Source organism: Lissotriton vulgaris, chromosome 2_1 (assembly GCF_964263255.1).
Source record: "Lissotriton vulgaris chromosome 2_1, aLisVul1.2, whole genome shotgun sequence".
Lineage (NCBI taxonomy): Eukaryota > Metazoa > Chordata > Amphibia > Caudata > Salamandridae > Lissotriton > Lissotriton vulgaris.
Genome location: NC_141687.1, coordinates 431362137 through 431434225, shown reverse-complemented (window position 1 = coordinate 431434225; position 72089 = coordinate 431362137).

Genomic DNA, 72089 nt, shown 5'->3' with positions numbered 1-72089 from the left:
ATGCCTAAGGCTCTAGAGGTTTGTGCCCCCGCCACTGAACTCCCTGCAGGTGAGCTCCGTGCACTTGAGCATGAATATTCATTGCACTGTGCTGGGGAAGACCAGCTCTCCACCCCATGGCACTTGGCTTCATCTGAGGGGGGCTCCAGAGGTTTTGTCATTTCCTCAGGGAGATGTGGTGAACCCGTCTGCTTTCGGTAGTGGGAATGGCCGAGGTGAGTGGCTCATGTCTGCCTCTTATTATGATACTGAACTCAGTGGCCAAATGCTGAATGCACTTTCTGTTGCACGGGAACCATGAGCTCCCTATTTTGAGATCCATTTAAGTCTCAGGACACAAATGCACACAAATGGTAAAAAAGGCAAGAGGTGAATGTGCTGTATGCCATATGAAAGCTGGGTTACTAATAGGGATGCAACATGTATTCCTCTAATTGAAACCATATATAATTCATGGCCATAGAGTAGCAGGCATGGTCATTTCCAGAGCACTTAAAATAGTAACTTTCTTAGTGGGTGTCTTCTTTCTGTTTTTTTAACCAATCATGATTTGTGGAGAATATAGCTACCGGATCTCTAGTTGTGCCAGTTCTAGCATGCCGGTAGTCATTAAATGAGCTTTCCTATTGGCTTCCCCTGCTTGTAGCTTTTATTATATGATATCTGCTTTCTGATGAAGACGTAACTGTTCACGTTGGCACTTTTTTGATAATGGCAGTGCGAGTCTGTAGCTCTATGAATACTGATTAATCTGCTAAGAGTTGAGATTGCAATGAAGACATATATCCATTTTGAAAGATTGGTTTTGTACATTGCATATTACTATGTATTTATTTGTTTTTTTATTGTGTATGTCTGTGCTATTATGGATACTTTGCAAACCCAAAGAAAGATTTTGAACCTGAACTAGTGTGAATTGCAGGACACATTGATGATCGCAACTTTGAATGCATCTTGCGGCACCGGGTTCCTCCAGGGGCTACGCCTGTCTGAGGGCCGCTCAAACATCAATCACCCTGGTGCTTTTCAAGGGCATGGCTGGGGCAGTCGCAGGATAGTTCCACTTACTTCATCCTCGCACAAGGTCAGACCCCAATTGCCTATCATAGGATCCCTCCCAGGAACATTGTTGCAGGGGTACGCTGTCTGTGCACCTAGTATTCCCTCCCACCTCAGCGGGGTGCAGGCTAGTGACCGTTCCGCCCTCGGTTGTAATGGAGCAGGGGAGGGACAAAACCTTTTGTGTACCCCTTGTAAAGTTAATCTCTCATAACCATAATAATACTAATAGAGTGAAGCATGAAAACTAATCAACAAAATGCATGTAAAGTCGACACCACACAGGGAAAAACTAATTGCTGTTTTGCAGAAATAATATACTAATAAAAACAAATGAGTCATACTAATATAGAGCTGTGGTATTGTAGATTTAAATGAATAAGTGTGTGTATGGTGCTTATATAGAAGTTCTTTTTGTGGCAATAAAGAATGCAGATGGTGAGTAAAATGACACTTATTTGTGTGCTTTTGTCAGGTAACATCTAACCGGGAAACTTAGAATAGTGGGAGGTAAACAGAAGTGTTAAAATTCTAAATCTAATTTCTGTTGTGTTTATTTTTCTCATTAGTTCCCATTGAGGCCTAGTCTGAAAATGGCTGTTTAAGTGAAACGAGAAAAAGAACTCCGAAAGATGGCCCCCACTCATGAGCAGTGTATATAAAAAGTGTGATTGAATGTCCTATGCTCGGAGCGAGAGATGTCAAGGCCATCTTGGCCTAGGAACAGGGATGTGCCAAAGGATGCTTGCATCCTAAAGCCTGGGAAAGGAAGTCAAAGAATCTTTATTATGAACAAATGATACAAGGACCTAACGACGAGTACAAGCTTTAAGTATGAAATCATGAGAACGCCTTGAGAGTGACAGGGCACATTTATGAACTGTTTGAACAAGGAGGACATGAGGTGATCATCACCACCGTTCTAGTGGATCAATCAGAAATGACTATGGACCCTAAAAGTTTCAAATTTAAGTTAGATAGTTAGGAAAAAGGATACAAAAGAGCTTGTGCAAAGGAGGGAAAAATAGTTGGTTCCATGAATTTTATTCAGCACCACAACATGCTGTCGGTTTGAGCGATTTTTATGGTGCAAAATACTTTGAAATATTTTTGGACTTTAACTTTGATGGAACAGAGAAGATGATCAATTGCAGAGATTTTATGTTGGAAGGGAGACATTGAGGAGAATAGAGAGACAGTCAGCTTGGGGACCTGTTCAATGCGGTTCTGTCATTCACCTATGACAGATTAGTAATATGCTTTTCTAAATTTTATTACTTAAAAATAATAAATACATGCTTAGAATTGTGCTTGTCTAAAAATATGCTAATGTCTTTCCAAATGAAAGTAGATAAACTATTCTGTAGTGTGGTTTATGGGCCTCTTTTTGCGTGCATGTTAAGTTAGCATGGCTTATTAGGAGTGTAAATGCCATTTGACCTTTTGCTGCTTTTTGCACATGACACTGCTTAGCTGTTTTTGCAGAGTTAGCTTTCACGAAGGTCTAAACATGGGAAAAGGTTTGTTTTTTGACACCTCTAGACATACATCGTGCCCCCAGTCTGTACAGTGAGTACTGAGCCACCAAGGTTATCATAATGTGCAAGCCTGTGTATCGGCGTGTCCGTGTAACACATTCTAGACACAGCATTTTTGAAGCTGCAAGCCGAGTAGGATTCTGGCGCCTTTATCATAGCACACTAGCCATAATTTCACACACTTGGAAGATTCCAGGCATGCAGAGAGACTACCCGGTCCTGATGTAATTTACACTTACTGAGCGTACAGGTAAATGGGTCCCCCTAACAAAGCTCAAGAGACCTTCTATAGTTTTATAATATATAGTTCCTAGATAGGAAGGGTGTTTAAACTAGGCGCTTTTATCACCTGTTTGCACTATCATTGTAATATGATTCCTCCTTTTGTATTTTATGGAATTGTAACCATGCTGACCATATTATTGTTAATCATATGTATGCTTATGTTAACTAAAATACTGCGCTTGAGATCATGTCGTTAAAATAAACATTTTAACCTTACTGTGTCTCTATTCTACTCATGTCGTGGACTGGTATGAGAGTATAACAAAAGAGTGTTCTCACTTCCCACCATTCCTGAGAGGGGCTTAGTCGCTTGTTCTAGGTTGTCTTATCATTGGTTTCTTTGCTATAGGACGAGGAGCTAATGTGACACTGATTGCTACACTGGTAGGGGATTTGGGTACTAAGGTGAGATTTTGGCACACCCTAATTCACTGAGGTCCTAAATCTCTGTGCACAGTTCTGTGTCTGAGCAGAATCCCTGCAATAAGATTAGTAATATGCTTTTCTAAATTTTATTTCTTAAAAATACTAAATAACTGCTTAGAATTATGCTTGTCTAAAAATATGCTAATGTCTTTCCAAATTGAAAGTAGATAAATAATTGAAAACATAAACTCGAGTCTGTTGTTATTATAATAAAAGCCATGACAAAATTGAATGCTAAAAGTTATAGGAATGCTGTGATTGAGCTGGTCCTAATCGCCATCAACTGACCTCTACCAGTTGGCCCATCGACCAAGTAGTGGAGTACCTTGATGTTTGTTTTCCTTATAACGAGTTTAAATGATTTCTGGAATGTATATAATGTATAGACTTTAAAATTTAGGCTAAGGAGGTACCCCGCTATCCGGCAGCTCGCCTTCCTTTTCACTGATTCAGGGGCAGTGTGGTGTGTGTATGTGTGACTCGCGGTGCTATGGGCCCCACTGATGAGCAAAAAAAAAATTGCTCCAGGGTTAAGTGGGATGAGTTTGAGGGTTGTTAGGATGCTTTGCTGGATCGGCTTTCTTTGTAGCAGAGGTCTGGTTACTATAGGCTAGTTTGGAGATTATTATTGTTTTATGTTCAACACTATATGTTGAGTTTGTATTATATGTAGTCGGAATTTAAAGACTTCCGGGAAGTAGGAAGTTGGTTGCCCTGTATGCAGGCATGGTGAAAAGTGTGGCAATTGAAGTCGCACAGTGCATTGTCCGATTTCAGACAACGGACATTTTCCGTGTGAGAGTGGTGAATGTATAGCAAAGGCCACCTGTAAAATCTTAGCCTTAAGAATCGGAGTCAATTATGAGCTCTGAATAACTCTTATCCCTGGGAGAGCAACAGGTTTTCCCCTAAGCTTGAAAGAAGGGTAAGATACTTTATCGGCAAAATGAAATTCTTTATCGGCAAAATGAAATTCTGTGGTAGGGAAGAGGTAAGCGCTGCCTACTGGAAATACAGAATTCTTGTAAGTTTGGACAAACTATCTCTTTGGTTTAAATGAAAAAGACAATGAAAATGTGTTGTATGTGGTAACTAACAGATTTAGGTAGTGTAAAATATATAAATATTGTGCCGATAAATTTTATAAAGGAGGGGTCAGCAGAAGCAGGAGTGAAGCTGACATCAGCAAGAGTCACTCTGGGATAGGTCCACGTGACTGTGACATATGCATTCCTGATTGGTGCATTAGTGTGAGACGCGCTGGGATAGGTCAGTAAGATTGTAATGTAGACTGCTCTGATTGGTGCATTAGTGTGAGACACACTGGGATAGGACAGAACATCGCTACGGATTGAAAAGAAGTATACCATCGTATTGCGGAAAACTTTGTGAAAAATTATTATTATTATGAGCAAGACTGGGAGAAACATTCATGGTTCAAGAAAATCAAGAATCTATTTAAAAAAAAAAGAAAAATAGTTACTAGGGAAGGAACATTACTTTCTCCACTGAAAGCCAGCATCATACATGATGAAGAAATATGGCTATCATACTTGCGTATGGTTGGAAAATTGGGCAAAATACACATAAGACGACAGAGTATTGGCATTTCCGAAAATAGGTTTGTTTAGCACGGCAGAGTTAAGAGAAAAGATGATGAAACTTGAGCTGAGACCTAGGCCAACACCATTTAAAGCTTTAATGGAATGGGAAGATGAGATGTACGAAAAAGAAAAAGAGAGATTCCAAGATGTAAGAGAAAATTGAGGTAGTTTGAGAGGAGTATGGGGAACTACTCATTAGAGTAGAATGAAAAGATGGAGGTGTGCTGCTATGTGGGATGGTATGTATCCAATTCAAACAGTAGATGAGACTGTAGGGAGAAAATATACAGAGAAAAGAAAACATCAGGTAACAGAAAAGAGTGGATGTGAAATGAGTGATACGGAGGAAAAGGTTTTGGAGAGCATTCTAAATAGAAGTCCCCCCTCCATACCAACCAACTTCTGCAGTGGTGATACCAAATGCACCACCAATGGAGATTGGAATAACAGAAGCCCCAAAATGACATTTAGAAGTAAACAGTGCTTTTGAAACACAGGAGTTAATACAGATTGAAAAATCAAGTACCTCTGAATTAGAGAGATCAACAAAAAAATTGGCAGAGAAAATTAAAGAATCAACTAAAAATGTAGAAGCTGTAACTGTACCAGTAACCATAGGTTCGGTAATACCGTTTTTTGAAAATCAGAAAATAGGGGAATTCTAGTATGCAAAAGGTAAGAGAAAAAATTTATCCAGATCTGAATGAAACAAAGAGTACAATTAGAACGACACCACCAGATTTAACTATGAATCAGTGTCCAATATATAATATTCCTATAGGAGCAGAATCAGCAACTGAAACTCCAGAGAAAAGTGTAGCTAGCATAGATTTGACTAAAACTCCAGTAGGACCAACAGCAGAACAATTAAATTATTGGGTTAAAACATTACAAAAGAAAGACTCAGAACCTAAACTTTTAGATGTGGTTAGACTAAAAATAGATATGGAAGAACTAATTATCGGAACCATTGGAAAAGAAAAGTTAAAAACATATCAGGATGATGAATTGATGTTCATGTGTAAGAACATACCATGGAGAGCTAGAAATCTATATGATATACATGATAAACCAGAAGAAACAGCAAACACATTTGGGATAGAATTTGCAAAGGTAAAATTATTACAGAAACCTTACCGAGTGGATTTCACTGAAAAATACATAGATAATTTGAACACAGCAGGGAGATTAACTTAGATAAAATAATTAATTGTGTTACTAAGAAAATGGAGAGATGTAGACCAATGGAGAAGCAGGTGGATAAAGAAAAAGGAAGAGGCCAATGATAAAATATCCTTAGCTTTTCCTGTTAAAGAAAAAGAACCAGTGGCAACAGAATATCCCATGAGAGAAATACCAGGAGGAGGTTATGTACATGTACCTTGGACTGGACAGGATATATTATCATTTACAAATATTTTCCAAGATTACGAGAAAAACCTGTAGAATGGTATAGACAAGTAGACAGGTTTGTAAAAGTTTCAAAGGAGTTGTGGGAAGATTTAGATGGATTGTTTGATATAGTGGTATGTGCAGATTTATGGACTGAATGTAAAATTACAATTGATTGGCCGAAAGAAGAATATCCAAGAGATGCCACAAACAGGTACTCTAGGTCCAGAGGTAATGAGGAAATATGACCAGTTCATAACATTCTTGAAAAATAAAATTCCACCAAAAGAGACGGATTTGCTAAAAATTGATAGGACTACGCAAGAACCTAAACAATCTGTACATGCTTATTATGAAATATTGCTTTTAGTTTTCAAACAATATAGTGGATATGAAAATCTGAGTGAGATATATATGAGTCATTTTGTATATAGGTTTGAGACCTGAAATAGGGGATATGATAAGACATCACATGATGTGTTGGCAATCCAGTTCCGTTGATGAGATTTTGAAGTATGCAAAATATTGTAGTGATGATATCCAAGCTAGGCAGCGTAAGTTTAAAGAAAAGGTGATGTGGGTACATATAAAAGTTGCAGAACAACAAGAAGCACAATTGGCTGATCAAACTAATAATGTGGGTCAGACAAAGATGAAAGGTAATATGAGTAAAGGAAAAGGACAAATGAATACAGATGAGGCTAAAAAGAAATGGCCATGTCATAATTGCGGATAGATCGGGCATTGGAAGAACGAGTGTAAGTTACCCTTAACAATTAATTCTGAAAATAAATCATTAAAAGCACAGGGGCAGAATGAGGTAAATCAACAATCACCACTACAGCAGCAGGTAGTCACACAGCAGAGTCAGGTGCCATTACCACTTCTCCCACAGAGTGTTAATTGCCAGAAATACAGTGCAGAGACAGGATTCTACGGAGGCAAGCAGGTAAAAAGATCGCGGCGTGTAGCCGCTGTTCCACAGTATTGTTATTGTTATTTTTGATTTATAGCGCGCTCAATCACCTACAGGCCTCTAAGCGCTCGGGAATCGATGGTAAAACAACAACTTTGACAATACAGAAAGGCATCCACTAGCCTAAGTGGCTCACAAGGACCTCCTAAACAGCGGCGTTTTCAACCCCCTTCTAAAGCGTAGGAGGTTCTCTTCCCTGCGCAGTGGCTCAGGTAGTGTGTTCCATAGCTGAGGAACCAGCACTGAAAAGGCTCTTCCGCCCTTGGTGGCAAGTTAGTACCGAGGGCAAACCAATAGTTGAGAGTCTGAAGATCTGAGAACTCTCTTTGGGCTATACACTGCCAGACGATCTTTAATGTATGTGGGTGCCATACCATAGATGGCTTTGTGGGCTATACACAAGCTTTTAAATTCCACTCGTTCCTTGATGGGGAGCCAATGGAGACTCTGTAACAGGGGGGATGCTTTAGTACGTCTTGGCAATCTGAAAATAAGTCAGGCAGCGTCATTCATCACCACCTGTAGCCTATTTGTCAGAGTTTTTGGTAGGCCAAGGTAGAGGGCGTTTCCGTAATCTATTCTTGAGATCACGGTGGCTGCAACAATGGAATGTAGCATAGATTGGGAAATGATAGGTACTAATTTCCGTAGCTGTCGGATGATATTAGTGCAACTGCCCACTACTGAGGAAATTTGGTTGACCATAGAGAGGTCACAGTCCAATTTGATCCCCAGGCTCTTCACGTTCAGGCTGGGTTTTGGGGCCGGGCCTAGCTCTGCGGGCCAGTAGAGATCACACCATGGTGAGGTGGCGGATGGAATCACCAGGACCTCAGTCTTATCTGGGTTGATTTTTAGGAGGTTTCCTGTCATCCACTGGACCGTGTATCTCAAGATATTCTGAGTATGGAGTTGAGCGGCACTTGTATTGTCGACACTCAGCAACAGCTGCGTGTCATCCGCATAATTGTATACTGTGCAGCCCATACTCGCCAGGGAGGCAATTAGAGGCTGCAGGTATAAATTAAACAGCAGTGGGGATAGGGCCGAGCCCTGAGGCACCCCACATTCTAACTTTCCCACTGCGGAGGCTTCTTCTCCAAGTTGTATTCTTTGTGTCCTTCCTGACAGGAATGACTGCAACCAACTAAAGGCCAGGCCTTTGATGCCAAAATCACTCAGTCTTTCCAGCAACAACGCATGGCTGATGGTATCGAACGCCGCTGAAAGGTCTAACAGAATCAGGGCGCTCGGTTTTTTACCGTCAGCCAGGCCTCTCAGGTCATCCAGCACCAAGAGCATCACCAACTCGGTGCTGTGATGTGCTCGAAACCCTGCTTGTCGTTCGTGAAGCAGGGAATGGGACTCCAAGTACACGGACAAGGATTTTAGTACATGTTGTTCCAGTACTTTAGAGAGGAATGGTAACTGAGAGATCGGCCTGTAATTTTTTAGTATTGCGGGGTCTGCACCTGGTTTTTTTAACAACGGTCTTACACGCGCTTCCTTGAGTTGTGCTGGTAGTTGTCCTGTTTTCAAAGACCTATTTAGGAGGGAGATGACATACTCCTCCAATAGGGGACGGGCTGCCTGAAAGACTTTAGGTGGACAAGGGTCCGCTGGGGATCCAGACTTGATTCTATCCATCAACTGCTGCAGACTCAGGGTGTCAATCTCTGGAAACAGTGTGATAGAACAGTCAGTTTGTTTACGAGGGCCTATAGGTATGGCCATCCCGTTAGGCATCCCACTTTTTATGTCCTGGATGATGGTTCTTACTTTCTCCAGGAAACATCCCTGAAAGGAATTGCAGTTTATGGGGGACTTAACACTGTCTGATTTTTTAGTCAACTCCGACAGGATCTTAAAGGTCTCTTTCTGCACGTTGGCTGCCTTACTTAAACGAGATTCGTAGTATTCGGCTTTGGCGAGAGTGATATGTTTTTTATATGCGTTCAAAGAGGTTCGGTAGAGGTTCCTGGCTGAGTCCTGTTTAGTTTTCCTCCAGCCTCTTTCTAGGGCTCTGAGTTTCTTTTTATGGTCCCTCAGTGCTGGCGTGAACCATGGGGCATCCTTACCCGGACCTTTTATCACCTTCATTTTCATTGGTGCTATCTGGTCAATAGCTAGTGTCAGGCATCGCGTTAGATCCGCGTATTGCTGATCCATACTATGATCTAAGCTCGGGGGGCAGTCTCTAGGCAGGAATACCTTGGTCAGGGTCCTCAAGTCGACCTCTGCCCATTTGCGAGTTTTTCTGACCTCCGATGTTGGCTTAATTATTTGGCCCTTGATACGTATCTCGCAGGATATTAAATAATGATCAGACCAGATACATGGGGCTACCTCTTTCAGTGTTAGGGACGGGTCTGTAGTCCACACCAAGTCAAGGGTGTGACCTTTGGTATGCGTGGGGACCTTCACGATTTGTGTAAAATTTAACGCTGACATCAGGGTGTCCAAGTGACGCATTGGTACGTCCCAGTGGGGTTTATCCCAGTGCAAGTTGAAGTCTCCTGTGACTACAATTTTCGAGTAGCGGGTGCAGAGGTCTGATATAATGGGGTCAAATAGGTCCTGGAATATTGGGGTTGCATTGGGAGGGCGGTAACAAGTCCGATGAAAGTTATTGACGGTGCCTAGGACAGGAAGTGGAGTGCGTGCTTGGCGCAACTTTGAAGGTAGATCAATCTGGTCCTTTTGTGAATGGAAAGGTGAATAGTGTAAATGTTACTTTCCTAGTAGACACAGGTGCTACCCATTCTACAGATCAGCAGAAATTCAAAACCTTCCGCTCTCTGGAGATGTCATCCAAGTTGTAGATGTAAAAAACAGACAGATTAAAACCCCACTCACACAGCCCATGGAAGTGGAAATTGGCTCTTTTAAAGAAATGCATCGCTTTGAAGTATATGATAGTAGTCCTGTTAATTTGCTTGGATATGACATACTCTGTAAAATGAACTGCGCCATTTACTGTTCACCAGAAGTCATTGCTTTCCAAACAGCAGATGATGATGTTCTATATAAAATGACAATGTCAATAATAGATTCAGAAAAGAGCAAAACATGCCCTGTGTTTGACAAAGAGAAAATCCCTATTGAATTAAAGGAAACAGTTAAAGAGGAGGAGAAGAGATAGGTCCAATGAAAGGAGTGAATCCAGTAACAATTACTGTAAAAGAAAATGCCATATACCCAAATATCCCACAGTATAAATTAACACTAGAAATAATTGAAGGAGTAACTCCAGTAATTAACAAAATGATTGAGCAAGGAATCCTGAAAGACATAATGAGCAGACCATGTAATTCACCAATCATGGGGCTGAAAAAGCCAAAAGGAAATTTTAGGATAGTGCATGATTTAAGAAAAGTTAATAAAATAGTCGTTCCATGTTGTCCAATTGTACCAAATCCAGCTGTGATACTATATCAAATTCCACATGACGCAGAATGGTATACAGTTATTGATCTGTGAAATGAGTTCTTTACAGTTCCATTGCACCATGACAGCCAGCCAATATTTGCATTTTAATTTGGCGAGTGTATTTTGGCATGGTGCCGAATTCCTCAAGGGTATACTGAAAGTCCCTCTATTTTCAATCAGATTCTGAAGAAATAATTAGAAAGTCTGAATATCGCAAGAAAAATCTGTTTTGGTACAATATCTTGATGACCTATTAGTGGCATCAAAGACCAAAGAAGCTTGCATTTCTGATACTATTGCATTGTTAAACCATTTGGCAGAAGGAGGACATAAAGTGTCTCCATCAAAATTGCAATTTTGTCAACAAGAAGTACAATATTTAGGTCATAAGAATGGAAAAGGGGTGAGAAAAGTTACTTCAGAAAGAATCAAGATTAAAAGAGGAATTAATCCACCAAAGACACAGAAGCAAGTGAGAATGTTTCTGGGAATGGTTGGTTACTGCCGGCAGTGGATAAGTAGATTTTCAATAATGGAAAAACCTTTGCAAAGATTGACTAAAGGAGATGTAAATGATCCTATAGTACTGAATGAAAAAGAAATGGAAGCATTTGAAAAATTGAAAAACAGTCTATGCTAAGCGCCAGCGCTAGGCATGCCTGATTATGGAAAAGAATTTGAATTGTATTGCCGTGAAAGAGATGGGTGTACATTATCAGTTCTGATTCAAAGACATGGAAGAATGAGAAGGCCAATTGCGTATTTCTCAGCTGAGTTGGATCCAGTAGCAAGAGAATTACCTGGATGTCTAGAAGCTGCAGCTGCTCTGAGTGTGAGTTTGAAACAAAGTGAAGGTATTGTGATGGGGTACCCAGTAAAGATTTATGTGCCACATTCAGTTGAAATACTTCTCACCAGAACCAAGGCAAAGTACATGACAAATAGTCGTTTGACCAGAAATGAAAATGTGATTCTGGGTGCTGACAATGTAGCAGTTGCTGGATGTGTAAATGTGAATCCTTCCACCTTATTGCCTGATACTTTGGATTTGGAAGTCAAAAATGACATTGATCATAAATGTTTGGATGTGCTTGAGTATTCTACCAGACATGACATTACAGATTAACCCTTTGAAGAGTCAGACTATGTGCTGTTTGTGGATGGTTGATGTTTGAGAACAGATGAAAGAGCTTTGTGTATTGCATATGCTGTATGTGCAGTGATAGATGTCGTGGAAGCATCTTGTTAGAAAGGAATACGTTCTGCCCCAGTGGTTGAGCTGATTGCTTTGATTCGAGCATGCAAATTGGGAAAAGATGTCCGAGTCACTGTAGTGACTGACAATCAATATGGACTTGGAGTTGTGCATGATTATGGACAACTGGGGTCCCAAAGAGGGTATATGCCCTCTGCAGGATCACCCATCAAAAATGGTGAGTTTGTGAGAATGTTACTTGAGGCGATACAGCAGCCAAAAATTATTGCGGTTGTGAAGTGTGCTGCACACAATAATGGAGATTGTTATGTCACTGAGGGCAATTGATTTGCTGACGCTATAGCCCAATATCGTACCAGAACAGGGCCACATGGACCACTGTCATGATCATCACAAAGTGAACTTGGCAAAGGTGAACTAAAAGATACAAGTAAAATAGGTCATAGAACATACAGTCAGTAAACACTGACAATCACTGCACTTGCAACAACCTGCGCCATGAAATCCATCATAGACAGTACCCCACCAGTCTAACTACATTAGACCCTCACCACCTAAGTAAAACCTTACACTAGGGGCGGAAAGCACACAGGGAAGTATATTCTCCCTACCATAAACCTAGACAGGTAAAACAACCTCCTATGCATAAGCCATGCCTAGAGATATCAGAACACAGGGTGCGCAAAACATACTACACACAGTACATTTCCTAACACCCAAAGCATTAGCACATAAATCACATTTAGCACGTAACTCACATCAAGGTCCAGGTTGCGCCACTGCGCCAAAACCTAAACATTGCAGCTGCCCACTACTTGCTGGGCAGCTGAGGACAAGAACTGGCCCTAAAATTTGCAGCTGGCACTAAGTGCTGCGCAGCTGGGGAAGGCCAAGGTATGGATGAAGGAGTGCGACTCACTCCTAGATGAAAAGTACATGTCCCTAGAAAGAAAAACCTAAACGTAGCAGCTGCCCACTACTTGCTGGGCAGCTGTGAACTCAAAACTGCGACTGGGGCTTTCACTAGCCCTCTAGAAGAAAGACTGCGCAAAAGGTTGGAGCCCTCTGGCTCTAGAAATACATATTGCGCATTTTGGAGCTCTCTGGCTCTGAAACAACTGTGTGCATGGGAGCACTCTGGCTCCTTAAAAGAAATAAATGCCCCCATCATTGAACCACGGAGCTCAGCACGGGCTCCTCTGGCCCTTTAAATCAATAATGTGCCCCGGGAGCCATCTAGGCTCTGAGGATAATGGGGGCTTTGTTGTAGCCACGCATGGCTCGATAAAGTAATAGGGGAGTCAGGGGAGCCACCTGGGCTCCTTGAACAAACATGCCCCCATCGGTGGAGCGGCCCGCTGACAGACGGGGCTGCACTATCTTAGTACCTCGCACCGGCACTGGGATCAAAAGCACCATCTGCCCCCAAGTGCTGCAGTTGGCACGCACAGACAAAACTATGGAGTCCCCCAGCCCTTCTCTGACTCACCGGGCTGTTCGCTGGGTACTCCTCTTTCACCGTGGCTCCTCTTACCATGCAGCAGGGGGGACGCGGTCTCTTCTTTGTGGTCTGCTAGGGCTCTCCCTCGCTCACGGGAGCCCCGGCGGCTTCATTGAGGCAGCGTGCAGGGCTCTCTCTCTCCCTCCTGAGAGCCTCACTCGTAGAGGCTGCATTTCCTGTGGCGCGGGCAGCATCCCCGGTCTCTCTCTCGACCCGGGAGACCGGCAAGGCGGCAATGGCTTCCCCCAGGCTGGGGGAAGCGGAAGAGACGCACTCCAGGCCCCGCCCACAGTCAGGCTGGCGCTGGCCTGGCTTCCACTTGTTGGGGGCAATATTCAGGGGTAGGCACCCTCGAAGTATAAACTAAAAATAGAAACGGGGTGGGCACCCATTAAGGCGCCTATAAAAAGGGGTGGCACCCTTAATTAAATTCACATAAGTGGGGTGGCACCCGCAATCCCAGCATGACGGGGCAATCCCCAGAGGGGGGTGTTGCCTCCTCAAGAGCAGACAGCTTCGCGCTGCTCAGCCCCCGGGTCTCCCTCGCTGGGGGACAATCGAGGAAACAAAGAAAAGCACTCACAGGGCTCTAGTGGTTAAGGAAACAGTTTTGAAAAGTTGTAAGTGTGATCGCCACATAAAATTAATTCCGTTTTCCAAGATTAATATCCGTTTTTTCCAGCTCGTGATATGGAGGACAGAGACATTTCTGTTTGCAGCAAGATTTCTTTATTTTATTTCATACGACAAGGACAGCCGACACGTGTTTCGCCCCCTCTTGGCGATTTGCGCCGGGGCTTTCTCAAGGCTGTTGAATAGGAATGAGAGAGAATGTTTTAAATTGTGTGGTCTAAGAGCAGTTGACCCCAAGAGAAACCAAGAAAACACCTAGTGTGCGGAAGTGGTTGGATTAATTCTGTGATACCATATCACCTGGAGAATTTATATTCGTGCTTAGAAAAAAGTGGTAGTGCCTAAGTCAAGTGCAGTGATTAGGAGAATTCCAAAAGCCGCGCGGAACAGAGTCCAGAGGAAAAGCAGTATAGATGTGTTTGAGTATTATTTAAAAATAGACAGCAGGATTTGGTGAGCGTAAGAGAAAATGTCACTATATTCAGTTAGCCAATCAAAGGAATCCCAAGGTATCAAAGCAGAGAAAATTAAATGAGTAGAGAAATACAGTGTGGTCAATAAAATACAATCATAGTACCTAAATAGGTTAAATCACGTAGGCAATTCTCATTTCCAGATGTGTACAGTGTCCGAAATATAAAAATATAATTCTTCAATAGTAAAACATTTCCTGTTAATTTAAACAGAACAGTTCATAAGTGCAATTGTATTGGCATCCAGTCTTATATATAGCGTGTTAAATAAAACATTATGACAGGCAAACTTGCAATATATAAAGACAGTGTATCTATAAAGAAACAGTTTTCCAACATAAATACCCGGATTCGTGATGTCTATACATAAGGTTTATCTAACCCATTGACAATAGTGCCTAGTAGTTGGTTAGTGTGCTTTTGTCACGAGAACTAATCATCCAAACGATCATGTATCAGCAATTACTTCAAAAAGATGATGGTCCTAATGCCTTACATTTGGGTTATAGCATCTATATTGCAAAAACATGTGTTTACCTCTTTTCAGCAGTATCTGATTAATTATATTCAAAAAAGCACATGGTTAAAAAATGTTTAGCTAATCTACACATCTCCATTGCACGTATTTTTTACACATTTTTTTACACATTTTTTACACATTTTGTTACATAGTTAAAAAACGGTGTATACTAATAATTTCTCAAAGCGGGCTTTATTTTGCATAACAGTATAGGTGTTATTTAGTACTTTAAGTTGTTTTTATTGCGGTAGGGGCAAATAGGATTGTGGAAGTTACTAAGCCTCATATCAGTGCATATATTAAGATAATTTAAAGAGGCAAAGTCGCCCTAATTGGTCCGCCCGTTTGGAAGATATTATGTAGCTGACCGGCTAGAATACCGTTGGTCGTATTAATATTATGCAACAGGAAGGTCGCGATACGTGGGCAGTTATATGGGTTGGTGTCACGCGAGCGAACAGAAAGCGGTGTGCAACAAAGGTTAACCCAAATATACACATTAAGTCGGAGTGACGCGGTGTTAAAGTAAAGGGATTGATTACGAGCGTTTCTGTCCACAAGAGACGGGGATGGAAATCATCCGTATTTAACAAAGAGCTGCAGAGAGCAGTTTGAAACGACATACACACACGACTTACTAGTTAGGCTAATGCCCTCGATCCTAGAGTCCTCCCGGCATGGTGGTTCTTGGGTCGAATCCTCCCGCATCTCACAGTCGCGGGATCCGGTAGTTAAAGAGAACGACCCGGAAGTGAAAGTCTTAAAAAAACGAGTTGGTCTTTTTAGTAAAACTTCATTTGGGGTGTTTTTTATTTATTTTATTGACAGGATGGACATGCAAGGGTTCTCCGTACTGGTTTTAAATATAAAACGAAAACGTTTCAACAGAACGAAAGTATTTAAGCTGGGGAATTTGATCATGAAGGTGTCCTGATCGGCTCGATAAGGCGGGCGCCATTTATAAATGGTGAAAAAAGCCGACCAAGCATGGTGTAAAGTTTGGACAGCTTATGTACTATAAGCCGTGTATGTACCCATTAAATCGTGTACTTATTCAGAGCAACAAAAAATATTAAAACGATTTATTCTGAGTAACAAATGTGGCCTTTCATTATTAAATTATATTTCCACCATTTATCAAAATTTAGACGTAATGACTTAACCTCAAGATGTAGAGGCGGGGGTAAGAGCGCACAGTTCTTGAGCATCCAAGATTGCATCAGTGATCGTTTTATTAGGGTAATATGGGCTATTAACATTTTGAAACACCCTTGATATCACGCATAGAATATATTGTGCCATTGTACCTCTGCATTTTCCTAGGGGGAATAACAATGGGAAAACGTAATCAAACATGGTGGCTATTTCTGGAGAGATAATACAGTTTATGAACCCAGATGTAGTTGTACATCTCATCTATTATGTGAATGACGTTATCCATGGTGTTATTTCAGTATCTCACATACGAGAGAGTGAGAAAGATTTATAGTCTATAATTCGTTTCCACTTTTGCAGACCTATGTCTATGACCATGAGATTATGGTGTCACCCTCACAGTTACAGCGTATGGTCAATTACAGCCAGTGATGCCACTCATATTCTTGATTAAGTCCTTTTGTTACAGTTTCCATTCCAATGATTAATGAGCTCTCTTCTCGACTAAGCATCTGGTCCAAATCTCCTCCTCGTTTGGGGATTTTGAGTCTTTTTAGGCCAACAAAAGTGAAACTCAGATTGTTTTTGTGATACTGAAGGAAGTGATCTACAAGGGACTGTCTAGTGTCTGTACCATGGATGTTCCGGTAATGTTCCTGTATCCGGACTTTCAAAGGTCTTTTCGAGCTGCCAATGTAGTGTTGTCCACAAGGGCATGTTATTAGGTAAATAACATAAGTACTTTCACAGTTGATGAGATCTCTGATCTTGTATTTGTTGCCATTTATTAGGACCTCTTTAGTTCTAGATTTGCCCAATTTGCAGATTGAACAGTTCATACAGGTATAAAAGCCAATGGTCTGCGGTGGAAATGTTCTTGGTTTTGGTTGGATATCTAGAAAGGATGGACAGATCATATCTCTTAGGTTTTTGCTTCGCGAGAAACCCATCTGAGGTTTTTCTTGTATTGTGTCGGACAGAGTTGGGTTATCTTTCAACAGGTGCCAGTGTTTTTGTAAGGCCTTACGAATATGTTGTTGACAGCTGTTGTATTCAGTTGTAAAACGAATAGTTTGTTTTTTCTCTTGTAGTTGGTTGTTGTGTAATAAGCTCTGTCTGTCAGATGTTTTGAATTTAGTAAGTGCTTTAGTAAGTTGTTGCTCTTTGTAACCTCTTTGTCTCAGGCGTTCAGTTATGTTTGCTGAATGAGTTTCATACTCTTCCACAGAGCTACAGTTCATGCGTGCTTGTCTAAATTCCCCTCCTGGGATGTTTATGATGGTATGGGCAGGGTGGCTGCTGGTGGCATGTAGGATGGAGTTTGCAGAGCTCGGTTTTCGGTACATTTTAGTGTGTAGCTGATTCTCTGAGATGTAGATAGACAGGTCCAAAAATTCGATTTCTGTTTTAGAGATGTTATGTGTGATTTCAATACCCCATTGATTCGGTGACATGGACTTGATGAATGATCTTAATTTGTCCTCAGTTCCTTGCCAGATCATTAAAATGTCGTCAATGTAACGACCCCACATTATTATATTGTCTGTCACTTCTTCCGATCTTTCTTGCCACAGCCAATGTGATCCCCAGGCTCTTCACGTTCAGGCTGGGTTTTGGGGCCGGGCCTAGCTCTGCGGGCCAGTAGAGATCACACCATGGTGAGGTGGCGGATGGAATCACCAGGACCTCAGTCTTATCTGGGTTGATTTTTAGGAGGTTTCCTGTCATCCACTGGACCGCGTATCTCAAGATATTCTGAGTATGGAGTTGAGCGGCACTTGTATTGTCGACACTCAGCAACAGCTTCGTGTCATCCGCATAATTGTATACTGTGCAGCCCATACTCGCCAGGGAGGCAATCAGAGGCTGCAGGTATAAATTAAACAGCAGTGGGGATAGGGCCGAGCCCTGAGGCACCCCACATTCAAACTTTCCCACTGCGGAGGCTTCTTCTCCAAGTTGTATTCTTTGTGTCCTTCCTGACAGGAATGACTGCAACCAACTAAAGGCCAGGCCTTTGATGCCAAAATCACTCAGTCTTTCCAGCAACAACGCATGGCTGATGGTATCGAACGCCGCTGAAAGGTCTAACAGAATCAGGGCGCTCGGTTTTTTACCGTCAGCCAGGCCTCTCAGGTCATCCAGCACCGAGAGCATCACCAACTCGGTGCTGTGATGTGCTCGAAACCCTGCTTGTCGTTTGTGAAGCAGGGAATGGGACTCCAAGTACACGGACAAGGATTTTAGTACATGTTGTTCCAGTACTTTAGAGAGGAATGGTAACTGAGAGATCGGCCTGTAATATTTTAGTATTGCGGGGTCTGCACCTGGTTTTTTTAACAACGGTCTTACACGCGCTTCCTTGAGTTCTGCTGGTAGTTGTCCTGTTTTCAAAGACCTATTTAGGAGGGAGATGACATACTCCTCCAATAAGGGACGGGCTGCCTGAAAGACTTTAGGTGGACAAGGGTCCGCTGGGGATCCAGACTTGATTCTATCCATCAACTGCTGCAGACTCAGGGTGTCAATCTCTGGAAACAGTGTGATAGAACAGTCAGTTTGTTTACGAGGGCCTATAGGTATGGCCATCCCGTTAGGCATCCCACTTTTTATGTCCTGGATGATGGTTCTTACTTTCTCCAGGAAATGTCCCTGAAAGGAATTGCAGTTTATGGGGGACTGAACACTGTCTGATTTTTTAGTCAACTCCGACAGGATCTTAAAGGTCTCTTTCTGCACGTTGGCTGCCTTACTTAAACGAGATTCGTAGTATTCGGCTTTGGCGAGAGTGATATGTTTTTTATATGCGTTCAAAGAGGTTCGGTAGAGGTTCCTGGCTGAGTCCTGTTTAGTTTTCCTCCAGCCTCTTTTTAGGGCTCTGAGTTTCTTTTTATGGTCCCTCAGTGCTGGCGTGAACCATGGGGCATCCTTACCCGGACCTTTTATCACCTTCATTTTCATTGGTGCTATCTGGTCAATAGCTAGTGTCAGGCATCGCGTTAGATCCGCGTATTGCTGATCCAGACTATGATCTAAGCTCGGGGGGCAGTCTCTAGGCAGGAATACCTTGGTCAGGGTCCTCAAGTCGACCTCTGCCCATTTGCGAGTTTTTCTGACCTCCGATGTTGGCTTAATTATTTGGCCCTTGATACGTATCTCGCAGGATATTAAATAATGATCAGACCAGATACATGGGGCTACCTCTTTCAGTGTTAGGGACGGGTCTGTAGTCCACACCAGGTCAAGGGTGTGACCTTTGGTATGCGTGGGGACCTTCACGATTTGTGTAAAATTTAACGCTGACATCAGGGTGTCCAAGTGACGCATTGATACGTCCCAGTGGGGTTTATCCCAGTGCAAGTTGAAGTCTCCTGTGACTACAATTTTCGAGTAGCGGGTGCAGAGGTCTGATATAATGGGGTCAAATAGGTCCTGGAATATTGGGGTTGCATTGGGAGGGCGGTAACAAGTCCGATGAAAGTTATTGACGGTGCCTAGGACAGGAAGTGGAGTGCGTGCTTGGCGCAACTTTGAAGGTAGATCAATCTGGTCCTTTTGTGAATGGAAAGGTGAATAGTGTAAATGTTACTTTCCTAGTAGACACAGGTGCTACCCATTCTACAGATCAGCAGAAATTCAAAACCTTCCGCTCTCTGGAGATGTCATCCAAGTTGTAGATGTAAAAAACAGACAGATTAAAACCCCACTCACACAGCCCATGGAAGTGGAAATTGGCTCTTTTAAAGAAATGCATCGCTTTGAAGTATATGATAGTAGTCCTGTTAATTTGCTTGGATATGACATACTCTGTAAAATGAACTGCGCCATTTACTGTTCACCAGAAGTCATTGCTTTCCAAACAGCAGATGATGATGTTCTATATAAAATGACAATGTCAATAATAGATTCAGAAAAGAGCAAAACATGCCCTGTGTTTGACAAAGAGAAAATCCCTATTGAATTAAAGGAAACAGTTAAAGAGGAGGAGAAGAGATAGGTCCAATGAAAGGAGTGAATCCAGTAACAATTACTGTAAAAGAAAATGCCATATACCCAAATATCCCACAGTATAAATTAACACTAGAAATAATTGAAGGAGTAACTCCAGTAATTAACAAAATGATTGAGCAAGGAATCCTGAAAGACATAATGAGCAGACCATGTAATTCACCAATCATGGGGCTGAAAAAGCCAAAAGGAAATTTTAGGATAGTGCATGATTTAAGAAAAGTTAATAAAATAGTCGTTCCATGTTGTCCAATTGTACCAAATCCAGCTGTGATACTATATCAAATTCCACATGACGCAGAATGGTATACAGTTATTGATCTGTGAAATGAGTTCTTTACAGTTCCATTACACCATGACAGCCAGCCAATATTTGCATTTTAATTTGGCGAGTGTATTTTGGCATGGTGCCGAATTCCTCAAGGGTATACTGAAAGTCCCTCTATTTTCAATCAGATTCTGAAGAAATAATTAGAAAGTCTGAATATCGCAAGAAAAATCTGTTTTGGTACAATATCTTGATGACCTATTAGTGGCATCAAAGACCAAAGAAGCTTGCATTTCTGATACTATTGCATTGTTAAACCATTTGGCAGAAGGAGGACATAAAGTGTCTCCATCAAAATTGCAATTTTGTCAACAAGAAGTACAATATTTAGGTCATAAGAATGGAAAAGGGGTGAGAAAAGTTACTTCAGAAAGAATCAAGATTATAAGAGGAATTAATCCACCAAAGACACAGAAGCAAGTGAGAATGTTTCTGGGAATGGTTGGTTACTGCCGGCAGTGGATAAGTAGATTTTCAATAATGGAAAAACCTTTGCAAAGATTGACTAAAGGAGATGTAAATGATCCTATAGTACTGAATGAAAAAGAAATGGAAGCATTTGAAAAATTGAAAAACAGTCTATGCTAAGCGCCAGCGCTAGGCATGCCTGATTATGGAAAAGAATTTGAATTGTATTGCCGTGAAAGAGATGGGTGTACATTATCAGTTCTGATTCAAAGACATGGAAGAATGAGAAGGCCAATTGCGTATTTCTCAGCTGAGTTGGATCCAGTAGCAAGAGAATTACCTGGATGTCTAGAAGCTGCAGCTGCTCTGAGTGTGAGTTTGAAACAAAGTGAAGGTATTGTGATGGGGTACCCAGTAAAGATTTATGTGCCACATTCAGTTGAAATACTTCTCACCAGAACCAAGGCAAAGTACATGACAAATAGTCGTTTGACCAGAAATGAAAATGTGATTCTGGGTGCTGACAATGTAGCAGTTGCTAGATGTGTAAATGTGAATCCTTCCACCTTATTGCCTGATACTTTGGATTTGGAAGTCAAAAATGACATTGATCATAAATGTTTGGATGTGCTTGAGTGTTCTACCAGACATGACATTACAGATTAACCCTTTGAAGAGTCAGACTATGTGCTGTTTGTGGATGGTTGATGTTTGAGAACAGATGAAAGAGCTTTGTGTATTGCATATGCTGTATGTGCAGTGATAGATGTCGTGGAAGCATCTTGTTAGAAAGGAATACGTTCTGCCCCAGTGGTTGAGCTGATTGCTTTGATTCGAGCATGCAAATTGGGAAAAGATGTCCGAGTCACTGTAGTGACTGACAATCAATATGGACTTGGAGTTGTGCATGATTATGGACAACTGGGGTCCCAAAGAGGGTATATGCCCTCTGCAGGATCACCCATCAAAAATGGTGAGTTTGTGAGAATGTTACTTGAGGCGATACAGCAGCCAAAAATTATTGCGGTTGTGAAGTGTGCTGCACACAATAATGGAGATTGTTATGTCACTGAGGGCAATTGATTTGCTGACGCTATAGCCCAATATCGTACCAGAACAGGGCCACATGGACCACTGTCATGATCATCACAAAGTGAACTTGGCAAAGGTGAACTAAAAGATACAAGTAAAATAGGTCATAGAACATACAGTCAGTAAACACTGACAATCACTGCACTTGCAACAACCTGCGCCATGAAATCCATCATAGACAGTACCCCACCAGTCTAACTACATTAGACCCTCACCACCTAAGTAAAACCTTACACTAGGGGCGGAAAGCACACAGGGAAGTATATTCTCCCTACCATAAACCTAGACAGGTAAAACAACCTCCTATGCATAAGCCATGCCTAGAGATATCAGAACACAGGGTGCGCAAAACATACTACACACAGTACATTTCCTAACACCCAAAGCATTAGCACATAAATCACATTTAGCACGTAACTCACATCAAGGTCCAGGTTGCGCCACTGCGCCAAAACCTAAACATTGCAGCTGCCCACTACTTGCTGGGCAGCTGAGGACAAGAACTGGCCCTAAAATTTGCAGCTGGCACTAAGTGCTGCGCAGCTGGGGAAGGCCAAGGTATGGATGAAGGAGTGCGACTCACTCCTAGATGAAAAGTACATGTCCCTAGAAAGAAAAACCTAAACGTAGCAGCTGCCCACTACTTGCTGGGCAGCTGTGAACTCAAAACTGCGACTGGGGCTTTCACTAGCCCTCTAGAAGAAAGACTGCGCAAAAGGTTGGAGCCCTCTGGCTCTAGAAATACATATTGCGCATTTTGGAGCTCTCTGGCTCTGAAACAACTGTGTGCATGGGAGCACTCTGGCTCCTTAAAAGAAATAAATGCCCCCATCATTGAACCACGGAGCTCAGCACGGGCTCCTCTGGCCCTTTAAATCAATAATGTGCCCCGGGAGCCATCTAGGCTCTGAGGATAATGGGGGCTTTGTTGTAGCCACGCATGGCTCGATAAAGTAATAGGGGAGTCAGGGGAGCCACCTGGGCTCCTTGAACAAACATGCCCCCATCGGTGGAGCGGCCCGCTGACAGACGGGGCTGCACTATCTTAGTACCTCGCACCGGCACTGGGATCAAAAGCACCATCTGCCCCCAAGTGCTGCAGTTGGCACGCACAGACAAAACTATGGAGTCCCCCAGCCCTTCTCTGACTCACCGGGCTGTTCGCTGGGTACTCCTCCTTCACCGTGGCTCCTCTTACCATGCAGCAGGGGGGACGCGGTCTCTTCTTTGTGGTCTGCTAGGGCTCTCCCTCGCTCACGGGAGCCCCGCCGGCTTCATTGAGGCAGCGGGCAGGGCTCTCTCTCTCCCTCCTGAGAGCCTCACTCGTAGAGGCTGCATTTCCTGTGGCGCGGGCAGCATCCCCGGTCTCTCTCTCGACCCGGGAGACCGGCAAGGCGGCAATGGCTTCCCCCAGGCTGGGGGAAGCGGAAGAGACGCACTCCAGGCCCCGCCCACAGTCAGGCTGGCGCTGGCCTGGCTTCCACTTGTTGGGGGCAATATTAAGGGGTAGGCACCCTCGAAGTATAAACTAAAAATAGAAACGGGGTGGGCACCCATTAAGGCGCCTATAAAAAGGGGTGGCACCCTTAATTAAATTCACATAAGTGGGGTGGCACCCGCAATCCCAGCATGACGGGGCAATCCCCAGAGGGGGGTGTTGCCTCCTCAAGAGCAGACAGCTTCGCGCTGCTCAGCCCCCGGGTCTCCCTCGCTGGGGGACAATCCAGGAAACAAAGAAAAGCACTCACAGGGCGCTAGTGGTTAAGGAAACAGTTTTGAAAAGTTGTAAGTGTGATCGCCACATAAAATGAATTCCGTTTTCCAAGATTAATATCCGTTTTTTCCAGCTCGTGATATGGAGGACAGAGACATTTCTGTTTGCAGCAAGATTTCTTTATTTTATTTCATACGACAAGGACAGCCGACACGTGTTTCGCCCCCTCTTGGCGATTTGCGCCGGGGCTTTCTCAAGGCTGTTGAATAGGAATGAGAGAGAATGTTTTAAATTGTGTGGTCTAAGAGCAGTTGACCCCAAGAGAAACCAAGAAAACACCTAGTGTGCGGAAGTGGTTGGATTAATTCTGTGATACCATATCACCTGGAGAATTTGTATTCGTGCTTAGAAAAAAGTGGTAGTGCCTAAGTCAAGTGCAGTGATTAGGAGAATTCCAAAAGCCGCGCGGAACAGAGTCCAGAGGAAAAGCAGTATAGATGTGTTTGAGTATTATTTAAAAATAGACAGCAGGATTTGGTGAGCGTAAGAGAAAATGTCACTATATTCAGTTAGCCAATCAAAGGAATCCCAAGGTATCAAAGCAGAGAAAATTAAATGAGTAGAGAAATACAGTGTGGTCAATTAAATACAATCATAGTACCTAAATAGGTTAAATCACGTAGGCAATTCTCATTTCCAGATGTGTACAGTGTCCGAAATATAAAAATATAATTCTTCAATAGTAAAACATTTCCTGTTAATTTAAACAGAACAGTTCATAAGTGCAATTGTATTGGCATCCAGTCTTATATATAGCGTGTTAAATAAAACATTATGACAGGCAAACTTGCAATATATAAAGACAGTGTATCTATAAAGAAACAGTTTTCCAACATAAATACCCGGATTCGTGATGTCTATACATAAGGTTTATCTAACCCATTGACAATAGTGCCTAGTAGTTGGTTAGTGTGCTTTTGTCACGAGAACTAATCATCCAAACGATCATGTATCAGCAATTACTTCAAAAAGATGATGGTCCTAATGCCTTACATTTGGGTTATAGCATCTATATTGCAAAAACATGTGTTTACCTCTTTTCAGCAGTATCTGATTAATTATATTCAAAAAAGCACATGGTTAAAAAATGTTTAGCTAATCTACACATCTCCATTGCACGTATTTTTTACACATTTTTTTACACATTTTTTACACATTTTGTTACATAGTTAAAAAACGGTGTATACTAATAATTTCTCAAAGCGGGCTTTATTTTGCATAACAGTATAGGTGTTATTTAGTACTTTAAGTTGTTTTTATTGCGGTAGGGGCAAATAGGATTGTGGAAGTTACTAAGCCTCATATCAGTGCATATATTAAGATAATTTAAAGAGGCAAAGTCGCCCTAATTGGTCCGCCCGTTTGGAAGATATTATGTAGCTGACCGGCTAGAATACCGTTGGTCGTATTAATGTTATGCAACAGGAAGGTCGCGATACGTGGGCAGTTATATGGGTTGGTGTCACGCGAGCGAACAGAAAGCGGTGTGCAACAAAGGTTAACCCAAATATACACATTAAGTCGGAGTGACGCGGTGTTAAAGTAAAGGGATTGATTACGAGCGTTTCTGTCCACAAGAGACGGGGATGGAAATCATCCGTATTTAACAAAGAGCTGCAGAGAGCAGTTTGAAACGACATACACACACGACTTACTAGTTAGGCTAATGCCCTCGATCCTAGAGTCCTCCCGGCATGGTGGTTCTTGGGTCGAATCCTCCCGCATCTCACAGTCGCGGGATCCGGTAGTTAAAGAGAACGACCCGGAAGTGAAAGTCTTAAAAAAACGAGTTGGTCTTTTTAGTAAAACTTCATTTGGGGTGTTTTTTATTTATTTTATTGACAGGATGGACATGCAAGGGTTCTCCGTACTGGTTTTAAATATAAAACGAAAACGTTTCAACAGAACGAAAGTATTTAAGCTGGGGAATTTGATCATGAAGGTGTCCTGATCGGCTCGATAAGGCGGGCGCCATTTATAAATGGTGAAAAAAGCCGACCAAGCATGGTGTAAAGTTTGGACAGCTTATGTACTATAAGCCGTGTATGTACCCATTAAATCGTGTACTTATTCAGAGCAACAAAAAATATTAAAACGATTTATTCTGAGTAACAAATGTGGCCTTTCATTATTAAATTATATTTCCACCATTTATCAAAATTTAGACGTAATGACTTAACCTCAAGATGTAGAGGCGGGGGTAAGAGCGCACAGTTCTTGAGCATCCAAGATTGCATCAGTGATCGTTTTATTAGGGTAATATGGGCTATTAACATTTTGAAACACCCTTGATATCACGCATAGAATATATTGTGCCATTGTACCTCTGCATTTTCCTAGGGGGAATAACAATGGGAAAACGTAATCAAACATGGTGGCTATTTCTGGAGAGATAAAACAGTTTATGAACCCAGATGTAGTTGTACATCTCATCTATTATGTGAATGACGTTATCCATGGTGTTATTTCAGTATCTCACATACGAGAGAGTGAGAAAGATTTATAGTCTATAATTCGTTTCCACTTTTGCAGACCTATGTCTATGACCATGAGATTATGGTGTCACCCTCACAGTTACAGCGTATGGTCAATTACAGCCAGTGATGCCACTCATATTCTTGATTAAGTCCTTTTGTTACAGTTTCCATTCCAATGATTAATGAGCTCTCTTCTCGACTAAGCATCTGGTCCAAATCTCCTCCTCGTTTGGGGATTTTGAGTCTTTTTAGGCCAACAAAAGTGAAACTCAGATTGTTTTTGTGATACTGAAGGAAGTGATCTACAAGGGACTGTCTAGTGTCTGTACCATGGATGTTCCGGTAATGTTCCTGTATCCGGACTTTCAAAGGTCTTTTCGAGCTGCCAATGTAGTGTTGTCCACAAGGGCATGTTATTAGGTAAATAACATAAGTACTTTCACAGTTGATGAGATCTCTGATCTTGTATTTGTTGCCATTTATTAGGACCTCTTTAGTTCTAGATTTGCCCAATTTGCAGATTGAACAGTTCATACAGGTATAAAAGCCAATGGTCTGCGGTGGAAATGTTCTTGGTTTTGGTTGGATATCTAGAAAGGATGGACAGATCATATCTCTTAGGTTTTTGCTTCGCGAGAAACCCATCTGAGGTTTTTCTTGTATTGTGTCGGACAGAGTTGGGTTATCTTTCAACAGGTGCCAGTGTTTTTGTAAGGCCTTACGAATATGTTGTTGACCGCTGTTGTATTCAGTTGTAAAATGAATAGTTTGTTTTTTCTCTTGTAGTTGGTTGTTGTGCAATAAGCTCTGTCTGTCAGATGTTTTGAATTTAGTAAGTGCTTTAGTAAGTTGTTGCTCTTTGTAACCTCTTTGTCTCAGGCGTTCAGTTATGTTTGCTGAATGAGTTTCATACTCTTCCACAGAGCTACAGTTCATGCGTGCTCGTCTAAATTCCCCTCCTGGGATGTTTATGATGGTTTGGGCAGGGTGGCTGCTGGTGGCATGTAGGATGGAGTTTGCAGAGCTCGGTTTTCTGTACATTTTAGTGTGTAGCTGATTCTCTGAGATGTAGATAGACAGGTCCAAAAATTCGATTTCTGTTTTAGAGATGTTATGTGTGATTTCAATACCCCATTGATTCGGTGACATGGACTTGATGAATGATCTTAATTTGTCCTCAGTTCCTTGCCAGATCATTAAAATGTCGTCAATGTAACGACCCCACATTATTATATTGTCTGTCACTTCTTCCGATCTTTCTTGCCACAGCCAATGTGATCCCCAGGCTCTTCTCGTTCAGGCTGGGTTTTGGGGCCGGGCCTAACTCTGCGGGCCAGTAGAGATCACACCATGGTGAGGTGGCGGATGGAATCACCAGGACCTCAGTCTTATCTGGGTTGATTTTTAGGAGGTTTCCTGTCATCCACTGGACCGCGTATCTCAAGATATTCTGAGTATGGAGTTGAGCGGCACTTGTATTGTAGACACTCAGCAACAGCTGCGTGTCATCCGCATAATTGTATACTGTGCAGCCCATACTCGCCAGGGAGGCAATCAGAGGCTGCAGGTATAAATTAAACAGCAGTGGGGATAGGGCCGAGCCCTGAGGCACCCCACATTCAAACTTTCCCACTGCGGAGGCTTCTTCTCCAAGTTGTATTCTTTGTGTCCTTCCTGACAGGAATGACTGCAACCAACTAAAGGCCAGGCCTTTGATGCCAAAATCACTCAGTCTTTCCAGCAACAACGCATGGCTGATGGTATCGAACGCCGCTGAAAGGTCTAACAGAATCAGGGCGCTCGGTTTTTTACCGTCAGCCAGGCCTCTCAGGTCATCCAGCACCGAGAGCATCACCAACTCGGTGCTGTGATGTGCTCGAAACCCTGCTTGTCGTTCGTGAAGCAGGGAATGGGACTCCAAGTACACGGACAAGAATTTTAGTACATGTTGTTCCAGTACTTTAGAGAGGAATGGTAACTGAGAGATCGGCCTGTAATTTTTTAGTATTGCGGGGTCTGCACCTGGTTTTTTTAACAACGGTCTTACACGCACTTCCTTGAGTTCTGCTGGTAGTTGTCCTGTTTTCAAAGACCTATTTAGGAGGGAGATGACATACTCCTCCAATAAGGGACGGGCTGCCTGAAAGACTTTAGGTGGACAAGGGTCCGCTGGGGATCCAGACTTGATTCTATCCATCAACTGCTGCAGACTCAGGGTGTCAATCTCTGGAAACAGTGTGATAGAACAGTCAGTTTGTTTACGAGGGCCTATAGGTATGGCCATCCCGTTAGGCATCCCACTTTTTATGTCCTGGATGATGGTTCTTACTTTCTCCAGGAAATGTCCCTGAAAGGAATTGCAGTTTATGGGGGACTGAACACTGTCTGATTTTTTAGTCAACTCCGACAGGATCTTAAAGGTCTCTTTCTGCACGTTGGCTGCCTTACTTAAACGAGATTCGTAGTATTCGGCTTTGGCGAGAGTGATATGTTTTTTATATGCGTTCAAAGAGGTTCGGTAGAGGTTCCTGGCTGAGTCCTGTTTAGTTTTCCTCCAGCCTCTTTTTAGGGCTCTGAGTTTCTTTTTATGGTCCCTCAGCGCTGGCGTGAACCATGGGGCATCCTTACCCGGACCTTTTATCACCTTCATTTTCATTGGTGCTATCTGGTCAATAGCTAGTGTCAGGCATCGCGTTAGATCCGCGTATTGCTGATCCAGACTATGATCTAAGCTCGGGGGGCAGTCTCTAGGCAGGAATACCTTGGTCAGGGTCCTCAAGTCGACCTCTGCCCATTTGCGAGTTTTTCTGAGCTCCGATGTTGGCTTAATTATTTGGCCCTTGATACGTATCTCGCAGGATTTTAAATAATGATCAGACCAGATACATGGGGCTACCTCTTTCAGTGTTAGGGACGGGTCTGTAGTCCACACCAGGTCAAGGGTGTGACCTTTGGTATGCGTGGGGACCTTCAAGATTTGTGTAAAATTTAACGCTGACATCAGGGTGTCCAAGTGACGCATTGGTACATCCCAGTGGGGTTTATCCCAGTGCAAGTTGAAGTCTCCTGTGACTACAATTTTCGAGTAGCGGGTGCAGAGGTCTGATATAATGGGGTCAAATAGGTCCTGGAATATTGGGGTTGCATTGGGAGGGCGGTAACAAGTCCGTGAAAGTTATTGACGGTGCGTAGGACAGGAAGTGGAGTGCGTGCTTGGCGCAACTTTGAAGGTAGATCAATCTGGTCCTTTTGTGAATGGAAAGGTGAATAGTGTAAATGTTACTTTCCTAGTAGACACAGGTGCTACCCATTCTACAGATCAGCAGAAATTCAAAACCTTCCGCTCTCTGGAGATGTCATCCAAGTTGTAGATGTAAAAAACAGACAGATTAAAACCCCACTCACACAGCCCATGGAAGTGGAAATTGGCTCTTTTAAAGAAATGCATCGCTTTGAAGTATATGATAGTAGTCCTGTTAATTTGCTTGGATATGACATACTCTGTAAAATGAACTGCGCCATTTACTGTTCACCAGAAGTCATTGCTTTCCAAACAGCAGATGATGATGTTCTATATAAAATGACAATGTCAATAATAGATTCAGAAAAGAGCAAAACATGCCCTGTGTTTGACAAAGAGAAAATCCCTATTGAATTAAAGGAAACAGTTAAAGAGGAGGAGAAGAGATAGGTCCAATGAAAGGAGTGAATCCAGTAACAATTACTGTAAAAGAAAATGCCATATACCCAAATATCCAACAGTATAAATTAACACTAGAAATAATTGAAGGAGTAACTCCAGTAATTAACAAAATGATTGAGCAAGGAATCCTGAAAGACATAATGAGCAGACCATGTAATTCACAAATCATGGGGCTGAAAAAGCCAAAAGGAAATTTTAGGATAGTGCATGATTTAAGAAAAGTTAATAAAATAGTCGTTCCATGTTGTCCAATTGTACCAAATCCAGCTGTGATACTATATCAAATTCCACATGACGCAGAATGGTATACAGTTATTGATCTGTGAAATGAGTTCTTTACAGTTCCATTGCACCATGACAGCCAGCCAATATTTGCATTTTAATTTGGCGAGTGTATTTTGGCATGGTGCCGAATTCCTCAAGGGTATACTGAAAGTCCCTCTATTTTCAATCAGATTCTGAAGAAATAATTAGAAAGTCTGAATATCGCAAGAAAAATCTGTTTTGGTACAATATCTTGATGACCTATTAGTGGCATCAAAGACCAAAGAAGCTTGCATTTCTGATACTATTGCATTGTTAAACCATTTGGCAGAAGGAGGACATAAAGTGTCTCCATCAAAATTGCAATTTTGTCAACAAGAAGTACAATATTTAGGTCATAAGAATGGAAAAGGGGTGAGAAAAGTTACTTCAGAAAGAATCAAGATTATAAGAGGAATTAATCCACCAAAGACACAGAAGCAAGTGAGAATGTTTCTGGGAATGGTTGGTTACTGCCGGCAGTGGATAAGTAGATTTTCAATAATGGAAAAACCTTTGCAAAGATTGACTAAAGGAGATGTAAATGAGCCTATAGTACTGAATGAAAAAGAAATGGAAGCATTTGAAAAATTGAAAAACAGTCTATGCTAAGCGCAAGCGCTAGGCATGCCTGATTATGGAAAAGAATTTGAATTGTATTGCCGTGAAAGAGATGGGTGTACATTATCAGTTCTGATTCAAAGACATGGAAGAATGAGAAGGCCAATTGCGTATTTCTCAGCTGAGTTGGATCCAGTAGCAAGAGAATTACCTGGATGTCTAGAAGCTGCAGCTGCTCTGAGTGTGAGTTTGAAACAAAGTGAAGGTATTGTGATGGGGTACCCAGTAAAGATTTATGTGCCACATTCAGTTGAAATACTTCTCACCAGAACCAAGGCAAAGTACATGACAAATAGTCGTTTGACCAGATATGAAAATGTGATTCTGGGTGCTGACAATGTAGCAGTTGCTAGATGTGTAAATGTGAATCCTTCCACCTTATTGCCTGATACTTTGGATTTGGAAGTCAAAAATGACATTGATCATAAATGTTTGGATGTGCTTGAGTATTCTACCAGACATGACATTACAGATTAACCCTTTGAAGAGTCAGACTATGTGCTGTTTGTGGATGGTTGATGTTTGAGAACAGATGAAAGAGCTTTGTGTATTGCATATGCTGTATGTGCAGTGATAGATGTCGTGGAAGCATCTTGTTAGAAAGGAATACGTTCTGCCCCAGTGGTTGAGCTGATTGCTTTGATTCGAGCATGCAAATTGGGAAAAGATGTCCGAGTCACTGTAGTGACTGACAATCAATATGGACTTGGAGTTGTGCATGATTATGGACAACTGGGGTCCCAAAGAGGGTATATGCCCTCTGCAGGATCACCCATCAAAAATGGTGAGTTTGTGAGAATGTTACTTGAGGCGATACAGCAGCCAAAAATTATTGCGGTTGTGAAGTGTGCTGCACACAATAATGGAGATTGTTATGTCACTGAGGGCAATTGATTTGCTGACGCTATAGCCCAATATCGTACCAGAACAGGGCCACATGGACCACTGTCATGATCATCACAAAGTGAACTTGGCAAAGGTGAACTAAAAGATACAAGTAAAATAGGTCATAGAACATACAGTCAGTAAACACTGACAATCACTGCACTTGCAACAACCTGCGCCATGAAATCCATCATAGACAGTACCCCACCAGTCTAACTACATTAGACCCTCACCACCTAAGTAAAACCTTACACTAGGGGCGGAAAGCACACAGGGAAGTATATTCTCCCTACCATAAACCTAGACAGGTAAAACAACCTCCTATGCATAAGCCATGCCTAGAGATATCAGAACACAGGGTGCGCAAAACATACTACACACAGTACATTTCCTAACACCCAAAGCATTAGCACATAAATCACATTTAGCACGTAACTCACATCAAGGTCCAGGTTGTGCCACTGCGCCAAAACCTAAACGTTGCAGCTGCCCACTACTTGCTGGGCAGCTGAGGACAAGAACTGGCCCTAAAATCTGCAGCTGGCACTAAGTGCTGCGCAGCTGGGGAAGGCCAAGGTATGGATGAAGGAGTGCGACTCACTCCTAGATGAAAAGTACATGTCCCTAGAAAGAAAAACCTAAACGTAGCAGCTGCCCACTACTTGCTGGGCAGCTGTGAACTCAAAACTGCGACTGGGGCTTTCACTAGCCCTCTAGAAGAAAGACTGAGCAAAAGGTTGGAGCCCTCTGGCTCTAGAAATACATATTGTGCATTTTGGAGCTCTCTGGCTCTGAAACAACTGTGTGCATGGGAGCACTCTGGCTCCTTAAAAGAAATAAATGCCCCCATCATTGGAGCCACGGGGCTCAGCACGGGCTCCTCTGGCCCTTTAAATCAATAATGTGCCCCGGGAGCCATCTAGGCTCTGAGGATAATGGGGGCTTTGTTGTAGCCACGCATGGCTCGATAAAGTAATAGGGGAGTCAGGGGAGCCACCTGGGCTCCTTGAACAAACATGCCCCCATCGGTGGAGCGGCCCGCTGACAGACGGGGCCGCACTATCTTAGTACCTCGCACCGGCACTGGGATCAAAAGCACCATCTGCCCCCAAGTGCTGCAGTTGGCACGCACATACAAAACTATGGAGTCCCCCAGCCCTTCTCTGACTCACCGGGCTGTTCGCTGGGTACTCCTCCTTCACCGTGGCTCCTCTTACCATGCAGCAGGGGGGACACGGTCTCTTCTTTGTGGTCTGCTAGGGCTCTCCCTCGCTCACGGGAGCCCCGCCGGCTTCATTGAGGCAGCGGGCAGGGCTCTCTCTCTCCCTCCTGAGAGCCTCACTCGTAGAGGCTGCATTTCCTGTGGCGCGGGCAGCATCCCCGGTCTCTCTCTCGACCCGGGAGACCGGCAAGGCGGCAATGGCTTCCCCCAGGCTGGGGGAAGCGGAAGAGACGCACTCCAGGCCCCGCCCACAGTCAGGCTGGCGCTGGCCTGGCTTCCACTTGTTGGGGGCAATATTAAGGGGTAGGCACCCTCGAAGTATAAACTAAAAATAGAAACGGGGTGGGCACCCATTAAGGCGCCTATAAAAAGGGGTGGCACCCTTAATTAAATTCACATAAGTGGGGTGGCACCCGCAATCCCAGCATGACGGGGCAATCCCCAGAGGGGGGTGTTCCCTCCTCAAGAGCAGACAGCTTCGCGCTGCTCAGCCCCCGGGTCTCCCTTGCTGGGGGACAATCCAGGAAACAAAGAAAAGCACTCACAGGGCGCTAGTGGTTAAGGAAACAGTTTTGAAAAGTTGTAAGTGTGATCTCCACATAAAATTAATTCAGTTTTCCAAGATTAATATCTGTTTTTTCCAGCTTGTGATATGGAGGACAGAGACATTTCTGTTTGCAGCAAGATTTCTTTATTTTATTTCATACGACAAGGACAGCCGACACGTGTTTCGCCCCCTCTTGGCGATTTGCGCCGGGGCTTTCTCAAGGCTGTTGAATAGGAATGAGAGAGAATGTTTTAAATTGTGTGGTCTAAGAGCAGTTGACCCCAAGGAAACCAAGAAAACACCTAGTGTGCGGAAGTGGTTGGATTAATTCTGTGATACCATATCACCTGGAGAATTTGTATTCGTGCTTAGAAAAAAGTGGTAGTGCCTAAGTCAAGTGCAGTGATTAGGAGAATTCCAAAAGCCGCGCGGAACAGAGTCCAGAGGAAAAGCAGTATAGATGTGTTTGAGTATTATTTAAAAATAGACAGCAGGATTTGGTGAGCGTAAGAGAAAATGTCACTATATTCAGTTAGCCAATCAAAGGAATCCCAAGGTATCAAAGCAGAGAAAATTAAATGAGTAGAGAAATACAGTGTGGTCAATAAAATACAATCATAGTACCTAAATAGGTTAAATCACGTAGGCAATTCACATTTCCAGCTGTGTACAGTGTCCGAAATATAAAAATATAATTCTTCAATAGTAAAACATTTCCTGTTAATTTAAACAGAACAGTTCATAAGTGCAATTGTATTGGCATCCAGTCTTATATATAGCGTGTTAAATAAAACTTTATGACAGGCAAACTTGCAATATATAAAGACAGTGTATCTATAAAGAAACAGTTTTCCAACATAAATACCCGGATTCGTGATGTCTATACATAAGGTTTATCTAACCCATTGACAATAGTGCCTAGTAGTTGGTTAGTGTGCTTTTGTCACGAGAACTAATCATCCAAACGATCATGTATCAGCAATTACTTCAAAAAGATGATGGTCCTAATGCCTTACATTTGGGTTATAGCATCTATATTGCAAAATCATGTGTTTACCTCTTTTCAGCAGTATCTGATTAATTATATTAAAAAAAGCACATGGTTAAAAAATGTTTAGCTAATCTACACATCTCCATTGCACATATTTTTTACACATTTTTTTACACATTTTTTACACATTTTGTTACATAGTTAAAAAACGGTGTATACTAATAATTTCTCAAAGCGGGCTTTATTTTGCATAACAGTATAGGTGTTATTTAGTACTTTAAGTTGTTTTTATTGCGGTAGGGGCAAATAGGATTGTGGAAGTTACTAAGCCTCATATCAGTGCATATATTAAGATAATTTAAAGAGGCAAAGTCGCCCTAATTGGTCCGCCCGTTTGGAAGATATTAAGTAGCTGACCGGCTAGAATACCGTTGGTCGTATTAATATTATGCAACAGGAAGGTCGCGATACGTGGGCAGTTATATGGGTTGGTGTCACGCGAGCGAACAGAACGGCGTGCAACAAAGGTTAACCCAAATATACACATTAAGTCGGAGTGACGCGGTGTTAAAGTAAAGGGATTGATTATGAGCGTTTCTGTCCACAAGAGACGGGGATGGAAATCATCCGTATTTAACAAAGAGCTGCAGAGAGCAGTTTGAAACGACATACACACACGACTTACTAGTTAGGCTAATGCCCTCGATCCTAGAGTCTTCCCGGCATGGTGGTTCTTAGGTCGAATCCTCCCGCATCTCACAGTCGCGGCATCCGGTAGTTAAAGAGAACGACCCGGAAGTGAAAGTCTTAAAAAAACGAGTTGGTCTTTTTAGTAAAACTTCATTTGGGGTGTTTTTTATTTATTTTATTGACAGGATGGACATGCAAGGGTTCTCCGTACTGGTTTTAAATATAAAACGAAAACGTTTCAACAGAACGAAAGTATTTAAGCTGGGGAATTTGATCATGAAGGTGTCCTGATCGGCTCGATAAGGCGGGCGCCATTTATAAATGGTGAAAAAAAACGACCAAGCATGGTGTAAAGTTTGGACAGCTTATGTACTATAAGCCGTGTATGTACCCAATAAATCGTGTACTTATTCAGAGCAACAAAAAATATTAAAACGATTTATTCTGAGTAACAAATGTGGCCTTTCATTATTAAATTATATTTCCACCATTTATCAAAATTTAGACGTAATGACTTAACCTCAAGATGTAGAGGCGGGGGTAAGAGCGCACAGTTCTTGAGCATCCAAGATTGCATCAGTGATCGTTTTATTAGGGTAATATGGGCTATGTACATTTTGAAACACCCTTGATTTCACGCATAGAATATATTGTGCCATTGTACCTCTGCATTTTCCTAGGGGGAATAACAATGGGAAAACGTAATCAAACATGGTGGCTATTTCTGGAGAGATAATACAGTTTATGAACCCAGATGTAGTTGTACATCTCATCTATTATGTGAATGACGTTATCCATGGTGTTATTTCAGTATGAGATTATGGTGTCACCCTCACAGTTACAGCGTATGGTCAATTACAGCCAGTGATGCCACTCATATTCTTGATTAAGGCCTTTTGTTACAGTTTCCATTCCAATGATTAATGAGCTCTCTTCTCGACTAAGCATCTGGTCCAAATCTCCTCCTCGTTTGGGGATTTTGAGTCTTTTTAGGCCAACAAAAGTGAAACTCAGATTGTTTTTGTGATACTGAAGGAAGTGATCTACAAGGGACTGTCTAGTGTCTGTACCATGGATGTTCCGGTAATGTTCCTGTATCCGGACTTTCAAAGGTCTTTTCGAGCTGCCAATGTAGTGTTGTCCACAAGGGCATGTTATTAGGTAAATAACATAAGTACTTTCACAGTTGATGAGATCTCTGATCTTGTATTTGTTGCCATTGATTAGGACCTCTTTAGTTCTAGATTTGCCCAATTTGCAGATTGAACAGTTCATACAGGTATAAAAGCCAATGGTCTGCGGTGGAAATGTTCTTGGTTTTGGTTGGATATCTAGAAAGGATGGACAGATCATATCTCTTAGGTTTTTGCTTCGCGAGAAACCCATCTGAGGTTTTTCTTGTATTGTGTCGGACAGAGTTGGGTTATCTTTCAACAGGTGCCAGTGTTTTTGTAAGGCCTTACGAATATGTTGTTGACCGCTGTTGTATTCAGTTGTAAAACGAATAGTTTGTTTTTTTCTCTTGTAGTTGGTTGTTGTGCAATAAGCTCTGTCTGTCAGATGTTTTGAATTTAGTATGTGCTTTAGTAAGTTGTTGCTCTTTGTAACCTCTTTGTCTCAGGCGTTCAGTTATGTTTGCTGAATGAGTTTCATACTCTTCCACAGAGCTACAGTTCATGCGTGCTCGTCTAAATTCCCCTCCTGGGATGTTTATGATGGTATGGGCAGGGTGGCTGCTGGTGGCATGTAGGATGGAGTTTGCAGAGCTCGGTTTTCTGTACATTTTAGTGTGTAGCTGATTCTCTGAGATGTAGATAGACAGGTCCAAAAATTCGATTTCTGTTTTAGAGATGTTATGTGTGATTTCAATACCCCATTGATTCGGTGACATGGACTTGATGAATGATCTTAATTTGTCCTCAGTTCCTTGCCAGATCATTAAAATGTCGTCAATGTAACGACCCCACATTATTATATTGTCTGTCACTTCTTCCGATCTTTCTTGCCACAGCCAATGTTGTTCAACCATTCCCATCAGGAGGCAGGCATATGGGGGTGCAAATTTTGCCCCCATTGCGGTCCCCCGCAGTTGTAAGTAGTATTTTCCATTGAAGAGGAAATAGTTGTTGAATAGACAGAATTCGAGAAAGTCAAGGATCATTCTGTTGCGCGCCGTTAGATGGACTGAACGAGTTTGCAGGTATTTCCTAGTAGCAGCTATACCATCTGAATGTTTAATTGAGGTATATAAACTGGTGATGTCAATTGCAATAAGAAAGAAATCTTCTTGCCATGTTATATTGTCCAGTTTTTGCAGTACATCCTTTGTGTCCCTGATAAAGGACGGAAGGGCTTTCATTAGGGGCTGTAGCTCTGCGTCAATGAAGGCTCCTAAGTTGGAGCAAACAGAATCAATGCCAGCGATTATAGGTCTTCCTTTTGGTATTCGCCCTGGTTTATGCACCTTAGGTAACAGGTACAGAGTTGGTACAACTGGGTTTTTGATGTATAAAAGATTCTTTTCTTCTATGCTGAGGAGGCCTTTTTCATACCATAGGTCAAGTAATGCAGATAGTCTTTCTTGGATTTGTTGCGTGGGATTCTTTTCCAAAACCTGGTAACAGGTATTTTCATCCAATTGTCGTTGTGCTTCTAGGAGGTAATCTGAAGTATTTAAAATAACTCCATTTCCCCCCTTGTCCGCTTCTTTTATTGTCAAGTCCTTGTCTCCATCCACCAATTAACCATACTTATTCAAGTGTTGTCCAAAGCCTTAAAACCCTTGGGCCTTTGCTACCTTATCTACAGGGTGCTAGTGCAGCCTTATGTCCAGAAGGCTAGCAAAAAGGGAAGCACAACAAGGATAAAGGGAGGACAGCGCTCCCATGCTGCTGGGCAGGCTGAACAAGCCTTGGCAACCTCAAAGAGCAATCAACAAGGGTCCCAAAGAAGTCCTCTAGCATCCAGGGCATCCAGGGGCTAGGCAGGGCCCAGGGAGGCAAGCCTTCCCCTGGGTCCTAGAAGCAGCACGCCCCTTGTAGATTCAAGTCAGGAAACAAGAACATTTTACAGGAGGTCACAGCCTCTTTTTATACACACAATCCCTTTGTCTCTAGGGTGCAGGGTGGGGGAAAACCAGACGTACTCTGTGTGTGCTCAGCCCCTCTCCCCATTCACTGGCCAGGCTAGGGACATCAGACGCACCACAGGGGGCGGAGCCAGCATTGTGGAGGAAAATCCCAGCCCTATTCAGGTCCCAGGTGCACCCCTCCCTCACATCAACATGTAGATCTCTCCATTCACCACCGGGGCAGACCCATCCTGACTCCTGGAGCCAGGCACACCAGCCAGCTCCAGCCAATCACAAGCCAGACAGTCAATTCACATTTATGGCACAGACGTGCCAGCTTCTAGAAGTGGCACTTCCACACTAGACACATTAAAGCCGCACACATCATTGCGCAGCATTCAATCTCACAAGTTCGCACATACAAAACTCAACCTTGTTCTCCCCACGCATCAGGAATTACCATGGACACACACATTCCCCATGCATTCCAATGGGTGGTGTTATAAATGGGGATTTCCGGCTGGCTAGGGATTGCGCCAAAGCCAGGCAGAAACCACCACTCTAGTCAGGGCAAGGAGGTCACCCGCCAAAGATAACCCCTGCTAACCCTTTAGGTAAAGTGACGCGAGCAGCAAGGCTAATCTCGGAGGCAATGTAGGGTAAGTGTTTGCGTGCGCACCCAGCAACAACACCCAAGGCCCACCACAAAGGAAACTCCACACAAGGTTATATATAAAAATAGCCTTTGTATTAAACCAAACACATTAGATAAGAAACACACACTTTACAATGTGCCAGAGGCACGGGCAGAATTTACCAGGGATTATATACATGGGACAGGACCACGTGGGCCACTCTCAGGAATAAGCACTTTTAGAACTAGCACTTGGTAGAATTAGCACTTTGTAGAAATAACACTTAGCACATATAATAATGGTAGGAAAATACCTACAACAACCTTAGGAAAATATCACGTAGGGAACCATCAGCTCACTAGTATAACTATACTAGGTAAAACAACCTCCTAAACAGGAAAACACATTCAGAGATACAGGCAAGCAGCTTGGCACCTGATGCATAAAAACACATTCAGAGGTGTAGGGCAAAAAGCATTATACATGATGCAGAAATAACTTTAGGCAGGTCATTACATTTGCGCAAAAAGATCACATAGGGCATAACACGTACCCCCTGCAAGGGCACAACAACAGAACTGTCCCCACTTTGGCCTCCCAGGGGCTGAAACGCCCTGTGTCCACAATATCAGGGAAGGCTGCGCAGGCAACCAAAGAAGGTTGCGCAAGGATTCCTTGGGGGCCTAAACGTAGCAGCTGCCCACTAAGTGCTGGGCAGCTGTAGGACTGTGTATGGGCACCAGGGTGCCTTCTGAGCCTCCTCTGTGGGCTCCCAACAGACAAAGATGCCCCTGAAGATGCTGGATCCTCCTGGGCTGTGAGGGAACTACTGGGGGCCTCAAGAGCCTTGGGCTCCAAATACCTGTGCACCAGGATCGTTGGAGTCCCCCCTCTGGGGATTCGAAATACAAAAATGCCCCCTGAGCCTCGTGGGCTCTAAATAACAAAATGTCCTCTGGACTGGGATTAAAGGGGGAGCGGCCCGCTGCCAACCGGGGCCGCTCCACTAGCCAATGAAATGCCCCCGACGTTGGAGTCACGGGCTCTAACACACAATTGCCCGCTGGACCCTCGTGGGCCCCAATGAACAATGCCCCATGGGAGTCCCGCTCCGGAATGGGACTCCGACGCTGTGCCTCGCCCTCGCTCTCATGCCCCCTCCATCCTGGCTGCTCCACTCACCGGACTGCTCGCGGGAGGCGGCGGGGGATGCTGGCTGCCTCTTCAGGCTGCCGGAGCTCTTGGCAGCTTCACTGGTGCCGCGGGCGGGGGCTCTCCTTCACCCGAGCCCCACAGGTGGCGGAACTTCTCGGGAGGTCCTGGGAGGCAGGGTAGGCTCCCGTGCTCCCTCTCACCGGCCACTTCTCCTCTTCACCCCAGAGCACGGGGTGGGCTCCCGTCAGCTTCCGGTTCTGGGCAAAGCACTTCAGGGTTGCAGCTGCGCCAGCCAATGGCAGCTTGGCCCGGGGGTATGGAGGTGGGCACAGCGCCTCACAGAGGATCCCCGGGCCGGCAGCGGTGATTTCACTCAGGTGAGGGGTAGACTCCCTCTCAAATGGTCCAATAAAGCGGGGTGAGCACCTGTTAAATAAATAAATAAAATGGGGTGGGCACCCGTTAAGAGGCACTAAAAAAATCAGAAAATATGTGGCGTGGGCAGCCGCTTGGAGGCACAAGGGCGGGGGAATCCCTACGTCGGGATTCCCTCAGAATCGGCTGCAGCTTTGTGCTCCGCTCACCTCCTGGGAATGCAAATGACAGCGCTCCTCTGGGGGTGAAACCAAGCGCTGCCCAGGCGCTTTTGGGAGCCAGGTCACAGGTCAATAAGAAGTCCAGCACAAGTCTTTTTAGGAAGGCAGGGGGGCAAGGCTGGTCCTAGGGGACCAGCTCACAGGGCCCTCCAGGCAGGAAGGCAGTCCCAGTGAGGGTCCTCCTGGCGCCAAGCAGCAGCAGGCCCCCCTCAGATTAGGATCAGGAACAGAGAACCTTTATCAAGAGGTCACAGCCTCTTTTTGTACACTAAATCCCTTTGTCCTTAGGTGCACAGTGGGGGAAAACCTGTTGCAGCTGGTATTGGAGCACTCTGTTATGCTCAGCCCCTCTTCCTATTCACTAGCCAGGCTAGGGACATTAGAGGCACCACAGGGGGCGGAGCCAGCATTGTCTGGGGAAAGCCCAGCCCTATTCAGGTCCCAGGTGCACTCCTCCCCGGCCATCAACATGCAGATGTCCCATTCACCACCGGGCAGACCCATCCTGACTCCTGGAGCTTGGCACACCAGCCCGCTCCAGCCAATCACAAGCCAGACAGCCAATTCACATAATTCACACAGACAGGTCAACTTCTAGAAGTGGCACTTCCACACTAGGTATATTAACGCCGCACACATCATCGTGCAGCATTAAAATCACACGAGTCCGCACATACCAAACTCGCCCCTGCACTCCACACGCATCAGGAACTACCAGGGACACATACATTCCCCATGCATTCTTATGGGAGTGCAGGCCAACCTCACTACACGCACACACTTTACCCTGGGACACAGTGGTAAAGTGCGCGGAAGCCAAAAATCACTAACACCAGGTCACCATTAAAAGCAAAAAGTTTAGGGGTGAACCTGCCAGAAGGGCCAAGTCCAACGGGAGGGCAGGACAATCTCACACACGCACTCAGAGAGCGCACGCACTTTACACTGCGCCACAGTGCTAAAGTGCGCAAGGACCAGAAATCACTATAATGATGTAACACTAAAAGGCAAAAAGTTCAGGGGTGAACCTGCCAGAAGGGCCAAGTCCAACACCTCCCATCCCTGGGTGCTGGCCTGCCAGGACTCCCAGGGGTGTAGGTAAGTCACCCCCTCAGCAGACCTCACAGCCCTGTATGCCAGGCCTGCCTTTACTGCCAGATTTGTAGGTAAGTCACCCTTAAAGCAGGCCTCACATTCCTGTGTGCCAGGCCTCCCAGCACTACCAGAAGGCCACACAATACTGTATGCCAGACCTGCTAGCACTACCAGATGCGTAGTTATGGCACATCTACAGCAGGCCTCCCATCCCTGTGGGCCACTCCTGCCAGCAGTGCCAAAGGTGTAGGTAAGTCACTTCAACCCTACAGCAGGCCTCACATCCCTAAGTGCTAGGCCTGCTTGCACTGCCCGAATGTTAGGTAAGTCACACCTATAGAAATTTCCACATCGCTGCGTGTCAGCCCTGGCATTACTGCCAGATGAATAGGTAAGTCACCCCCACAGCAGTCCTTAAAGCCCTTTTTGCAAGCCTGACAGCACTGCCAGAAGCATAGGTAAGTCTCCCCTACAGCAGGCCTCACATTCCGGTGCACCAGGCCGGCCAGAGGCGTAGGTAAGTCACCCCTACAGCAGGCCTCACATCTTGGTGCGCCAGGTCTGCAAGGTGTGTCAGAGGCAGAGGTAAGTCACTCCCCACAGAAGGCCTCACATTCCTGTGCGCCAGGCCTGCCAGAGGCGTAGGTAAGTCACCCCTACAGCAGGCCTCACAGCCCTGTATGCCAGGCCTGCCAGCACTGCCAGATGCATAGGTAAGTCATCCCTACAGCAGGCCTCACATCTTGGTGCGCCAGGTCTGCAAGGTGTGTCAGAGGCGGAGGTTAGTCACTCCCACAAAAGGCCTCACATCCCTGTGTGCCAGGCCTGCCAGCACTACCAGAGGCATAGGTAAGTCACCTCTACAGCAGTCCTCACAACCAATTGCACCGGTTTGTCAGCAATACCAAAGGCGTAGGTTAGTCAGGTCACCCCCACAGCAGGACTCACACCCCTGTGCGCCATGGCTACCAGCACTGCCAGAAGCGTAGGCACATCACCTCTACAAAAGGCCACACATCCCTGTGCACCAGGCCTGCGACCACTGCCAGCGGAGTAGGTAAGTCACCGTCTTAGCAGGCCTCACAACCCTTTGTGCCAGGCCTGCCCTCACTGCCAGAAGCGTAGGTAAGTCACCTCTACAGCAGGCCTCACATCCATTGGTGCTGGCCTGACAGGTCTCCCAGAGGTGTAGGTTAGTAACCCCCTCAGCAAGTCTCACATCCCTGTGTGCCAGGCCTGCCAGCACAGCAAGTAGTGTAGGTAAGTCACCCCTACAGCAGGCCTCACATCCCGGTGCGCCCGGCCCACCAGGCCTGACAGATTAGTAGGTACATCATCTCTACAGCAGGTCTCACAGCCCTGTGAGCCAAGCCTGTGCCGGAAGCGTAGGTAAGTCACCTCTACAGCAGGCTTCACATCTCTGTGCACCAGGCCTGCCAGCACTGCCAGAAGAGTGGATAAGTCAACCCTTAGCAGGCCTCCCTTCACTTTGTGCCGGGCCTCCCTGCACTGCCGGATACGTAGGTAAGTCACCCGTACAGCAGGCCTCACATATTGGTGAGCCAGGCCTGCCAGGTCTGCCAGAGGCTGGAGGTAAATCACCCCCACAGAAGTACCAGAAGCATAGGTAAGTCACCTCTACAGCAGGCCTCACATGCCTTTGCGCCGGCTTGCCAACACTGCCAGAAGCGTAGTAATTCACTTCACCTCTCCAGCAGACCTTATATCCCTGTCTGCCAGGCCTGTATGCACAGCCATAAGAGGAGGTAAGACACTTCTACAGCAAGTCTCACATCCCTTTGCGCCAGGCCTGCCAGCAATGCCACAGTAGAAGATGAGTCACCTCTACAGCAGGCCTCCAATCCCTGTGTGCCAGGATTGCCAGCACTGCCAGAAGCGTAGCTAAGTCACCCCTACAACAGGCCTCACATCCCTGTGCGCCAGGCCTGCAAGAGGCGTAGGTAATTCACCCCTACTGCAGACCTCACAGCCCTGTATGCCAGGACTGCCTGCACTGCCAAATGCATAGGTGAGACATCCCTACAGCAGGCCTCACAGGTCTGCTAGAGGAGGAGGTAAGTCACCCCCAAAACAGGCCTTACAGCCAGATACGCCAGGCCTGCCATCACTGCAAGTGGCGTAGGTAAGTCACCCTTACAGCAGGCCTCATATTCCTGTTTGCCAGGCCTCCCAGCACTACCAGAGACGTAGGTAAGTCACCCCTATAGGAGGCCACACATTCCTGTGGGCCAGACCTGCTAGCCCTACCAGATGCGTAGTTACGGCACACCTACAGCAGGCCTCACATCCCTCTGCGCAACGCCTGCCAGCCCTGCCAGAGGCATAGGTAAGTCAATTCAACCCTACAGCAGGCCTCACATCCCTATGTGCTTGGCCGGCCAGCACTGCCCGAATGTTGGGTAAGTCACCCCTATAGGAGTTTCCACATCACTGCGTGCCAGCCCTGGCATTACTGCCAGATGAATAGGTAAGTCACCCCCACAGCAGTCCGTAAAGCCCTTTTTGCAAGCCTGCCAGCACTGCCAGAAGGCGTAGGTAAGTCTCCCCTACAGCAGGCCTCACATTCCTGTGCGCCAGGCCTGCCAGAGGCGTAGGTAAGTCACCCCTACAGCAGGGCTCACAGCCCTGTATGGCAGGCCTGCCTGCGCTGCCAGATGCTTAGGTAAGTGATCCCTACAGCAGGCCTCATATCTTGGTGCGCCAGGTCTGCAAGGTTTGTCAGAGGTGGAGGTAAGTCACTCCCACAGCCAGAAGCGTAGGCACATCACCTCTATAAAAGGCCTCACATCCCTATGCACCAGGCCTGCGAGCACTGCTAGCGGCATAGGTAAGTCACCATCTTAGCAGGCCTCACAACCCTTTGTGCCAGGCCTGCCCTCACTGCCATAAGCGTAGGTATGTCACCTCTACACCAGGGCTCACATCCCTGGGTGCTGGCCTGGCAGGTCTCCCACAGGTGTAGGTAAGTCACCCCCTCTGCAAGTCTCACTTCCCTGTGTGCCAGGCCTGCCAGCACAGCAAGAAGTGTAGGTAAGTCACCCCTACAGCAGGCCTCACACCCCGGTGCGCCCAGCCCACCAGGCCTGACAGATGAGTAGGAACATCATCTCAACAGCAGGCCTCACAGCCCTGTGAGCCAGGCCTGCTAGCTGTGCCGGAAGCATAGGTAAGTCACCTATACAGCAGACTTCACATCTCTGTGCACCAGGCCTGCCAGCACTGCCAGAAGAGTGGGTAAGTCAACCCTTAGCAGGCCTCCCTTCACTTTGTGCTGGGCCTCCCTGCACTGCCGGATGCGTAGGTAAGTCACCTGTACAGCAGGCCTCACATATTGGTGTACCCGGTCTGCCAGGTCTGCCAGAGGCTGGAGGTAAGTCACCCCCACAGCAGGCCTCACAGCCCTGTGCACCAGGCCTGCCAGCACTGGCAGAGGGGCAGGTAAGTCACCCCTACAGCAGGCCTCACATTCCTGTGTGCCAGGCCTCCCAGTACTGGCAGAGGTGTAGGTAAGCCAACCCTATAGGAGGCCACATATTCCAGTGTGCCAGACCGGCTACCACTGCCAGATGCGTAGGTAAGTCACCTCTACAGCAGGCCTCATGTCCCTGTGCGCCAGGCCTAAAAGCACTGCCAGAGGCATAGGTAAGTCACCCCCACAGCAGGCTTCACATCCCTGTGCGCCAGGACTCAGGACCTCTGTTGTTGCCGTAGATTGTACTGCGCGTGCGTGACCCGTGACCCCAACGTGCTGTGGACGCCGGAGTGGAGCGTGAACCTACGGATGAGACGAGCGAGAGAGCGGCTGTTGTAAGCTGAGCCGGTGATTAGCGGGTAACAAGCCGAGAGGATCATTTAACGAGCGGAAACGGAAACGAGGATCTCGGGGTCCGTGAGTTCGGTAGAAACAACCTACGAACAGGAGGGTTCCCTCCTTGCCCCTGCCTGCCCCCACCAGCGGCCTGCCAATTTACAGGCATGGACAGGTATAATCTTTAAAAAGCGGGCAAATAGGCAAATTCCCCCGCCCCTGCCTGAGCCTATCTGTGTGACCGAAGAGTGGAGTGGGAGGTAAGGAAGCAGGAGGAGGCAAAGGGAGTGCAAAGTGAGATGTCACTGTCGGGACAACAGCATTTGGAGTGACTTTTTAGCCTCATAACCCTCAAAAAAGTAAAAATTGATAGTGTGAGAGAAGGAAAAACCCTGCATATTGCTAATTAAGTCAGGGTAAATCAACAAAAGAGAAGTGGAAAAGGGCACGGTGCATGAGCGCAAGTACAAGAAAGAAGGCACAACAGAGGTAAGTGAAATATTTGTTTTGCTTCTTTTTTTAAATATTTAATAAAATTTGACTCTACGATTGAGGGAAGCGCCTGAGGAGTAAAATGGCTCCACTTAAAAACAAAAGCACATTAGGAATAACAAGGAAAGCAAAGTTGAATGGTGGTAATCAACAAGATGTCCAAGAGAGCCTTTCTTCACTGGGGGCAAAGGAAAAATCAAAATGCTCCCACAAGAAAAAAGAAAAAGCTCCCAAAGAATTACAACATGGAGGAAGTGAGGGGAGTGTAGCATCGAATGCAATTAAGGAGTTTGTGGGAAAGCACTTTAAACAGGTTTTCTCTCCTGCTAAAACTATGGTAACTGAAGAAGTGGAGGAATCATGGAAAGGGGGATCCTCCTTAATCTTCGATGAACATTTGGTAGACTCCATAGATCTGCCCAAACGATCGGTTCAGTCTTTGACAGGCCAAAAGGGGGTAATAATGTCACCGCAACTTTCTTCCTCCCCGAGATTAATACAACAGATGTCGGAAGAGGAAGACAGTTTGGACCATAGGCAAAGTGAGGAATCTGCCCAAAACCCACATGGAAGTCCAGATGGAACTGAAAAGCAGGTTTTAGGGGCAGTCAATGACCGGGTAGGTCTGGACAAAAATAGTGACACAAATGGCGAAAATCAGTCACTCGACTTAAACTTGGAAGCTTCAGAAACCCCTGCATTTTCAATGTTAGAATTGATGCTAATGGTGCAAAAATCGTTACAAGGACTGTTAGAAGTAAAAATGTTAAACCATGATACCCTGAAAAGTAAAAAATTTACCTCTCTAAAATTGAGGGAGAATTACAGGGTATTAGGGGACAAATGCCATCAATGTTAAGACCTGTCTTAGATCCAGTGGTTATGGGTCAAGGGAGGGAGGGGGAAGGTGGAATAGTTAATCCCCCCTAGTAAGCCAGGTTGATGAAGTTCATACTGATGTTCAAGAACTTTATGTGTCAAGATGGCCAATGCTGGTAAAAAGAAGAGGTGAATATATGAACTATGGCCACTCAAAACGAGTAAGAGTAGTAGGAAGTGATGTGCAAAGAAAGGTTAACTTAAGAGCGACGAAAAAAAGAAAGATGAGGAAGGAGCCAACAGAAGTGTTAACACAAGAGCTTAAGACACAATCGCATGAAATAGCGAAGGAACACAGAGAAATAAATACAAGATCTGAGAATTCGGCCAGGACTCCAGTAAAAAAGGAGAACTGTAGTGGGAAGCAAATCCACCAGGATAAAGTGATAAAAAATAAAAGTCATGTAGCCGCAAAACTTGTAAATGTACCGGCCCGGATGGCCCCCTTAAAAATAATATATACTAGGAAAGTAGCCCGGAAGAGGTTCCTAGATTAAAAACAGAACATTATCAGGGAGATGCAAAGTCGGAAAAAGCGGTAGACAAAGGGAATAAGTGGCTTTATTTTGAACAAGTGAAATTGGGAAGGGGTGGTAAAAAAAATGTAAAAAGAGTGGGTATTTAAACAGATCACACCTACGCAATGTTTTTGCCTATTTCCCAAACCTAAATGGAATAGGCTCAGGAGATCTCAGACAGGTGGGATTCCAAGCAATTGGGGATGGTAAGGAGGTCACCAAGGTACAGCTTTACTCGGGCTTGGTCATAACCGCAATAGTAAATGCAGAGCAGGAAATCCAAACAGAGGGCATTAGACTAGTGCCCAATGAAGAGTTAGTGCTAGTGCTTAAGGCCCCCCAGCAGAAATCTTTCCTAAGGTACCATGCGGGGCTAGAAAAGAGACAAGTGAAGCTCCCAGGAAGGGAAACAGAAGTAGGGAGAGAAAACTTCAATATAGTAATAAACAATTCAGACATGGTGGAGGCATGGAAGAATTGGAGTAATACTTTAAGCCGAGCAGGACCCTCATATAGTTATAGGGAGGATTCCATAATGAATGAGCCTTTAAGCGATGTAGAATAGGTAATGGGGCAGCCACGGAGCACACAAATGGTCTCTTGGAATATAAATGGTCTAGGAACGCACCTAAAACAAGAAGCCGTGAAAAAACTCGCAAAAAAGAATGAAATAATTTGTATACAAGAGACCTGGCTCTGTGGTGTACCCCCAGTAGTGGAAGGGTTTCGACAAGTCCACCGACCAGCAGTAAAATCTAACTCTGGTCGTCCAGCAGGTGGCTTGTTGACTATGATATCAACAACTTTAATATCTAAGGCCTCTCAGATATCTGTAAGGTGTAAGTGGCTTTTGGCCTGCAGAAATCAAACAACATTTGCTGAAAAGAAATATAAATATATGTTGATCCTAAATGTATATATGCAATGGAGTTCATCGAAATAATATGGGGTCGAATTGTTACATTTTAAGAATGATATGGATGCACTTTGTGATAAGTATGGGAATGACTTGATTGTGTTATTGGGAGATTTTAATCCTAAATTAAATCCAAAATTGTCTGATCAGTGGTATTCAGAAATTCTAGAGGCATACGAGGTAAAAAAAGCATAGTTTGTGGAAACTAAAACATTGACTGATGCGGCTAAACTAGGTAATTTTTTAGCCATAAAAAGTTTCTTTTGTCTAAATGGTAGGGTAGTTCATGACCATCCGGCAAAGAAAACTTTTAAATATGGGACGCACAATTGCCCAATAGACTATGTCTTTATGCTAGCATGGAATTTCGAGTTAGTAAAAGGTTTTAGTATTAACCCCATGGAATGGAGTGATCATAATTTAATACAATTAGAATTGGGAATAGCCCAACATTTGGCTTGTGATAGAGTTATCTTTCAAGAGATGGAGTATCCGAAGCGGATAACTACTCGGTTATCTGAAAAATTCATCGCGAGGTTAAAAAGTCTGCAACATAAGGTTCAGTTAGGCTGCTTGAGGGGCCAAAACTTACCCTGGTTTGTGGAAAAAATAAAACAAGTAGTGGAAAGCATAAGTATAGAATTAAGGCCTCTTGTAAATGCCTATAAGAATAAAGGAAGAGCCCAAATTAAGAAAGGAACGTGGTTTAATCAGGACTGTTTAATTAAAAAAAGAGAAGTCAGGAGAGAAGAGCATAGCCTACGGAAAAAATTTGTGCAAGCGAAGGTAGAAAATTTAGTAAAAATAAAGAGAGAATATACCACGTTAATCCGTAATGCAAAAAGGATTCATAAAGAATCTTGTGGGGGCAAATTATTGGAAACAATCGAGTCTAAGAACATACAGCAGTTTTGGAAGCTAATTCAGTCAGCTACGGAACCTTTGGTTGCCCCAATGATTTGTGCAGTGGAGGAGGATGCTTGGATAGAGTATATACAGAAATTATACGCCCCTGGGAGGTGAACTGATAATGTGGTATCAAGGGATTGGAGAGGCCTAGTAGAGGATTTAAAACAAGATTGCTCAGTAACAAATTTCCTTATGATAATTAGAAAATTAAATTTAACAAGAGCTGCTGGCCCAGTTGATATGCCTGCCCTGATACTAAATTCAAACCAGCCCTGGTGGGCGGAATTCTTCTAAAAAAGGTTTGCTTTAATTTTAGAATCAAACAATTTTTATTCAGCAGACATACAGCAGTGAACACAGCTAGGCTGCCTACATCCACCGGCCGGCAGAGCGTGGAAAAACAGCACAGAAACACAGCCATAAGGTCTACAACCCGGAGGGCGACCCGGCGAGGTTGGACTGTCAGCCAAGTGGTGCCGATGCTGCTTTTTATAAAACCAGAGAGAAAAACACCACAAAGGAAACGAAAGCCTACCCACCCCCTCACCCCCCGCTTGCCCAGGACCCCCCGAGCCTCCCACCCACCCACCCCCTCCGCATCAGCATGACCCGGACATCTAACTAAGCCCACACTCCCGGGGACCCTGCCACACTCCAAGGGTGAACCGTGGGCTCTCATATGCTCGCCCCTGGCGGCTCTAACGGGATGAGTTGTAATACCTGTAGGAATTTGGGGCAGGTCACCTCTTGTAAGTCCCGAGATAGCAAAGGTATGAAAGGCGCCCAGAGCTTTGCATACGTGTCCCCTTTACCATCCACACACAGGGAGAGCCTCTCCATGCCCAACAGCAACCAAAAGTCGTCTGATCCAGTCCCTCGGGTCAGGGGCGTCTGGTGAGCGCCACTGTGCAAGGACGACCAGGCGTGCTGCCAGGAGAGCCAGGGCTATTTGTCTGCCCCGCGGGGAGCACAGGGGAAATGCCTTAGGATGAGGTAGGCCCAATAGTACATGCTCTGGAGCTCTGGGAAAGGTGATGCCAAAAGCATTATCTATGTCGTCTAGAACCTCCCTCCTGTAGCTTACTAGCTTGGGACAGTGCCAAAGCAGATGTGTCAAAGTACCTGTCGCGCCACAGCCCCTCCAACAAAGACTCGAACACTTAGGTTCCCACCCGTGGATCCTCGCTGGCGTGTGATACCAGTATGCCACTATTTTGAAAGCCGCCTCAGCCCCAGCAACATTAGCTGCAGTGTGATGTGCGCGATAGTGTACCCTGTCAACGGGCGGCCCAACTCCGTCTCCCATCGAACCTGCGCCTTGGAGCGCTGAGTGTGCTGGCGCTTCATAATGAAAGCATAGAGTTCAGTGATGAGTCTGCGATCATCCTTCTTAAAGGCTACCCAGCGTTCCAGGGGTGTCATAGGATGGGACATGTCTGCAATGTTAGTAGGAAGCGTGACCCGGTGTGCAACCTGCGAGTAATGGAAGGCATCCGCGTCGCTCAGCTCAAAGTATTCCCGGCGAAGAGTGGAAAACGGTATCAGTCCCTCCGGTTGAAAGAGGTGACCCACTCTCTTACAGCCTAGTTCCCTCCAGCACTGGAATACCGGCGAGGCGCATCCTGGGGGGAGCTCCGGATTGTCAACTATAGGCGTCAGTGGCGACGGGAAGGTAGTCCAGCCGCGCCTGTACGCCAGCCGGTCCCACACCGCTATTGTCGGTGAGGTCACCGGCGATAAGTAAAGGCCCCAGGCCCAATGTTTACGCGGGAGCCAGAGTTCACGCCAGATGTTACGTCCCGCCACCGTCTGGTCCATAAAGAGCCAGTGCTTGCTGGACATGGGCCTGTTCCACTCAAGGATAAAGCGCAAGCACGACACCTGGTAGTACGCCTCCACACACAGGAAGTTCAGACCACCCTCGTCCCGGGGCGCTGTTACTCGGCGAACACAACGCGGGGGCCTTTATGGTTCCACAGGAATGTGGTCAGCAATCTCTGTAACTTTCTCAAGGCTCCCGGGGGGGGGCCCTGGGGTAGCATCTGGAAAAGATAGAGGATACGAGGGAGGATCGTCATCTTTATCGCTGCCAGGCGGCCAAACCAGGTCAATTGCAGCCGAGACCAGTCCGAGACACACTTGGCTGTTTGGTCCAGAAGGAGCCTGTAGTTGAGGGCAACTGTTTGGGTAATCGTGGCTGCCAACTGGGTCCCCAGGTACGGAATGTCCGTCTGGACCCACTGAAATGCGAAGTCCTTCCGAAGATCCCGGACCTCCTCCTCCGGCACCGAGAGATTCAGGATTTGGGATTTTGAGTAGTTGACTTTAAAGCCGGCCACCGTTCCGAACTCCTCCAGCTCCTGGGAGAGATGTCTCAAAGAGGAGAGCGGATGGGTGAGGGACAAAATCACGTCGTCGGCGTAGAGGCTCACTTTGTGTTCCTCCGCACCGAAGCGGATCCCCTGCACAGCTGCATTGTCCCGAAGACGTTGCGCGAACGGCTCCATTTAGAGTGCGAATAGCAGGGGCGAGAGAGGACGTCCCGCGTGTGATCGGAAAATATTCAGACCTGCAACCATTCACTCGCACCGTGGCCCGGGGGGAAGCATAGAGGCAGCGGACCCAGTTGACATAGGTGTCTCCCAGCCCGAACTTCTTCATTACCGCGAACATGTACGACCAGTCGACCCGGTCGAATGCCTTCTCGGCGTCTATAGAGAGGAAGCAAGCTTGCGTACGGGACCGATGCACTAAGTCCATCAGGTGGAGGAGCCTCTTGGTGTTCTCGCCACCCTGCCGCGTCGGTACAAAGCCCACCTGGTCAGGTTCAATGATGCCGTCCATAAACGGGCTGAGGCGGGCGGCTAGGATGCCAGAGAACAATTTCATATCTATGTTAAGAAGCGAGATGGGGCGGTACGAGCCACATTCCTTGGCGTCCTTGCCCGCTTTGTGAATGACAGTGACTACCGCCTCGGCCATGGACGGAGTCACGTTCCCGGAATCCCTGAAGGAGTTAAAGAGACGCGTCAGGAAGGGGGCCAGGACACCGCAGTACTTCTTATAGAAGGAGGCCGAGAAGCCATCTGGGCCCGGTGACTTAGCTACCTTCAAGCGCGCTATCGCCGAGACAACCTCTTCGATGCGTATCTCCGTGTCAAGGGGCGTAATGTCGCAGGTTGCCAGGTAGGTCTGGACCCTCCCGGGGTCAGGGGGGTCGCACGTATAGAGCGTGCGATAGAAGTGTTGAAAGCTATCTGCGATGCACACGTCTGCCGCCTGTTCCACCGCATGTGGTCCCTGATAACCGAGACCGTCGCCTGCTGCGTCTGGGCCCTTAAACGATGCGCTAGCATCCTGCCTCCTTTATCGCCGCTAAGGTAAAATTTGTGGCGTAAACGTAAAAGCGCGTACTCAGCCCTATCCAGGTCCAAGTGCTTCAGCATGCGCCTCTTTATCTCCAGCTCTTTCCAAACCCGCTGTGCCCCCGTCCACTTATGGATTGCCTCCAGCCCTCGCACGTCGCGCTCAAGCTCCTCGCGCTTTCCCTGGGCAGCTTCACCAGTGAGGCCGAGATCGCGATACATTCGCCCCGCACGACCAGCTTAAGCGCTTCCCATACTGAGCTAAGGGGCATGCCGTCGACGTCATTGGTGGCGAGGTAGTGCGTAATCGTGTCCTGTAAGCGGTCCACTACTGAGGCGGAGTTAAGAAGAGAATGGCGCAGGCGCCAGCCCCCGCGGGCCCGTCCGCCGCCCCCCCCCCTCGACATTGTCACGGAAATGAGCGCATGGTCAGATAAAGAGCGCAGCGCAATCTCCGCTGAGGCAAGCTGGGGTAGCAGGGAGGTGGAGGCGAGAAAGTGGTCTAAGTGCACGTAGGTCTTATGGGCTGCAGAATAGTAGGTGTAGTCGCGCTCTAATGGGTGCAGGGAGCGCCACACATCATGAAGCCCCCTCCTGTAGCCAGAGTAAGCCCCCCTTGGAGACGGCTCCGGTCGGGTGGGAGCGTGCCTCAGACCTATCAAGGGCCGGGTCCATCACCATATTCAGGTCACCTCCCACCAACACCCAGGGATCAGGGGAGGCCAGAACGTCTGCAAGCGCCGAGGTTAGGAAGGGTTCTTGCTGCACATTGGGGGCATACAGGGAGCCTACAGTGAAGCGAGAGTCGCCCCATTGAATCCTGACCGCTAGGAATCTGCCCTTGACTTCCACTACCTGGGACAACACTTTACAGTGCGCCTTCGTGCTGATCAGTATCGCAACCCCCTGCTTCTTAGCGCTACAGGAGGACCATAACTGGGTGGGAAAGTGCCTGTCTCTCATTCTTTTAGTGTCCTTGGCAAGGAGAAGATGCATCTCCTGCAAGAGACAAATGTCACCTTCCGCCCCCTCCAACAGTGATAGAATCGCTGCCCGCTTGACGGGGCTGTTGAGGCCTCGAACATTCAAACTGACAATTTTTAGATCCTTCCCCATCGCGAGGGTGAGACAGGGACCACACTAACAGGATCCAGCGGCTGATGCAGAGTGCCCTCCCCGTCCCAAACCCTCCCCAACCCATCACCCCAACCCCACCCCACCCGGGACCCCCCTCAAACAAAACCCACAACAACAACAGTCTGACAAAGCCCTCCCATGTAAAAGACAACAGGAGGAAACGAGAGTTCGTCAGAAAAGTCCCAAGGGCTGGGGGCATGGACTTAACCCCACCAGCCACCCAGATCCTGATACAGGACAATATACACGGGGAACGTGACAGTACATTACCCATCGGAGTCCAACAAGCGGGTGCCTCCGCCGCCAGCAGGTAACTTGCAGAGGGGAAGTGTCCGGGCACAGAGTTCAAGACCCCTCGGGTGTCTCCGTCACCTTTGCTACTGATGCCACCGCCGCATCTCTCTCCTGCAGACTGACAGACAAATCTGGACCCGAAGGCTTCGACGGCTTACCCACGGTTTGCCATTCCATGGATCGACGACGAGTCCTCGGAGGGGGGGATGAGGACTCAGCACCAGGCTCCGCACTCTCCATCCCCAACAGCTCACGGGTTACCTCTACAGATCGCACCTGGACCAGCTTCCCTTTCCATCGAAAGACCAGTCTGAAAGGGTGCCCCCAGGAGTAGGGGACACCCTGTTCTCGCAGGAAGGCAGTGACCGGACGGAAGCCTCTCCGTTTGGCCAGGGTGGAGGCCGCCATGTGGTAAATAAATATTTACCGTCGGAATTTCTATGCAGTAAAGTTCAATAAAATAACTCAATCGGAAATGAGAGGCAGAATCCGTGATATCTGAGTTTATAAGGGTTTTATTCCATAAAATGGAATGGTTCGAACCAGGGTATCATGTTCCTTTCACCATTAAGGATCAGGAAGGGATAGACAATACTTTATTAACAGAATACAATATATATAGTAAATGCATATAATGGTGATGGATACAGAAGGCGTAACAGCTGAGAGAAACGAGATAAGAACACATGTGCGTAACAGAAAGGCGTGCACGAGGGCGTACACAGAGGTGTGTGCTAGAAACGTCACATGAAAGTGTCACAAGTGGGTGGGTACATAGTGGAATCTTGCAATGTCAGCAGAAATCTGTAGCAAGGATGCGCGCGCAGCAGCATGACGTGTGACTGACGTGAGGCTGGAGGGTGCAGGGGACTTGACATTTAGCACTAGAGGAAAGAGACAGAAGTCTGGCATGTCAGATCGACTCGTTCCTAAATCATATCTGATATCTTGTGTTTAGGGAACTATATTATCTAGAAGGAAAAGTCTCTTGGGCAGAGGCTACTCTATACCGACTACTAATGCGTGTATATGTGACTACGTGTCTGCGTGTAATGCGAGGGGCCATGGGCCTACCATGGCAACGGGAGCAATGAATTACTTGCATGGAGACAGAGAGGCCGGGCCCTTTGCTCTGCAGCCGGGGAAATGTTTATCTATTCTGCTAGACTGGAATGTGTTTTCGAGGAGCTGAACTCGGCTATACTGATAACTAGAAGGCAAAATACTGTCTTTGGCAGGCAAGCAGGCCGAGCCGGGCACCGCTCGCCACGCAGGGAGTAGGACAGAGGTCAGGGATGTATCCCACGTTGCAGCTTTCAGGAGGCAGAGAGCAGAAAGGGCTCGATGGCAGAAATCAGGGCCTAGCTCTGCAGGGCTAGGAAAACGTGGAAGTACACCATGAAAAGACGTTGGCAAGGCATACTTAGGAACTGAATTATCGATCCATTCATGGTGGATCTGAAAGAGGACATGTTAACGTTGGACGCAAATGTATTTGCGTCTTCATAGCAGGTCGAGGAGGGAAGTTACATGCACTTTAAGCTCGTACATGGAGACGGTGGGGTTCACGTTAGGGGACACAATTGACCATAAAAATTCATATTACCTCATTCCCTCCTTGTCCCCTACGGACCCTTCATGATATATCAATCTTCATTAGTCCATCTATTTGTTCATATAACATCATTTGCTCTTCCTTTTTCAGGCGGGATTTGGAACGTGGTTGAGGAAAACATGATGTGGCGCACAAGCCGCAGATCGCTGGCCCACACTGTATACATAGGCAACAACTGAATACTATGAGAAGGGTTATTCCGAGGAAGGATAGGACTTTCCAACCCCAGGCTGATAACACGCTCCAGAACCAACCGGACCAAGTCCAGGTACCTGGATTCTGGTGTATCTGACTTGCAATCTTATGGAGGCGGGTTATGGCTTTATATACTGACGGTGCGTTTTCTGGAATGAAAACACAGCAACTCGATCCGATGACTCTACAGGCTCCGCCCCTATTGGCCAGGATGACGTCAAGAACAAGACGATTTTGAAGGACAACAAGTCTCATAGCAGACTGTTCCTCTGTTAAGTTGCCTAGGGCGGAAGTAGTTTCATTTACCACTGCTTCAAGGGTTCTGGTCAAGTGACGTATTGATTGGCTATTGAAGATAGCTCCTAAATAGGGAAAGAAACCTTTATTGAAATCTGTATATCGTTCCCATGCCGTTTCAGTATAGCCGACAATCGGGAGTTCTCTCTTGGGTCTATTAGGTACTAGACGGGAGTTCTTATGATAATCAGGTGGAGCTAGAAAAACAGGTGGCAGAAGGAATGCAATGTAACATGTCCCATCCCAATCTAGTGGCAAACGTATATAGGCTGTATGACCACAAATGAAATAGGAATGGCGGGTAGCTTTGAATGTAGACTTGCCTTTATCACTGAATTCGATCACAGTAGTACATTTACTATGACCTAGGGGTACCGAACCATTCTTTCTGACACATAATTCGCCTTTGACTGGTAACACTGACATAGAGGGTAAGTCTGGTCCTGTATCGGACTGGACATTCAGAATCATGAGGTTAAGTGTATAATTACCTAATCCATATACTTCATTTTCTAGATCGGTCCCTGTCCTTTGTGGAAGACCCTCCTTGTTAGGATAACATGCTTTATGCAGAACTGTGTTCAGATTTCCCCATACCCAATCGCCTTGGTAGACTATGGAATCAGAGTCTAAAGAATTTATTAAACTGAACCAGGCACCACAGGAACCATTATGTGTGAACGGATACGGGAAGAGGGGCAGGACTCCCTTGTATTTCTGATAGGGAGGAAGTCGGCCACATATCCAACAATTGGTAGCATTGCTGGTCTGATGGGAATGATGTAACATACTGATAAAAGTATTGTTGCGCAGCGCAAGCCGGTAAGATAACTCATGCGGGGGCAATTCGCTGAAAGTATGCTCAACAGTGCTATTTGGAAAGAAATGTGCATGTATGGAAATAGGAAAATATATGTGTAACAATAAACTTGCAGCAATAATCGTAAGACTCAGAAAAAACATAATCAATAATGTCACGATGCAGTGACTACGAAGAGATTTACAATATTCTCGTTTCTTGAGCTGTTTCTGTCTATCTCTCTCTCTATTGGGGTCTAACTTGTACATGTCAGGAACCTGTCTAACCGCTTCACCTAGGGGAGGACTTAAACAATTAAACTGTCTGACTTGCTAGACCTCAACTTCATGCGGTATTCCTGCTGAGGAGTTTTCTCTACCAGTGGGAGTTTAGTATCAGTCTCTGGAAGTGGGCCGGGCTGGGAGTCTGACTCTGGCGGCAGTCCATGATATTTTTTTATATGACTTGAGTGGAGCCAGCCCTTGCGGCCCTCCACCTTCACTGCTGTCCTTGTAGTTAATAAAACAAGCTTCGGCTCCTGCCAGCGGGGCTCCAGCGGACTCCTCCTGTCGAAATTCCGAACAAAGATGTAATCACCAGGGACGACCTCGTGTGGCTTCACCTCGGTGTTGTCGGGAAAGGCTGCAGCCACCTGTGAACGACAAGATTGTAGTGCAGACATCAAGGAGGCAAGGTAATCTGTCAGCATATTACAGTCAACATCTGTGATCTTACGAGGCAGAGGCGTCCCCCACATATTCGGTGGCCTACCAAAGACCACCTCGTACGGGGATAGCCCTGTTCTAGAGTGTGCAACCATTCTCATGTAAAACAATGCAACTGGCAAGGCGACTATTCAGTCTACCCCTTTCTCGGCACAAATCTTAGCAAGACGTGTTTTCAGTGTCTGATTGTGGCGTTCCACGAGGCCTGCTGCCTCGGGATGTCGGACACAGTGGAATTTCCACTGATATCCTAGCAGGAGTGATACCTGCTTCATTAACTCGGACGAGAATGGCTGGCCATTATCTGAATACACGACACGAGGCAAACCGTACCGTGGGAAGAATTCACGAACCAACTGTTTGGCAGTGGTCGGAGCAGTGTAATCTGGGACTGGATATGCTTCTGTCCAACGGGAAAGTGCACATACAACTACTAGGACATATTTGAATCCTCAACATCGTTCCATCTGGATATAATCCATCTGGAGGACTTCAAAAGGGTGATCGGGAGGATTGAATCCACCTTGCTCTACGGGAATGCTTTTACCTGGGTTGAACTGACAACAGATCATGCAAGTACGCACTTTCTGTTTTGCTGCTGCTCGTAAATGTTTATTGTACCAGAGATTCTGTAAACTGTCTAACATGGCTTTTTCTCCTAAGTGTGCTGGACTGTGTGCGGTGTTAATCATAACTTGAACCATAGAGTCGGGGAGAAACCATGTGGCTTTTCCCTTCGTCATCCATCCCTGATCTGTCTGGATCCCTCCTAGTTCAGTCCATTTCTTTATTTCGTCTGGAGTAGCATGTGTCTGTATGTCAATTACATCTAGTGCGGGATCCTTAACTGTCATGCAATGTGTCGGTGTCGGAACTATTGTCTTTGTCATATCAGCTGCATGTGTATGAGTCAGAGCTGTGTGTTTCGCGGTTCGATCGGCCAGGTCGTTACCCTGGGAAATAGTATCTGTAACTTTAGTATGTGCCTTGCACTTCATGATAGCTATGGCTGATGGCAAATGTATTGCTTCCAATAATTCTTGAATGAGGGGACCATGTTGGATCTTGGCTCCGTGAGAGGTCAAAAAACCTCTTTCCTGCCAGAGTACACCGAAGTCGTGTACGACTCCAAATGCATAACGTGAATCTGTGTATATGTTAACATTCCTGTTCTTGGCTACTATACAGGCTCGAGTCAGAGCAATGAGCTCTGCAGCTTGAGCAGACAGTGTATCAATACGGTGTGTTTCTTTGACTTCAGTTTCAGTGGTCACTGCATATTCTGCTAATTCTCCTGTGCTTGTTCTCATACATGAACCATCCACGTAAAGTGTCAGGTCTGGGTTAGTCAGTGCAACATCTGTCAAGTCTCGTCGGGGCTTTGTTACTGCATTAATGATCTCTATACAGTCATGTGGAGCTGGATCTGTTGTGTTCGAGGGTAACAATGTGGCAGGATTGAGTATATTACATCGTCTGATTTCTATGTGTGGCTGGAACAATGTCAATTCATAACCTGTCAGTCATGCTATAGTCAAGTGTTGAGTCTGTGTTCTGTTTAAAAGAACTTCCACAGAGTGTGGAACTTGTACTGTCAGGGGATGTCCTAACACTATGGAATCACTTTGTCGGATTGCTAAGGCTGTAGCTGCAACTGATTTTAAGCACGCAGGCAGGGCCTGGGCTACTGGGTCTAATGTACTCGAAAAATAAGCACAAGGCTTATGTGAACCTGCTTGGTCTTGTGTGAGGACAGATAATGCAGTGCCATCACGTTCTGTAATGAAAAGTGTAAAAGGTTTGTTGTAACATGGTGTTGCTAAAACTGGTGCTTGACATAATGCTTTCTTTAATTCATCAAAAGCCTGTGTGTGTTACTGAGTCCAAGGGAGGACAGTCGAAGTCGCTGCCTCCTGTGTTGTCAACTGTATAAGTGGCTTGGCTAGAAATGCATACTGGGGAATCCATTGTCTGCAGTAAGAGGTGAGGCCAATGAAGGCCCGCACTTCCTTTTGTGTCTTGGGTTGCGGTAAGTGTGCAATTAACTGAATGCGGTCAGGTGTTAGCTGTCTCCCCCTCTTGGACAGCAAGTGCCCAAGGTACACCACTTGCTGAACACAGAATTGTAACTTTGAAGGGGACACCTTGTGTCCCTTGTCAGCCAAGAAATGCAAAACCGTCAGTGATGCATGTTCACATTCAGGTTCGCTACGGGCGGTGATCAACAGATCATCGACGTACTGGAGTAGAGCAGTGTTAACTGGCAAGTGAATACTGTCAAGTTGTCTTTTTAATGCTTGGCTGTAGATGCTGGGGCTTTCTGTGAATCCTTGAGGTGCGCGTGCAAATTTGAAGCTACGGCCATTTAAACAGAATCCGAAAAGGTATTGGCTCTCCGGATCAATGGGGACACTGAAGAAGGCGTTCTTGAGGTCAATTACAGTAAAGAACGTCGCCTCTGAATCAATAGCAGTCAATAATGATGAGATGTCGGGGACCACAGGATACTGTGGTACAATGCATTTATTTAATTCTCGTAAATCAATCACCAACCGATAAACTGGAGGTGCATTCGGGTCAGTGCGTTTAAGAATCGGAATGATAGGGGAATTACATAGATTGGAGTCGGTTTCTACAACCACTCCCTGTGCAATGAGCTCTTCAATGATTTCCAGTAAAGCCACTACAGCATCGGGTGGTAACTTGTATTGTCGGATTCGGGGCAGTACAACTCCTGGCTTGAGTGTAACTCGGTATGGTGTAATGTGCATACAACCTACATCAGTTGGGCCTTGCGCCCACAAATGTTCTGGTACATTTTTCAATCTGACATCAAAATCTCGTAATACATAGTGACCCTTAAAGTCACGCAAAAACAGTCTAACTCCTTCCGGAGAACAACATATTACAGCTCCTAGAGCTTTCAGTGTCTTGATACCTAACAAGTTTTCTGGACATGACTTCGTGAGCAATAAGTCTGTAGTACGTGACAATGGACCAACTGCTAGGGGAACAGGTTTCGATACTTCATTAACAATAGGCTGTCCTGAAAATCCAAGGGAAACATTCTGTGAGCCTGAGAGGGGTGCCCCTGGAACCTCGTCGTGACTTATTGTTGTTCGACTTGCCCCTGTGTCAATCAAAAACTTTCTATCTTTTCCTAATACTTGACTATGTACGTAAGGACCCTCTTGATCTACAGGAACTTCAATGAGAGGCAAGCCAACCTCCCTCTCTAGGCTGTTTCATGAGTATCGCTGATAATCGGGGTAATCAGATTGTGCGTATTGGTACATCTGCTGTGAAACTTGCTGTGTCGCGGCAATGGGCTGTGGATGTGGTACCGCTACTGTCTGTACTGTCTGTTGTGGAGCAGGCATAGGCTGTACGTTCTGTGGAATATGTTGCTGAACCTGATGTTGGACCTGGTCCTGTCTAGGCTGACGTGGTCTCTCTTTAGTTTTTCCTGTTGCTATATTGTATTTCAGAACGGTACATTCATTCACATAGTGACCTGGCTGTTTACAATAGTTGCATGTCCCTTTAACGGGAGCTGCCATATTATTTGACTGTGTCATACCCTTTTTCTGACCGTCAGCTGGAACTGACTGAGCAACTAACATTTTCATTTTCGTATCTTTCATACGTCTCTGTTCGTGATCTTGTTCTTCTCTAATTCTATTCTGGTGGTACTGTAACATTTGTAACATTTGGGACGGCGTATTTGCTTGCCATGTACTTTCTACTTTCAGAACACGGTTCTTAACTTGAGGCAGGGAATTCTCGACTAATTTTGATACAAAGAGGTGTGGGTATGACTCGCTACTTGTTTTCAGGCCACTGTTAATAATAAAACATTTCTCGAATCTAGAATAAAAATCACTAGTGTCTTCATCGTGTTTCTGCCTACAGGCTGAGATTGCGTCCCAGTCTTCCTTTTTAGTTGTTAACAGTCTAGGCAAAACCTGTACTAATAAACCTGGTAATGCTTTAGCTTTATCCCCAAGGCCTAAACCTGCGGTACGACCATTTTCTTCGACTTCTAATGCAGCCCAATCTATCTTTGTGTCTCCCACCTCCCATTCTTTCTCCTTTAGTTTCTCGTAAATTCCAGCAGGCAACAGTACTTTTAACATTTTCATAATATCTGTATACGTGTAATCGCCCAGGAGTAACATATCTTTAATCTCTCGGTGGAAACCTGCAGGGTCTTTATCATGACTGGGCACTATTTTCTTCATTTCCAATAATTCCATTTTATGATGGGTGTGTATACGAATACACGTTCTAGTGTGTTATCGTCTTTTCTGACCGGATGTACTTCCCGTAAGGGATTCTGTCTGTCAAAGTAAAACGTTTTTCTTTCTGAGGGTGGTGGAGCTGACATAAACTGTGGTTTCAGGAAAGCACTATTTTTGTGTCGATGTTCTAGAATTTCTTTAATTAAATCAGTACCTAGGCCTCTCCATCTATTCGAGAGCAGTTCTACTAATATATCCGGTAAGGGACCTGGATCAGAATGTTGGCTTTTAAACAACGTAATGAGATGCTGAATCATGTATATACCAGCTAATTTCTGTTCATCAGGGGAAAGGTTCAAAAACGTCTGTGCTACTGTATCATCATTATATGTACTAGAATTGTTAGCCCATTGTACTGCGGACTGGGCTAGTTCTTGTTCATCCATGGAATTGAGTACATGGTACCCCATTCGATCTTGAAGTATTTTATCGGTAGCCTGAAACATATGTTCAGGAGAACTCAGATTTGATATAGCAGAGAGAAAAAGTCTTTTGCTTTCTGGACGTATTGTTTTCTTAAGGTATTTTCCCTTACCTACATATGCTATTATCTCTTTGTCTGACTGTTGCGAGGTTTCTGCTAAATCCTCTATATCATCCTCCTCTTGCGAGGAAGTTGGATCGTCTAATTCAAATTCTTCTTCAGGTGCTCGCTGGGCATGTATATCTATTATTTCTTTACGGATCTTTCTAACCATATGATGTACACTGTTCTCCTTATCATGTTTACCCTCTGACATATTCTGGCTCCATCTAATCAGTCTATTCATCTCACTTTGCGGAAAGCCTGCCTGATCTTGTTCTCTTATTAAACAATTAACCAAAAATCGCATTATTAAAACTTTAGTCTCAACTTTCTCACGTGACATGGCTTCAGCAACAGACTCCGGTCCTTCTCCTGTTCTAATAAAATAATACAATTTGTCTAGATGTTCTGGCATTTCTGGTAGTAATATCAAATAATCTGTAACGCGTCTCAAACGTATGGACGCTAACAACATGGGTCCTGACGTACCAGGCACTGGGTCATATCTACAGTCTGTAAGTTCTCTTCTAAGTAGTTCGGCCGGAACGCCTTTCGGTGTCCGAGCCTTTGCTAAATCTCTCATTGTAACTCGGTGTAACTGTGGGGGTGTTTGATAACCTCCTGTAGCACCTCCTGAAGCGGAGGCTTGAGCATAATCTGGCTGTAGGGTCGGTACCTGCTGTAGCTGGGTTGGGTCCTGGACCACCCCAGTCCGAAAAGGATTTAATGGATGCAGTTGTTGAATACCAGGGGGAACAACGGGAACGGGTGCGGGTAGCGGACCTGGAGGGATCTGCTGTTGCGGACCTGGGGGCGGATGATCATGGGGTAGGAGGCCGTCAACGGGTACAGGTGGTGCGGGTACATGGGCAGGTGCAGTAGTATATGTAGGAGCTACATCGTCTAAATAGGAAGAAATAAAAATGTCTGCTGCAGTCTTGGGACGTAATTTAGTCGGAACCACTGGAGGGGGCAGATCTTTTGGTATTTCCGGAGTGGCCTTAGGTAAACCCTCGGCCAAAAGAGGATACATACCATTCACAAGAGTGTTTCGTTGTCGGTCTACTTGTTCTGCTTTAACTCGTATTCCTTCTTCAACTAGTACGTTTTCTCGGGCTTTGTCTGAATCTTCTCTATGTTTTTCTGCTTTTCTGAATTCTTTCTCTGTACGTCTATGCGATTCTTTACGCCACAATTCTATGGCGTCCTTCTGAGATTGTCTGGCCTTCTTTTTCCATAGCGCTTCTTCTACTCTCATGATGCAATCTGCATCCCATGTCCCTGTAACGGGCCATCTATATTTCTCGTCCAGGTTCTTAGTATAATTGACCCATAAATCTAGATATAATATGGCATCTAAGCCGTGCTTATGGTACATGAAATTTCCGGGAGTGTCCCTAGGTGGGACAGGAATCGCTTCCTCTAGTATCCCTTTCCTAGTTCCTAACTGTCTTAACTTTGAGAACAATGGCATCTTGATATTTGGTACTTGACACTTACTCGAACCTGAACACACTTTTGACACAGAAACACGGTAATGTATATCAAACAGTCACTCACACCACGACATTAATCACATAGAAACATTTTGAACACATATTGACTATGCTTGAATTCTATAATGAAAACAAAATTGAAGCGTTGAAGACACGAATTACTTGATATACTGCTAAACAGTACAGATACACTGCTAAAACAGTGCAGACCGGGTCTGTGTACCCAAACCCGTCTTGACCGGATACATAGTAATGCACCCGTCTAGATGCGTCCCCAGCAACGGTACTCACCGGGAAGCACGGAACGGAAGGCCTCGGAAAACTCGTCTGGACTGGACCGGACTGGACTCGACTCGACTCGTGACGTCACAGGCACGTCGGAACTGGTGGGCCTCTAGACACCTCGGACCTTGCTCTCTCAGCTGGGCTCTGGTCGGGATCCTCCGCACTCCTCACCGCCTCGTCTGGGTGTCGATCGCAGTCTCAGTCACCTACGTTGGCCTGAGGGAGATACAGGAAATCCTGCGGGTACGCGTAATTGTCCGTCACGGCTGTGGCAGGGGGCTAGGCCTGCAACGCACCGCCGGCGTGTAAGGTGGGGGAGGGGTCCCTATTCGGGCGCCAAATTAATGTGGTAAATAAATATTTACCGTCGGAATTTCTATGCAGTAAAGTTCAATAAAATAACTCAATCGGAAATGAGAGGCAGAATCCGTGATATCTGAGTTTATAAGGGTTTTATTCCATAAAATGGAATGGTTCAAACCAGGGTATCATGTTCCTTTCACCATTAAGGATCAGGAAGGGATAGACAATACTTTATTAACAGAATACAATATATATAGTAAATGCATATAATGGTGATGGATACAGAAGGCGTAACAGCTGAGAGAACGAGATAAGAACACATGTGCGTAACAGAAAGGAGTGCACGAGGGCGTACACAGAGGTGTGTGCTAGAAACGTCACATGAAAGTGTCACAAGTGGGTGGATACATAGTGGAATCTTGCAATGTCAGCAGAAATCTGTAGCAAGGATGCGCGCGCAGCAGCATGACGTGTGACTGACTTGAGGCTGGAGGGTGCAGGGGACTTGACATTTAGCACTAGAGGAAAGAGACAGAAGTCTGGCATGTCAGATCGACTCATTCCTAAATCATATCTGATATCTTGTGTTTAGGGAACTATATTATCTAGAAGGAAAAGTCTCTTGGGCAGAGGCTACTCTATACCGACTACTAATGCGTGTATATGTGACTACCTGTCTGCGTGTAATGCGAGGGGCCATGGGCCTACCATGGTAACGGGAGCAATGAATTACTTGCATGGAGACAGAGAGGCCGGGCCCTTTGCTCTGCAGCCGGGGAAATGTTTATCTATTCTGCTAGACTGGAATGTGTTTTCGAGGAGCTGAACTCGGCTATACTGATAACTAGAAGGCAAAATACTGTCTTTGGCAGGCAAGCAGGCCGAGCCGGGCACCGCTCGCCACGCAGGGAGTAGGACAGAGGTCAGGGATGTATCCCACGTTGCAGCTTTCAGGAGGCAGAGAGCAGAAAGGGCTCGATGGCAGAAATCAGGGCCTAGCTCTGCAGGGCTAGGAAAACGTGGAAGTACACCATGAAAAGACGTTGGCAAGGCATACTTAGGAACTGAATTATCGATCCATTCATGGTGGATCTGAAAGAGGACATGTTAACGTTGGACGCAAATATATTTGCGTCTTCATAGCAGGTCGAGGAGGGAAGTTACATGCACTTTAAGCTCGTACATGGAGACGGTGGGGTTCACGTTAGGGGACACAATTGACCATAAAAATTCATATTACCTCAGCCAAGTCCTGGTAGAGCACCGGGCGATGGTCACGGAACACGAGGGGGTTGTGCTCACGTGCTTTCTTCAGGATCCTTTCCTTGAGCTGGAAATCATGGACACATACCAGGATATCCGGCGGGGGTGCATTGGCTCCACGTGGCAGGCCGACCCTGTGGGCTCTGTCTAGCTGAATCTCGCGGAGATCTTCGTCCTGCAAGATGTGGCGGAAGAGGCCATCGACGTAGTCTCGCAAGTCCGATCCCTCACCCTTCCATGGGACCGCCCTGATACGAATGTTATTGCGCCGGGATCTGTTCTCCAAGTCCTCTGCGTGGGTCTGCAGGTCGAGATTCTGCTCAGTGAGGCGGAGGACATCCTGTTGGAGCTGGTGTATGTCCCCGGCAGTCTCCAAGTTGTGGTCCTCGAGGGTCGCCACTCTATCACCAATGGCGTCGACGTCTCTCCTCACCTCCCTGAGATCCGAGGCCAGCTGTGACCGCAGCTCCTGAATGTCCTCCTTTATGGCCGTGAAGAGCTCCCGCGTGAAAGCTTTGGTGGCCGGGGCTTCGCTATCGTCCGGCGCCGGGGGCTTGTCCGTCGCCGCTGCTGCTCGCAACGGCGAGCTTTTCTGTGTGCCCTCCTTCAAGGCCTTCTCCTTCTCCTTCCTCGTCCTGTTGGCCGCCATGATGCCGCTGTTTCCCCGCCCACCAGGGGCAGGGAACCCCTGTCAACTCTGGCACCAAAAGGGCTGCACTCACGGGCTATGTACGTTGTGCCCCCGCCACACACGCACCTCAGGGCCCCCCGCAAGGCATGGGCCGCTCCGCCCTACAGTCCCCACCGAATCGAGGGCCCCCTGTTGCAGGCCCCTGGCCGGGCTCCTCCGGGTGGGTTCCTCAGTGGTCACAAGAGCCGGTCAGCAAGGCCCAGATCCGGACCGGGGGGGGGGAGATGCTGTGGTGGGCCCGAGCACAGGTCCAAGGGGAGCGGCGCCGTAACTCCAGGCCTCCTGCCGCGTCCGTGCTCCCCACCGCTGTAGGCCCGGGCAAGGGGGGAGGAGGGTCCAACGTCGCCGCGTGGCAGGCCGCCCAGATCGCTTCAGGCCGGGCCGAGGGCACTCCCAGCCGGACCGCCGCCTCACCGCCCACTGCTTCAGAGCCTCTGGAAGGCCCCCGTGACAGGCCGTGTGCTGCAGGGACCGCTAGGCCCGGTTCCAGTGCGAGCAGTCACTGGCGACACCAGGGGCAGCGCGGGAGCCGTCTCTGCCGCTCCAGCTGTTCCTCACGCAGATGGGCGCCCTCCGACGCCCCTCGGGTCCCCGCACCTCAAAGTCTTCCTGTGCTCGACCTTCCGCCGCGAGGGGCACGACAGCAATGGCGTCTGGTGCGAAGCGTCACAGTGCTAGGCCTCAGCGCCGGGGCCCACAGTAACTGCCCGCCGGCGGAGAGGACCATACGCTTTGGGCCCAGCTCCCGGTCCGGCCGCCGTGAGGCACCGCGTCCGGCTCCGTGGACCCAGCATCGGGAAACTGCACCAGCGCCTGCCAGACAGTGTCCAGATGGCCCATGGCCGCCTCCGGGTGCAGGCAGGACCCTTTGCAAGGCTACAACAATGCTAAAGGGAAAACGGCGACGGATAGACCGAGAAAGACGTCTCACTCCGCCGCCATCTTGGCCACGCCCCCTTGCTTTAATTTTAGAGCAAGGGGAACTACCTTTAAACTGGAAGGGTGCAATAATAAGGCCGCTACAGAAGAAAGGGGATGTACATGCCCCCAAGAACTACAGGCTAATTAACCTATTAGATATAGGAGAAAAGATTTTTGCTAAGATGATCCTTGGTAAGCTAAAAGCGTGGGTGGAACTTTGGTCAATCGTGCCAGTAGAACAGGGTGGGTTTAAAGAAGGCCACTTCACGATTGATCATTGTTTTGCCCTGTGGGCATTTGCCAGGAAATCGATAGAACAAAATGGCAAATTATTTTGCTGATTTGTCGATTTCCGGGCCGTTTTTGACTCAGTGGCCCGAAGTAGCCTTTGGGAAGTGCTAGAAAACTATGCCATGCCGGAGGGCATACTGAATATTTTAAAAGAATTACATAGTGACAATTGGGCCCAGGTCTTTAGAGATTCAAAGGGCTCATTAACCCAGAAAATTCCTGTAAAGAATGGCCTGAGACAAGGGTGCGTTTTGGCACCCTTGCTTTTTTCAATTTTCTTAGCAGATCTTCCTGCAGTTTTGGATATTGAAAAGAGTGCGAGCCCGTGCATGAACAGTAATAAAGTGTTATGCCTTTTATATGCTGATGATATTGTGATCTTGGACCAAACGGAAATGGGCCTCCAAAGGAAATTAAATGTTTTTAAAAAGTACTGTGATAAAAAGATTTTAACTCTGAATATGGAGAAAACAAAGATCCTATGTTTCGGAAAGAGGGTAACATTTTTTAATTGGTTTTTAGGTCAGGACAAATTAGATGTAGTAGGCAAATATAAATATCTAGCCCTTTGGTTTGACAGCGCATTAATGTGGAATACCCACGTGGTGGCACAAACTTCAAAGGCGGTTTCATCAGTCTGTGGATTGAAAAAATGTAATAAAGATTATGGTGACAAGTCACACAGACCGATATTAAAGGCATTTTAAGCTATGATCCCCCCACAAGTCCTTTATGGTGCAGAAGTGCTCTATCTGAGTGGCAAAAGGGGGTGGGACCTGGAAGAAGGAAAGATACTCAAAATGCTGCTGTCTTTACCTAACGGGTCAATGATTCAAGCAATCAGATTGGAGGTAGGACTGACGACATGGGATGTAAAGTCACAAATGTCCTTGCTAAGATTCTGGAACCGTCAGGAGCCTGGTGGGGAACAGAAGGTTTCAATTTGGTGCAGAGAGGAAATTTAAGCAAGCAGCTTACGCTGGGCACGGGATTTGAGGAAAACCCTCCAGTTAGTAGCTGCGCACTTAAAATTGAACCTCGAACAACCTTCTCTGGATTTAGTCTTTACTAAGAAAATGCTTAGAGACCTAGGGCTCAACTATTCTAGATCACAAGATCTGGAGTACCTGAAGCTAAAAAAATCAGTTAACTGGGTAAGGAATGAATGGGAAAAGGAGGCCTGGTTCCCATATTTGGATTTGTTGCCCAATAAATGGCTAAGATACGAAATCATGAAGGATCGGGTGGGCTTAAATCCATGGAAGATTGATAGTAAAATAAAAGCGGCCCTGATCCAACCAGATGTTATTTGTAAATGTCGTCTAGGAGTAAGAAATGATATTTTACAAATATTGCTTGACTGTACATGGATTTTAGCTGTTCGAAAAGTGTTTTTACGCCCAATATTTTTAAAGTACAAGGTGAATACACGTGCGGATGCTGTTGATCTCCTTACAGAAATGTCTTTCTTGGATATTACAATTGCGCTGGGGAAGTTTTTGAAAGCAACAAGAGAATCTGTAATGGAGGCAATTAAGGAGGATGGGAAAGTTTAAGATTTTAAAAATACGGAGCATCCCAATATTTTGTTTTGATGGTTTTAAATTTGAGTGTTTAAAATGAATTATGGTTTAATAATCTATGTGGATCCATTGTTCTATGTATGGTTTATAGACTAATGTCTAAATAAACTTTGATTATCAATAAAAAAAAATAAAAAAAATCAGAGGTGGAGGTAAGTCACTACCACAGCAGGCCTCACATCCCAGTGTGCCAGGCCTGCCAGCACTCCCAGAGGCATGGGTAAGTCACCTCTACAGCAGGCCTCACAACCCTTTGCGCCGGTTTGTCAGCAATACCAGAGGCGTAGGTTAGTCAGGTCACCCCAACAGCAGGAATCACACCCAAGTGCGCCAGGCCTACCAGCACTGCCATAAGTGTAGGCACATCACCTCTACAAAAGGCCTCACATCCCTGTGCACCAGGCCTGCGGGCACTGCCAGCTGCGTAGGTAAGTCACCGTCTTAGCAGGCCTCACAACCCTTTGTGATAGGCCTGCCCTCACTGCCATAAGCGTAGGTATGTCACCTCTACAGCAGGGCTCACATCCCTGGGTGCTGGCCTTGGCAGGTCTCCCAGAGGTGTAGGTAAGTCACCCCCTCTGCAAGTCTCACATCCCTGTGTGCCAGGCCTGCCAGCACAGCAAGAAGTGTAGGTAAGTCACCCCTACAGCAGGCCTCACACCTCAGTGCGCCCGGCCCACCAGGCCTGACAGATGAGTAGGAACATCATCTCTACAGCAGGCCGCACAGCCCTGTGAGCCAGGCCTGCTAGCTGTGCCGGAAGCATAGGTAAGTCACCTACACAGCAGGCTTCACATCTCTGTGCACAAGGCCTGCCAGCACTGCCAGAAGAGTGGGTAAGTCAACCCTTAGCAGGTCTACCTTCACTTTGTGCCGGGCCTCCCTTCACTGCCGGATGCGTAGGTAAGTCACCCGTACAGCAGGCCTCACATATTGGTGTACCAGGCCTTCCAGGTCTGCCAGAGGCTGGAGGGAAGTAACCCCCACAGCAGGCCTCACAGCCCTGTGCGCCAGGCCCGCCAGCACTGCCAGAGGCGCAGGTAAGTCACCCCTACAGCAGGCCTCACATTCCTGTGTGCCAGGCCTCCCAGTACTGCCAGAGGTGTAGGTAAGTCACCCTTATAGGTGGCCACATATTCCAGTGTGCCAGACCTGCTAGCACTGCCAGATGCGTAGGTAAGTCACCTCTACAGCAGGCCTCAAGTCCTTGTGCCCCAGGCGTAACAGCACTGCCAGAGGCGTAGGTAAGTCACCCCTACAGCAGGCTTTACATCCCTGTGTGCCAGTCCTCACATCACTGCTAAAGGCGTAGGTAAGTCACCTCTACAGCAGGGCTCACATCCCTGTGTGCCAGGCCTGCCAGCACTGCCAAAGGCAAAGGTAAGTCACCCTCACAGCAGTCATCAAATTCCTGTGTGCCAGGCCTGCCAGCACTGCCAGCGGCATAGGTAAGTCACTTCACCCCTTCAGCAGACCTTTTCATCCCTGTGTGCCAGGTCTGCCAGCACTGCCAGAGGCGTCTCTAAGTCACCCCCAGATCAGGCCTCACATCCATGTGTTCCAGGCCTGCCAGCACTGCCAGAGGTGTAGGTATGTCACTTCTACAGGAGGCCTCACATTCCTGTGTGCTAGGCCTGCCAGCACTGACAGAGGCTTAGGTAGGTCACCTCTTTGGCAGGCCTTACACCCCTGTGCGTCAGGCCTGCCAGCACTGCCAGAAGTGTAGGTACGTCACCTCTAAAGCAAGGCCTCACATCCCTGCGCATCAGGCCTGCCCTCACTGCCAGACACGTAGGTAAGTCACCTCTACAGCAGTGCTCACATCCCTAGGTGCTGGCCTGCCAGGCCTCCCAAGGGTGTAGGTAAGTCACCCCTTCAGCAGTTCGGCCAACCCTATTTGCCAGGCCTGCCAGCCCAGCCAGAGGGGGAGGTAAGAGACTTCTACAGCAAGACTCACATCCCTTTGCGCCAGGCCTGCCAGCGCTGACACAGTAGTAGATAAGTCACCTCTACAGAAGGTCTCATATCCCTGTGTGCCATGACCGCCAGAACTGCCAGAAGTGTAGCTAAGTCACCCCTACAACAGGCCTCACATTCGGGTACGCCAGGCCTGCCAGCACAGCCAGAGCCTTGGGAAATGTCACCCCTACAGCAGGCCTCACATCCCTTTGCGCCAGGCCTGCCTGCACTACCACAGTAGTAAATAAGTCACCTCTACAGCAGGCCTCACATCCCTGTGTGCCAGCACTGCCAGAAGCGTACCTAAGTCTCCCCTACAACAGGCCTCACATCCCCGAGCACAAAGTCAGCCCGAGGTATAGGTAAGTCACTGCTACAGCAGGCCTCACAGCCCTGTGTGCCAGACCTGCCAGAAGTAACAGAGGCGTAGGTAAGTCAACTCCACAGCAGGCCTCACACCCCTGTGCGCTAGGCCAGCCAGCACTGCCAGAAGCCTAGGTATGTCACCTCTACAGCATGTCTCACATCCCTGGGTGCTGGCCTACCAGGCATCCCAGAGGTGTAGGTGAGTCGCCTCTACAGCAGGCATCACATCCTGGTGCGCCTGGCCTGCCAGGCCAGACACTGGAGTAGGTAAGTCACCTCTAAAGCAGGCCTCACAGCCCTGTGGGCCAGGCCTGCCAGCACCATTGG